The 72,089-nt window shown below is 39.7% G+C and overlaps 4 protein-coding genes across 4 annotated transcripts; 3 read left to right on the forward strand and 1 right to left on the reverse strand.

Moving 5' to 3' along the window:
* The first annotated feature begins 296 nt into the window (after positions 1–296).
* On the forward strand, positions 297–6,993 carry LOC110199594 (olfactory receptor 9Q1-like). Its single transcript, XM_020974463.2, has 2 exons — positions 297–325; positions 6,036–6,993. Exon 2 carries the CDS (start codon positions 6,043–6,045, stop codon positions 6,991–6,993), a length of 951 nt encoding a protein of 316 aa, XP_020830122.1. The 5' UTR covers positions 297–325; positions 6,036–6,042.
* Positions 6,994–19,829: 12,836 nt separating this feature from the next.
* Positions 19,830–50,028, reverse strand: LOC110199595 (olfactory receptor 1S1-like). The gene is given in 3 exon segments (XM_020974464.2): positions 19,830–19,969; positions 19,972–20,786; positions 49,973–50,028. Coding segments are annotated over 3 exon segments (1,011 nt in total).
* Positions 50,029–50,309: 281 nt separating this feature from the next.
* LOC110199667 (olfactory receptor 9Q1-like) lies at positions 50,310–51,245 on the forward strand. The gene has a single exon (XM_020974545.1). It carries the CDS (start codon positions 50,310–50,312, stop codon positions 51,243–51,245), a length of 936 nt encoding a protein of 311 aa, XP_020830204.1.
* Positions 51,246–61,250: 10,005 nt separating this feature from the next.
* LOC110199596 (olfactory receptor 9Q1-like) lies at positions 61,251–62,201 on the forward strand. Its single transcript, XM_020974465.1, has one exon. The coding sequence runs from the start codon at positions 61,251–61,253 to the stop codon at positions 62,199–62,201; it is 951 nt and encodes a 316-aa protein (XP_020830124.1).
* The last annotated feature ends 9,888 nt before the right edge of the window (positions 62,202–72,089 follow it).

Consider the following 72,089-nt stretch of genomic DNA (forward strand, 5'->3'; position numbering starts at 1 on the left):
AGATGTGAAGTCGTGCAAAACACATTTCTATATTAGCCGCATTGCAAAGGAAAACACAAACAAAACAAAAGAACAAAAATAAAGTAAAAAAGTGTGCTTCAATCTGCCCTCAGTGTTCATCAGTTCTCCCTCTGGAGTTGGACAGGCAGCCTTTTTCATCATGTACCCTCTGGAATTGCCTTGGATCATTGTCTTGATCAGAGTAGCCAAGTCATTCATAGTTCATCATAGTGCAATTTTGTTGTTACTGTGTACATGTTCTCCTGGTTCTGCTTACTTCGTGTGAGTTCATATTAGTCTTCCCAGGATTTTCTGAAGCCATCCTGTTCATCATTTCTTACAGCACAACATTGTTCTATCCCAATCATATACAACAAGATGTTTAGTCATTCCCCACTTGTTGGGCATCCCTGCAATTTTCTATTCTTTGCTACTGGAAATATTTTTGTACATAAAAGTCCTTTTCCCTTTTCTTTGATCTCTTTGGGATACAGACTTAATAATAGTATTGCTGGGTCAAAGGGTATGCACAGTTTTATAGCCCTTTGGTCGTAGTTCCAAATTGTACTCTAGAACACTTGGACTAGTGCACAACTCTACCAACAATTCACCAGTGTCCCAATTTTTCCACATTCCCTCCAGCATTTTCCATTTTCCATTGAATTATTTTATTGAGTTAGAAAAAATACTAACAATCTGGAAGAACTGTGAATTCAAGTCTGTTCTCATACACTTACTAACTGTGTGACCCTGGAGAAGTCACCAAACCCCGTTTGCCTCAGTTTCCTCATCTGTCAAATGAGCTGGAGAAGGAAATGGCCAATAGGATCATGAAAAGTTGGACATGACTGGAATGACTGAACAACAACAACAACAACAATAATAACAGTCAGCCAAGAGATAAGGAAGGAAATGTCAAACCACTTCAGTATCTTTGCCCAGAAAACCCAATGGGGTCACGAAGGGTCAGACACTCCTAAAATGACTAAAGAAAACCACCAACTACATTCTGTGTTCTCAGATCTCTTCTCTTATTGATATTTCATGTCTTAAGGGCTCTGAAATTCTAGGTTCTAAGGTTTCTCCACGTTGTAGCATCCTATGTGCTGAGGGCACTTTCAGCTCTGATGTTCTAGGCTTTGTTCTAAGATGGCATGCAGTTCTTACAGTCTATGTTCTTGGGTCCCTGTCCTCTCTGTCATTGTAAAGATGAAGTTGCCTTCCAGATCGAAGGTTCTGTGATTTTGAGTCTGTCATCAGGAAGATACTGAATAGAATCTCTGCTCCTAAGTAGCTTAGTATCCCAGAGCTTGTGCCTTACTTTCCTCATCTGTCAGAAGAAACAGGGCAACTCCTTTCCTATTTATACTTAGAGAGCTGCTTTGAGGACACAACGAGAGACAAAGTGCTCAGAGAGAGTTGAAAGTGTCTTCAAGTGTGAAGTTTTATCATCCTGTCCTTTCTGCCTTGCTCCTTTGGACCTGGGGAGGGAGCTGCATAGTCTTATGCACTAGAAACTCTCTCGGGGCCTGACCCAAATGAAGAATGGCCAGACCTGTTCAATGAAGGTTATTCTCTTCCTAATTCCTGATTCATGAAAGCAAAGCAATTATTGGTACTCTCCGCTCTTCTGCTGCTCACTGTGATACTTTGGGGGTTTGTGGTGCTGTAAAATGTTAATGAATCAGATGCTAAAAATAAAAGATTTTATTTCTCCGTCTTGGACTGATCCAGCATAGTTAATGCCAGCACCAAGCTAGGCCACCAGGCCATCTTCTCCTTTGGGTGATCCAGTTCCCTCTCTGTATTGTCCCCTAAGATCTCTCCTTTACCCAAGAATAAAGGGAGAGATTGGGTAAAGTACCTGACTCTAAGAGAAGACACATCTGGAAGCCACAGTGTATCTTATCCTCTTTCTCTCTGTGGTCCCCAAAAGGTGTCACTTAGATCCTCTTTGGGAGATTTGTACTGAAGCCAAGTCTTTTATTTACATGGCATCTCTTTCCTACAATCTGATCCTAGTTGGTGACGGTGGCAACAAACGGAATTCCTGACACTGTTCCAATTGGGGAAACTAGAGCATGGCTGGAGTGGATTAGTCATGGGACAAGGTAGGATGTTTAAGTCCCTTCTTACTGGGTGTGTGTGTGTGTGGGAGGAGTGGGACATCTAATAGGCCTTCAGGAGCTGGGATTTGGAGGATTAAGATACAGAACGGAAAAAAGAAAAAAAAAGCAACCTACTCTAGTCTGCAAAGGAAACTCCACCAGGTACCCTTATGTGATTCCATATAGGGAATAATGGGTCCTCCCCAGAGACTTACACCAGGGTCTTGTTGTTCCCCTGACTCTCAGACAGCAGCTAGAAATAGTGCTGTTTTGGTTGTCTCCAAGATCTGGTATTTGAGGCAGGAGCACGATGAGGCTGGTTCTTGATTCAGATTTTGTGTCCGTAGCAATTCTGGTGGCTGGGCTTGGATTAAACCAAAATAGGGGAGGCGGTGTGGTGCAGTGGAAAGTGTAGAATTTGTAGTCAGAGGACCTGGGTTGAAATCGTGGCTCTTCCTGTTACTTATTTGATCTTGAGTAAGTCACTCCAGCTGCATGGAGGGAGGAACTGAGGTTCCCTCATCTGTCAAATGAGAAGGATGTCCTAGAGAATCTCTAAGGTCCCTTCCATGTCTCAACCTATGTTCCTGTATCCGTTTTTGCTATTTCTGGTGCATGCTGTTATTGCTGCTTACCCAGGAGAGTATTTCACAGATGGAGGAAGCTAAAAGATCTTGCTCTCATAGAATCATAGGTCTGTGGAATCTTGAAAAATCAACTTACCAGAGCTTCCCTAGAGCACGGTGACTGGGGTTTTGATGCAAAGAACTGAATTTAGAGGGTCCTGAGTGTACTCGCACTCCTTTAGCAGTTAGAAACCTAACTGGTGGTGGGGTGGAAAGAACATTAACTCTGAAGTGCAGAGACCCAGGTTCGGATTCCATGTTTAGTGTTTCACTTCCTATATGACTTTGGAAAAATCATTTAGTACCCCTAGGCCTCGACTTCTCCACCTTTAAAGTGAAGGGTTGGACCTGATGACCTTTGTGGTCTATTTCAGCTCGAAATCTAGGATTCGATGATCCTTTCATCTCACCAGCAGGCCTTAGCACCTGATTATTGAGAATAATTAGCTCATGTAGTAGGTTACAAGATGGATCTTTCATCTCTCGCCTCCTGTTTACATCATGGGTAAGCTTCCACTTGGCCCTGTGGTGGCCTTCCTAGATAAATGATAGATGATATGTCTGAGTCCCCACCGTCTGGGACCAGTTTCCCAGCTTAGAAACGATTTGAAGGTGTTTAAGGGCCAGTTTATGCTGCCCGAGGTGCCAGAATTGCTAGGTATGCCTCTGTCATCTTGTGATTGTGACTTGCCTAATGTTCCCTAGCTAATGCATGGAAGTTGTGGTGATAGTGGACCTTCTTCTTTTTTCTTTTTAGGCAATTGGGGTTAAGTGACTTGTCCAGGGCCACACAGCTAGTAAGTGCCAACTGTTTGGTCTGAGGCTGGATTTGAACTCAGGTCCTCCTGACTTCAGGGGTAACCACTGTGCCATGTAGCTGCTGCCACAGTGGATATTCTGATAAGTGGTCTTTTGATCATCATGCCAATGCCTTTGTACTACCCCTAGATGAGATTGTAACCAGCACATGAGTACAGGAGCCCAGTGGGAGAGAGAGAACAATTAACAAGGCTGGGGGAAGGAGGAAACCAAAGAGTGAAGTGATACTAAGGTGAAGAAGTTTATCTGACTCATGCCCAAACAATAAATATCCAGGTCCCATTTCTGTTCTTTGCCATTTGCTCTAATGTGTCCACTAACATCTTGTTATTGCTGGAGCTTGAGTTAACCAAGTATCCTTTCTAGATCCCTGTGCTAGGTGGTATGGCGAAAAAAGAATGCTGAATTTGGGCTCTGAAGACCTGAATTCAAATCCCTGTGTTACTCCTTACTTACACACTTACACAATTATACACACCAGTGTGTGACCTTGGGCCTCAGTTTCCTCATCTGTAAAACATGAGAGTTGGTCTAGATGATCTGTAAGGTCCTTCTCAGCTCTAGATCTAAGATATTATGAGCTCTTTGAAGGTCTCCAAGTTCAAGGTGCATGGACTTGCTAAATAAAACCATTATTTATGAGTCTCTGATTAACAAGCTGTTTTGTTTAGTTTTGTCTGTAAAATGGGGATAATAATGCTTGCATCTCATAGGCAATATGAGGAAAGCACTTTGTGAATCTTAAAGACTCAGATAAATGTGAAATATTATTAGTTAGGAAATGAAAAGTTCTAGTGGCTTTGGAATCTTGTCCTGTGTATTAGGGTTAGGGTTCCAAAATACTAATTTTTATCTTTGATATGTTTAGAGTATTTACATTAAGCCTGTGGAGGGAATTGGATATGAGGAAAGAAGACCTGGGTGTGAATCTCAATTCTAGGGCTTATTGCCTGTGTGATTTGGGCAGGTCACTTGTCCCCTCTGAGTCTTCATTTCATTAGTAAAATGAAGGTTTGGATTTTGTGATCTTTCTGTCCTAGGATTTAGGCCTCAAAGGGACCTTAGAGATCATTGTGTCCAACCTTCTCATTTTGCAGCTCCAAGGAAACAGAGTCGAAGGCATGTGGAAACATTTGCCCAAGAACAGTCTCAAAGGTTCTGTTCAGTCTGAATCCTATCACTTAGGGAAGGAGCTTTGTCTTCCAGGGGTCCTTAACATTTTTTTTAGTCATGAACCCCTTTGATGGTCTCATGAAGCCCATAGATGTTTTCTTAGAATATCATTTGTAAAAATAAAATTTAAAATGTAAGAATAAAAGATACAATGACAAAAAAAGCAAATTACATTGAAATATAGTTAGTAAAACATAAAAACAAATCACTGGATGCCAGTACGTGAAAACCTGCTTTAGGTGGAAGAAAACATTGGCTTTGGAATCTGAAGAAGGAGATCTGAGATTTGGCTCTGTACTGGGCAAGTCTTACTCAGTTCCCTCATCAGTCAATGAATAGCAAATGTTTATTAAGCACCTGCTATGAGTTAGCTGCTATGATAAGTTAAAGAAAGGTAAAAGACAGTCTTTTCTCTTAAGGAATTCACGGTCTATTCTGATAGATAACGTGCAAACAATTATATTCAAGGAAGAAAAAGGCAGGATAAATTGGAGAAAATCTATAGGAGGAAAACACTACTATTAAAGGGGATAAGGGTGGGGCAGGTAGGTGGCACAGTGGATAGAGTACCAGCCTTAGAGTCAGGAGGATCTGAGTTCAAATCCAGCCTCAGAAACTTACTAGCTGTGTAACCCTGGGCAAGTCACTGAAGCCTGATTGCCTGCATAAGAAAGGGAGGGGATAAGGAAAAGTTTCTTGCAGAAGGAAGAGCATTAGTTGTCATTTGAAGAAAACTGGGGAAGCCAGGAGGCAGAGATGTGGAGACTGAACATTCAAGGCATAAGGGATGGGGTGTGTGCGTGTGTGTGTGTTTGTGTGAATGTGTGTGTAAACAGGTTTAAGCAAAGTGCTTTGTAAACTTCATAGAGATAGCAACAATGTCCATCAGAGAAAAAAAATCTGTGTTGTTAGGTCAGCAACCAAAGGGTCAACACAAATGTAACCTTGCTTTTGGTGAGGGTTAGTGAACATCAGTCATTCATGCACTCTCATGGAATGTTCTTTTTCAAATTTTACATGTCGGTTTACAAATGAAAAATTATCCTCAGAATTCCAAAGAGCTTCCACCATTTTGATTTCACTTGATCGGCACACCTGTGACATGGATGGTATAACCTTCATGCAGAAGATTAAAAAGCTGAGTTTCAGAGATTAAGTGACTCATTTGAGTCAGTTAGCTAGTTAGTGGTTGAGCTGGGACCATAGATACAGGCTTAGGCATTCTGGGGCTCACATTTCTCATAAATGAGACTAGGTTTTATTCCAAGGTCTCTAACTTGTCTCTCCTCTTAGTTCTCTCAGGTTCCAGTGAGTAAATGGCTGGGAAGAATCACACCGTCTTGACCGAGTTTTTCTTTACCACATTCACTGAGCATCCAGAGTTGGGCCTTCCTCTTTTCTTGTGTTTCCTTGGTCTCTATGTCATCACCTTGCTGGGGAATTCAGGCATGGTCATTCTGATATGCACAGACTCTCGGCTCAGCACCCCCATGTACTTCTTTCTGAGCCACCTTGCTTCTGTGGACATCTGCTACTCGTCAGTCACCACCCCTCAGGTGCTGGCCATATTGCTTGAGCAGGGGCTGGTTGTCTCCTATGAATGCTGTGCTGCCCAATTCTTCTTCTTCACCTTCTTGGGTGCCACTGACTGTTACCTCCTGGCTGCCATGGCTCATGACCGCTATGTGGCTGTGTGCCGGCCTCTTCTATATGTGACTATCATGACCGAGAAGACCTGTGTGGCTCTAGTAGCGGCAGCTTATGCTACTGGCCTGTCTGCTGCCACAGTACGCACTGCAGCTGCCTTCACACTCTCCTTCTGTGGAGACAATCAGATTGATTTTGTCTTTTGTGACCTCCCACCCCTACTGAAGCTTGCCTGTGGGGACAGCTACACCCAGGAGGTGGTGATCGTTGTGTTTGCCGTTTTTGTGATTCCTGCCTGTATGGTGGTGATCCTGGTCTCCTACTTATTTATCATAGGGGCCATTGTGCGCATCCCTTCAGTTGGGGGCAGAGCCAAGACTTTCTCCACCTGTGCTTCCCATATCATGGCAGTTTCCCTTTTCTTTGGCACACTCATCTTCATGTACATGAGGCAGAATGAAGGGAAATCCCTGCAGGAGGCCCGGATAGTGTCTGTGATGTACACAATGATCGTCCCTATGCTGAACCCCCTCATCTACAGCCTGAGGAATAAGGAAGTGAAGGAGGCCATGAGAAAAGCCCTGAGGAGTACAAAGGTCTTCAGGAGGAAGCTAGGTTGAAAGAAACCCCATTGTAATGCTTGTGGCGCCCATGGTTCTGTAGGTGAAATGGTTCTAGGGCTAATTCAGTTGAGCTGGGCATGGAGTGGCAGGGCTCTGTGGCCCTAAGGACAGTCTTCATGTGGATATGTGGATGTAGTTGCCAGGAGTTGTAACTTATCTCTGAGGGTTTTGTCCCTTAGTCCCACAAGTGTGGTAGGTGAGGAAAGAAATGAAACTTCTAAAGAAGGGTGCCATGACATGAGACCCCTGGGAGTGGAGGCATTTGCTCTTTGAGTCTTAGAAAAACTTTCGGTTGAGGTATGGAAATGTGAGTCATTGTCCAGAAGAAGCATGGCATTACGCTTTCCTGGGGCAGAACTGTACTCCTCCCTATTGGAAGATGAGCTACCCTCCCCGGGATATTGTCATCCTTTGCAGAGTCCCATTTACTTCTTGCTAGTTTGATCAATCAATCACATAACAAAGCACTGATTACCCACCTAGCATGTGTCAAAGCCTAGACTAGACACTGGAAATAAAAAGGTCAAATGCCTTCAGAGAACTTACATTATGACTTTGGGTGCCATGCCATCCATCATATATCAGTTCAGCAGTGGAGTACATGAATTGGCTGTTTGGTTAGTGGGAAGAATGCTTAGTCTGGAGTCAAGAGACCCAGGCTTGAATGAGAGCTCTGACACTCTTACTCTTGTAATTGTTAAGCAAGTATCTTCACCTCCTTGATCAGGAGATTCCTTCTTTGTAAGCAGGGGCTCATCACATCTGCCTGGCTTATTCTGTAGGGTTGTTGGGAAGAAGGCACTCCTTGAGGATCCGACATGACTCATTTCTTTCTTTGCATTCCTAACGCCTAGTACAGTGTCTGACCCATCATAGATGTCTTTAATAAATATGTGCTGATTTGGATTGAATCCCACAGTGGTGGAATTGGAATCGGACTAGTAGCTCCTTTCCCTCTTTGAGACTCAGTTTCCTCATCTGTCAAATGTGAATATCTCTACTGTCTAGTTCATTGGATTTTGGTTTGAGGATCTTAATGAGGTACAAATGCAGAGTATCCTTATTTACTCAAAGTTTCCCCTTTATATCATCTTTGTGGCTTTTATATAGCCTATCCTAACCCAGATTGGCTGCTAGTGTATTTTTAAATACTCTTCTTCCTCCATTTTCCTTATTACTCAGGAGCAAAAATCCAAACTATAGAGATAGAGTTTCATCAGCTACGCTTTACTGATGGCCCAACCTGTGTACTGCAGACCTGATGTACTATCAGAGACTACCTGGTGTGCTGTGAAGTGTGCTGAACGCTGAACTGGAAGAGCTATGTCTGAATCCTGCCCCTTATATTTACTAGGTGGGCAGCCATGGACCAGTCACTCAGAGTCTAAGCTGCAGTTTTTTTCATCTATACAGTAGAGACGATAATCTTTGCAAAGTACCCACCTAAGAGGGGTTTTTGAGAAAAGCACTTTGCAATATTTTGAAATGTGAACTGTGATGATGGTGATATACAGCCCCAAACTGCTATCCTGGGAATCTCCTTGGGTTTGGATTCAGAATGACTCATAGTGCTGAGCCCCCATCCAATGAATCTTTACCTGTAGACCAGCTGGAATTGATCATGTGACACATATCTTATTGAGAGTGAAGACAATTTACTTAAAATAGAAAGCATTATGATAGCAAGAAGGCATCATATGACAAATAGCATAACAAGTATAAAAAAGTCACCATCCCCAGCCATCTCTTTCCATGATTCTGACTCTTTGCTAACTGGGGATGTGAGTCCTGGTTTTCATCTTAAATGGTTATATTAGAATTACTTTTAATTTCCAAGAACAGGAGTAGTGGTGGTTGGACTTGCCATAAATAACCATTAAAAACATTCTGTACCCATACTGGCACTATGTCTTATGCCTGGACAGGTGCATTCTCTAGAGTCCTGTGGTCACAGAGTCCTATACAAATGGTGACGTCTCAAGCAATATACTATTGCATCATATCCTCATGTATAACATCAGCAGAAGTGGTCAAAATACTACGATCCTGCTGATGCTACATTAGCCCTCATGTGTATTAGCAACAAAAAATGAAAATATTGATGATTACAACACCCTGGGCCTGATGGAATATTATTCTCAAAAAGGCCCTGGCAATGATCTCCTTAAAAAGGCCCTGGCAATGATCTCCTTCATCTTTCTCCCCACTTCTGTTGTCTTCTTCCTTCTATGACCATTAATCTTGGTGCTTCTCCCTTCTGGGTCTTTTTACTTGAGTCTATGCCAGCCCAGCTAGTCATTCCTATGACATGTAGGCCTGGAAACTATCTTCAAATAGCCATTCATGGCAGCTGCTGGAAACTTCAGTTCAGGGAGACCTGGGGGCCATATTTCTGTGGTAGATTCACTAAGACCCCAGGATGGGTCTAGAAAAGCCATGCATCCCAGGAACTTACGCTCTAGTTGGGAGATTGGCATGTATGCACATAAAAGTGACTTGGAGCTGATTTTTCAGCAGTAGAGACACAGAAAGGTACAAATGCTTTAAAATGTTTTTGAAAAGCATTTACTTAGCATCACAGGGGATAAGTCTAGCAAATTGGAGGCCCAGGTGATAGAGTGGTAAGATTGCTGAGAAAAGAGCATGACAAACTAAATTTATTGTTAATTACTTTAAATTTTTCATGTACAACACGTATTAATTAGTTGTCAATAAAACCAAACATCAGCAAATTCCTACTCAAAGTCTCCCAATCCCTATCCATTTGTATCTCTATTGGAGAAGGAAAAAGGAAAAAAAAATATATCCCACTGTATTATGCTGTGTATCTTAACATCAAATCTAGGTGTGGGATCTGAATCACTTCTCTTTCCTTCTGTAGGCCTGTTTCACTATTAATAAGATAAGAGGGTTGGATAAGATGATCTCTAAAGTCTCTTCTTTACCATTAAATTCTATGATGTAGGATAATTGTCCCCTAAACTGAAATTCCATCCATCTTCCCCACCTCTTGCCAGCTCTTAGGAGTCTTGAATAATAATACTTAGCACTTCTATAAAATTCAAATTTGCAAAGCACTTTATAAATAATATCTCATTTGATCCTCACAACAATGTTGTAAGATAGGTTGTATTCTTATCCCTGTTTTAAAAATGAAGAAATTGAGGCAGAGAAACATTAAGTGACTTGCCCAGGGTCACAAGCTAGTAATTGTCTGACACTGGCTTTGAATTCAGATCTTCCTAATTCCAGAGGCAGTGCTTTATCTGTTATGCCACCTAGCTACCTAGTTTAGAGTCATCATGGATTTTCAGGGAAAACTATGTTCAAGTTCCCGTTGACCATCTCCTGCTCAGATGGGAGGCCTGACTGTCCCTTCCATGTTTCTCCTCTTCCCATCTCATGATTCCAGTTAGCTTCACAGCCCTAAGGGGTTCCTAGTTAGTTTTTGGTCTCAAGATGTTAGGCTATGGGCTAGCAAGTCACTTTGTGCCTCTAGATTTTATGCAAAAGTAATGGAACTACCCCTTTACTCCATTCTGTGCAATTAAGTAATTTGGCAGATTGTTGTAGTACTCTGTGAGCCTTGGGACAGTGTCAATGAATTAACATTTCAAAGAATAAAAAACCCATCAAGCGTTTAATACATACATGTCACCATGCTAGACTCTGGGATTACAGAACTAAGTAAATGGGACAAGTTCTTGAAGTAACTTTTGTTCTACTGAGACCTGGGGCTTCCTTAGGGATCCAGGGCAGGATGGGGACAGAAGGTGCTGTTCCAGACCTGAGCTGTTCTTGAGATGTCTCCATGGTGTTCTCTCTGTACTAGGGGCTCACCTACAGTGTTGCTTCTGAGGTCTGTCCTCATTGACCACAAGTGATCAGCTCCTCAACTGGAGGGATGTCTATCATTCTGGACCTTTTCCTAGCCATTTCCTATGATGGATCATAACGTGGCTGACATTTTTCGAGTAATGAGAATGAATGGGTTTTGGGAATGATGTAATATTTGTGAATGCAAATAAATTTCTTAGAGATTTCTTCCTTTAGATTTGAAAAATAATATTGCGCAAATATTGGCACCAACTGTGAAATTTGTTTTCTCACGGTTTCTTCTTCAATGCCCTTCCTTGCTTTGCCCTTTCAATCATTGAGAGCTCCCTGAATTTGCTATTACTGGGGAACCTCTCCTCTGGGACCCCAGATTTGTGAAAAACAATCCTGTTACCCCATGGTGGGGGGAAGGGAGCTGGGTATGATTTTTTTGACTGGGGTTTTCAAAGCAAACTTAGTGATGGGCAAATGGTGCCCACAGCCCATGACTTCACACTATGGAACACCCTCAGCCTCATTGCCCTTTCAAATAAGAGCTCCAGGGATGCTTCCCTTTCTGACCTTCCTTGGTGCTTATGCAGAGCAGCTAGATGGCATGGGTGATAAAGTATTGGGCCTGAAGTCAGGAAGACTCATCATTTCTGAGGTAGAATCTGGTCTCAGACACTTATTGGCTGTGTGACCCTGGTCAAGTCACTTAACCCCAATTGCCTAAAAACAAAAACAAAAACAGAAAAACAAAAATGAAACAGAACTGGGAGGGATGTCAGAACAAAGAAAGTCAGAACTAGGAGAGATCTTAGAACAAAGGACGTGAGATCTGACAGGGGCCTTAGAACAAAGAACATGGAGACAGAGCCAGACTGGATGTCAGGGGACATACAGTTCAGCATTCTCAGTTCACACTTAGACTTGAAAACTTAGAGTACTCTTTGCTTCTTCTTCCTCTCCCTACCCCTACATCATTAGTTGAAAAATTCTGTGATGTCTACTTCAATAAATCTCTTGTATCTGTCCCCTCTTTTCCATTCCCACTGTAAACACCCTCACCCAGGACCCGCTTATCTTTAGTCTGGACTATTATAATAGTCTCCTAACTGTCTTCCCTGCCTTCAGCCTCTCTCTTTTTGGGTGTACCCTTTAAATCTTTTTCCAAGTAATTTTCTTAATGCATAGCCCTTATAGCATAGTTCTTATGTCCAGTGCACATAAGATGGACAACGAGCTTATGTTACTTCCTAGCTGAAGAAACCTTCCATTCTCCCCTTTCTGCTCCCCAGCAACACCCTTTGGAACACAGGCAAAACTCAAAAGCCTTCCTTCGTGCAGATTGCCTTAGAACACAGCCATTCTCTGCTCTGTCTTCCAAGGTTCTTTCAATCTCTCCTAAATGTTATGTTCTAAGGCCCTTTCTAACTGATAGTCTATGTTGATACCCTGTGTGCTAAGTCCTGTTAGAACACCAACATTGTCTGTTCTACCGACTCATCTAAGTTTTGATATTCTATGTTTTATGTTCTAAGTCTCCTAAATCTGATACAGTGTTCTGAAGTTTTACCGTCTGCTGGCCCTTCTTGATTTTTATGTTCCATACTGTCTTAGAGCAAAGATTTCGAACTCATATTCCATTGGCTATAAGAAGCAGATTAAAACGTAATTAGGAAATGTCTAACAAAATAAAGATATACTACAACATAGATGATGTGAATTTGTGGTTTCCTAAGTTAATCAGTGGCCCATAAGGATCTGTTGCTATTTGGGTCTGATCCCTCTGAGCACTGACATTCTCTGTTCTGTATTCTGACACCTCGTTTAGCAATGATATTTTACATACTACATTCTGAGGTCTTTTCCAGCTCTTATATTTTTCATTCTAATGTCTGTTTTGGTATTAACATTGTATGATATGACACTTTGCGTCCGTCACCAGGTGAACATTTTGTTTCTGGATTTGGTCAGCGATGAGTCAGTCCTAGAGAATCTTAGGATATCCTGGTTTAGGGAACGAGGTGCTTTGTGAGGAGGCAAGAGACTTGATTTCTGCAAGAGCTAGTAGTTCACTTCTAGAGTTCCTTAAATCAACCAACTAATGAACAAGGTTTAATTAAGCACCTACTATATATCAGAGACTGTGCTAAGTTCTGGGGACACAAATCCAGAGAGTAAAATAAACCTGCTCTCAAAGAGTTTACATTCTATCAACCTAAATAGGCAGTAGTGGGGTCTAGTAGAAAGAGCATTTACTTAGATTTCAAACCTCCTCCCCCCCCCCCACATGTAAGTTCCTTGAGGACTAGACTATTTTGTTTTTTTTTTTTCTTTGAATACCCAGTGTCTAGCACAGTGCCTTGTTTATATTAGGGACTTAATACATTTCTGTTGATTTGGGCATGACTTTTCATGTTCCCATGCCTTAGTACCAAAGGGCAATACTTACTCTATTTGCCCTACAAGGCTGCTTTGAAGATAAAAATGAGATACTGAGTCTTTGAAAAAAAAGTTTAAAGTGCCTTAAAGTGAATTAGGAAGATTATATAGGCAGCTTAATGAAGAATGAATTGGAGAAAGGAAGGTTTGGCATAGGCATTTGGCACAATTAGGAAGTGATAGACACAGTCCAAGCAAGAGGGCTTGTGTTAAGTTTGTAATCATGGAAGTAGAGAGATTGGGTTGGATGAGAGATGCACAGAGCAAATCAACAAGGCTTAGCAAGTGACTGGATATGAGAATGAGAGAGAATGAAGAGTCAAAGCTGACTCCAAATTAACAAACCAAAGTGACTGGAAAGATGGTGGTGCACTCAAGAGAAATCCTGAGGAAGTTTGGAAATGGGTAGATTTAATGGGGAAAATAATGAGCTCTCTTTTGGATATATTATATTTGAGGTAGTAATGGGAGATGCTGCTGAGAGATTTCCAAGAGGCAGTTGACAATACCAGACTGGAGTTCCAGAGGGATTATGGCTGCATAGGTTTGGAAGACATCTGCATTGAGATAATAATTGGTCCCATGGTAGATGATGAGATCTTCAAGAGGGAAAGTACAGAGAGCATAGAGAAAGTAGTCTAGGATAGAGCCTTGAGGGACACTCATGCTTAGGTTGCCAGCATTTGATGAAGTGCTTGACCCCAAGAGAGGACCCATTTCAAAGTTTCAGAGAATCTTGTTCTTACCATCAGTGTGCCTGCAAAGGTGCCAATCAGATTCTCTCCAGGTGATTTGGAGCCAAGCTAAACCTTGTATTTACAAGATGTACCTCTTCTATAATCTGATACCAGTTGGTAAGGTTGTCAACGAATAGAATTACCGGCACTTTTCCCATTGGGAAAATTCAGTCATTACCAAAAGGGTATAGTGAGTCATGAGCCAACACAGGATGAGAATCCGGGTTCATCAAATCTCTTATTCCTTAGGGGCAAGCTATGTGATAGGGTTTCAGGAACTGAGATTTGGATGGATGATAATACAGAGAGAAAGAACTACTCTAAGTTGAGTAGAGTGTGGTACAGAAATACAGTGAGGCATTAAAATTAATTGACTTCTATGGTATCTTCTGGATCTATGATTTCTTATATTCTGCTGGGGAAACCAAATCCAAGATTCATAAACATGTTACAGGTAGAAAGCAAACAAGCAAACCATTTGTGTGTCTCTTCTCAGAGCAACAAGCCTTGAGGTGTTGCTCCTATCTTCAGTCCATAAAAATTGTTTCTATTTATTTCTCATTAAATTATTTACAATATGGGCAAGTAAACCCTAACCCTTACCCTAAGTTTCTTAACTGGAAGTTTCTGAAGCTATAAACTTTGCCTCCTTTAACAGTGACATGTGGTCCTTGGGAATCCATTTGCCAATATGAAATTGTAACCAAGGGGAAATTCCCTCTCCAGATGTTACTAATTTGCTTGTTTTTAAAATTTGATTGTGTTCTTCTCTTTATGTTCTTATGTATTATTGTCTTATGTATATATTGCAAGGGCAAGTCAATTAAAGCACTACTGGGACAAAATATACATAAGGAGAGTACATTCTTGTATTTGTATGTTGTAGGGGAGGGGTAGAGTATTTGTTCAGTTGTGAGTTTAATCAGATGACCTTTGGAATTCTGTGATTTTGATTCCATAAACTGACAACTGTTTGGTCAGTCAACTCTTCTTTATAACCTTGGGGAGGTAGTTTTCCTTCTCTGGGCTTCAGTTCCCTCACTACTCTGTTTCAACTCCCTCCCTGGGATCACGCTGCTTCACTGCTGTCATTTTCTGCTATGCTTCCATGAGCTGATCCCCTATGTTTTCTACCTTTTTGCTCACCTACAAAATGTGAACTGTAATGAAATCACTATTACTGCCATTGCTTCTGAAAAGAGCATGTCAGTTGACTACTCTATGGCTGCATTTATCATTCCTGTGACCAATGAGACCAAACCACCCTTCCCTGCCACTGTTCTCTTATATATGTTGTCTCCCCTATTAGAATGTAAGCTCCTTGAGGGCAGGTACGGTTTCACTTTTATACTGGTACCTCTAGTGCTTAGTATGTAGAAAATGCTTTGTAAAAGCATTTTCACTCATTTATTGATTTATCTGTAGAATAAGGGAGTTGGGTTAGATGTTCCCTGAGGTCCTTTCTATCTCTAAATGGTATTATCTTAATTAAATCATATGATCTTAATTTTTCACTGAGTACCTTCTATGTGCCTAGGAATTTGTGGATGATATTGACATTGGAAAATGAGAATTTCAGGAAAACAGAGATTTAAAGATTGATTTTACTTTTCAGGTGAAATATTATAAGCCCATGATCTTATGAACTTGGGCTAATATCATTAAAAAAGCAGATCTATTAGTCAAGTCAAATTAACAAGTATTTAAAAGCCCAATATGTGTTAGTTACTGTATTAAGTCCTAGGGATACAAAGATAGGCAAAAGACAGTCCCTGCAATCAAAGAGCTCACAGTATAATGTGGGAAATAATATGCAAACAACTAGGTACAAACATAATATAGATATGAATATTTATATCTACACATGTCTCTCATCTAATCTCTTATTTCTCTCTCTCTCTCTCTCTCTCTCTCTCTCTCTCTCTCTCTCTCTCTCTCTGTTTCTCCCTCTTACCCTCTCCCTCACCCTCTCTCTTCCTTTACTGCCCCCATGAGATAATCTTAGAGGGAAGGCACTAGCATTGAGGGAGGTTAGGAAAGTCTTCTTGCAAAAGGTGAGATTTTAGCTGATACCTGAAGGTAGCCATGTGGAAGAGGTAAGAAGGAGCCATATTTATAATTTTAACTTCAATTAAATTAATATAATAGTCATATAATAGTCATGACTACCTGTCATTAAATGGTAATGTGCTAGAATTTCAGCTTTTTGTGAATTGTACACCCTTACATTTTCTAGTAAGGACCCAGTTGATATTTTCACAATATGACAGTTCTTAGGAAAATATATGATCTTATAGTAGCTTATAAATGGCCATCTTTCACAAAAGCAGTATTCTAATTAACGAGGTTGCTAATAGCTATCTCCCACTTCTCTCATCACAACTCTGGCAGAGGTTTGTTCAGTCTCATTAGTAGTCAGATATTAGTTGCCATCTATTAAGTAAAAAATAGCTTTCCTCCCCTTTTCAGTAACCTCTCCTTTATTTCCTCTGTTTATTGTTTATTTAACAAATTGGTACATTTCTATTAGGGACTATAAAAACATTAGCAAGATGTTTATTGAGCTTGGCTACATGATATTTAAATTAAAAGAAAATTAAAATTTTATTTTTTTAATTAATGGAAGTTAACCTTCTTTCCCTCCCCCTCTTCACTGGAAAAGTAAGAAAAATAAAACTCATTTTAACAACCACATAAAATCAAGCAAAACAAATTCCTATATTGGCCATGTTTTCTTTTAAAACCTCTCAATCCACCCCCCCTCTGATGTTCCATCAATCATTCAATGCACATTTATTGAGGGCCTATTTTGTGCCAAGAACTGTGGTAAGTGTTGGAGATAGAATAAAAGGCAAAGTACATTCCCTTCTCTCTGGAGTTGTGGTTGGTTATTGTATAGATTAGAGCTCTTAATTTTTTTATTTTTAATTTTTAAATTTTTTGTTTTTTATTTTCTTTTTTAATATAAATTTACTTATTTTTAGTTTTCAACATTTACTTCCACAAGATTTTGAGTTCCAAATTTTCACCCCATCTTGTCCCTTACCCCACCTCAAGATGGCATGCGTTCTGAATACCCCTTCCCCTAGTCTGCCCTGTCTTCTATCTCTCTACCCTTCTCTTATCCCCTTCCCCTTGTATTTTCCTGTAGGGCAGGATAGATTTCTGTACCCCATTTCCTGTATTTCTTATTTCCCAGTTGCATGTGAAATTCTTTCAAAATTGTCTTTAAAATATTTTTATTCTTTAAATTGTTCTCCTGGTCCTGCTCAGTTCACTTTGCATCAGCTCATACAAATTTTCTCAGGTTTCTCTGAAAGTATCTACTTCACCATTTCTTATAGTACAACAGTATTCAATCATATTAATATACTATAATTTATTCAGCCATTCTCCAATTGGTGGGTACTCATTTATTCTCCAGTTCTTTGCTCTCTGAAAAAGTTGTTATAAATAGTTTTTGTACATATGGATCATTTTTCTATTTCATTGACCTCTTCTGAGTATAGGATTAGTAGTGGTATGACTATGTCAAAAAGTGTGCCCTGTTTAGTACTTTTTGGGTCATAGTTTCAAATTGTTTTCTAGAATGACTGGACCAGTTCACAGCCCCACAAGCAGTGCCTTGATGTGTCTGTTTCCCCACAGCACCTTCAGCAGTTGTCATCTTTCCTTTTTTTCTTTTGGTCGACTTTGTCAATATAATGGGGTGAGGTGGAGCCACATATTTTAAATTGCACTCTCTAATTAGTAGAGATTTTGGAGCATTTTTTTCTATGGGTATTGATAGCTTAGATTTCTTCTTCTGAAAAGTATTTATTCTTATTTTTTTTGACTACTTATCAATTGGAGAATGACTTATTCTTATAAATTTGAATCAGCTCCTTATAAATATTATAAATGAGACATTTGCAAAAAAAAAAAAAACACTTGCTGCAAAGATTTTTTCCCCAGTTACTAACTTTTAATTTTAGTTACATTGGTTTTGTTTGTGATTTTACCTAATCAAAATTGTTCTTTTACTTTTTGTGATCCTCTCTAGTCCTTTTCCCCTCCATCTGAATATCTGACAGATAATTTCTTCATTGCTCCTCTAATTTGCTTATGATATCACTCTTTTGATCCAAATCATGTACTCATTTGGATCTTGTCTGGATATACACTGTGAGATGTTGATCTATACCTAGTTTCTTATTTCTAGCTTTCCCAGAAGTTTTTGTGTTAATTTTTACACTAATAGCCAGTATTCTGGGCTTTATCAAACACTAGCCTACTGTGGTCATTTGCTCCTGCATATTATGTACCTAATTTATTACATTTATCAAACTTCTTATTCATTAACCATTTTGATGATTACAGATTTGCAATATAGTTTGAGATCTGATACTTGTAAGTGCCTCTTTCTACTTTCCCCTCCATTATTTGTCTTTAGATTCTTGACCTTTGTTTCTCCAGATAAATTTCATTTTTTTTCTAGCACTATAAGGTAATCCTTTGGTAATTTGAGTGTTATGACACCAAATAAGTAAATTAATTTGGGGGACATGCCATTTTTTATTATAGTAGATTGGCTTACCCATGAGCAATTAATATTTCTCCAATTATTTAAATTTCTCTTTATCTGTTCAAAATGTTTTGCGGTTCCTATGTGTGTCTTGGCAGGTAGACCCACAAGTATTTCATGCATTAAGTAATTACTTTAAATGGAATTTCTCATTCTGTCTCCTTCTGCCTGGTGTTATTAAAAATGTACAAAACACTGATGATCTATGTAGATTCATTTTATATTCAGCAACTTTGCTGTAATTGGTAATTGTTACCAATTAGTTTTTTAGTTGACTCTCTAGGGTTCCCTAAGTAAGCCACCATTGCATTTACAAAAAGTGATAATTTTGATTCCTTGGTTTTTTTTTTTGTACCTATGTTTATTCCCTCAATTTCTCTTTTTTTTTTTTATTGCTAGAGTGATTATATCAAGTAGTAATGGTGATTATGGACATCCTTGATTTACCCTTGACCTTACTGAAAATGTCTTTAGTTTATTCCCATTACAGATAATGCTGGCTCTTGGTTTTAGATAGACACTACTTCCCACATCAAGGAAAGATTTATTCATATGTTTTCTAGTTTTTTTTTTAACCAGGAATGGATGATTTATTTTGTCAAAAGCTTTTTCTGTATCTACTGATGAAATCATATGATTTTTGATTTTCTTGCTATTGATGTGGCCTATTATGATTACAATTTTTCTAATATTCAACCTACCCTAAACTACTGGTATAAATCCAAAATGGCCATAGTATATATTCTTTGTTATATGTTGCTTTAGTCATTGTGCTATTCTTTTACTAAAAAAATTTTTACATCAATATTCATTAGGGATATTGGTCTATAGTTTTTTTTGTTTTAACTTTTTTTGCCTAAAGTTGCATAGTTGCTAAGTTTCAGAGGTGAGATGCAAATTCAGGGCTTACTTTTCTGATTCTAAATCGACCACTCTTTCACTATACTACATTGCCTCTTTCCCCAGCATGAAGAATAACGGTTTGCACACAGTAAGTGCTTTATAAATGTTTGCTGTATTTGTTGCAGCAGTTAATTGATCAGGGCCTCTTTTTCACCACTAAGAAGCCTTGGGTAGGAAAGATAAGTGGGGAGAAGGGTTATGCACACAAAGTGACAGCAATTAAAAAGGCCCCTCAGCCACGGAGTGGTAGAAAAGGTTGAAGAGATTTCATTCAGGTAACAGGTGAACCCCATGTACCTCCCTAATGGCTTGGACAGAGTCACTGACAAGGGTAGCGGGGAAAGGAAAATCCATTTCCCAAGACCTCACAGAGAGAACATTTTCTTCTTGATGAGTTTCTTTAGGGTTCCTTTAATGTCCTTATTCCTTAAGCTGTAAATAAAGGGGTTGACCATGGGGGTTACCACAATAAAGAGCACAGCTCCAATCTTCTCATTGTTGGCTGACTGGCAGAGGAGGGCAGGAAATAAACTCCAATGATTGTCCCATAGAAGAGTGTCACCACTGAAAGGTGGGAGCCACAAGTGGAGAAGGCTTTCCATTTTCCTTCAGCAGGTGAGATTTTCAGGACAGTGAAGACAATGCAGATGTAAGAAAAGAGGATAAGTCCAAAAGGAACTGCAATAACAGATGAACCTAAGAAGAGCATGACTAGCTGATTGATGACTGTATCTGAGCAGGAAAGGTGGAGCAGAGGGGCCAGGTCACAGAAAAAATGAGGGATGGTGTTGGCATCACAGAAGTTCAACTGGTCCAGCAGAAGGGTGTGAGTCAGGGCAACAAGGTTGCTGAGAACCCAGGAGGTGGCCATCAGCAGAGCACAGAGTCTGGGTCTCATGACTGTGACGTAGCTCAAGGGGGAACATATAGCCACAAACCGGTCATAGGCCATCACCCCCAAGAGGAAGTTGTCAATGACAACAGATACAATGGAAAAATACATCTGTGTGACACACTTCCCAAAGGAGATGGATTGCCTCTTGGTCTGGATGTTCACCAGCATCTTAGGGACTGAGGTGGAGATGCAGGAAATGTCAGCCAAGGACAAGTTAGCAAGGAAGATATACATGGGGGTGTGAAGGCAAGAGTCCAGACTGATGGCCAGGATGGTGAGCAGATTCCCAACCACTGTCACCAAGTACATGCCCAGAAAGAGGACAAAGAGAAGTTGCTGTTGCTCAAGCTCTTCAGAAAGTCCCAGAAGGAGGAATTCAGAGACCTTGGTTTGGTTTCCTTGGTATATATCTCCAACAGTTGTAGGCCTGAGGGAATAAAAATGGATTGACAAAGAAAACCACTGGAAATTTTCTATCATTTAATAGGCTTGGATACATAGGGTTAATGCTTCAGGCAGCTAGGTGCTACAGTAAAGAAAGCATTGGGCCTGGAGCCAGGAAGACCTGAGTTCAAATTTAGCCTCAGATACTTACTAGCTTGGAGGACCCTGAGCAAGTCACTTAACCTCTCTCTGCCTCAGTTTCCTCAACCTTAAAATGGGCATAATAACAGTACCTACTTCCTAGAGTTGTTAGAATCAAATGAGATATTTGTGAAGTACTTAGCACAGTGCCTGGGACATAGGAGGTACTTAATAAATGTGTCCTTCCTTCCTTCCTTCCCTCCTATTTCATGCGAATGTCAGTGACTAGGATTTTGATACCAGCCAGATGGAGGACCTAGGTAATATGGCATTTGTGAAGTGGTCAGAAATCATAGCCCATTCTTCCAATGAGATAACCTTTTCTTTTTTTCTCTCAAAGTGATCCTAGCCTACATTAGAATGTTTCTTTAAAAAGAAATGTAAGAGAGTATTCTTGGTAGATGGTGGAGTAGGTCAGAAAGCTTTTGGCTCTTTAAATTTCATCTACAAAAAAAAAGACAGAACACCACCTCAGAATAGCAGAAATAAACACTGGGTAAAGCAGTTGTCCTCTTAAGATAATTTGAGAAGACTTCAGGAAAGACTTGACCTTCAGGGGCAGAGGTCTGGCCTGAGTGAAATGCAAACACCTGCAGTCTGACTCTGCAGAATCAACCAATGACAACCTCTGGTTGCAGCTGGATTGAAAGGTAGCCTCAGCCTTAGAAACTTTCATCTCACATACAGTGTGGGGGTCAGAAGGCTGAAGAGGAAAAGATCTAAAGACCTTCCACTGTGAAGGGATGCTAAGCACAGCTGTGCTGACCAGACACATCCCAAGCTGTGGCTGCGGAGGAGAAGGAGCTAGCACATGCTTAGTGAGTGCAATAGCAAGGGGGCAGAGGACTTTCAGGAGAGCAGGGCCTCTGGTTTCAAAGTTCCAGGGCAGAGAGGACAGCTGTAGTTTGTAGCCACTGGAGGGACCACAGGGAGCATGATCATTTGCAGGACAGTGTGGCTGGGGGCCCTAACCATAGCTTAGGAGTAGCGAGGAGAGCCCAAGGTTGGGTCCTGAGAGAGGACTCAGAAAATAACAGTAAGAAGGACCTGAGACTTGGGAGATTATTCCCCATATCTCAGGACTATGACTTGATTACACTGATAGACACTAAAAACAAAATAAAACAATAAATAAAGAAATAAAAATGAGTAGGCAAAGGAGAAAGAACCCAACCATTGATAGTAACTATGGGGGTAGAGAAAATCTGGGTTCATATTCAGAGGAAGATATTGGAGCTAAAAAAGCCACTCCTTTTTCAATGAGAAAGGTCAAATGGTCCCAAACACAAAAAGATAACTCAAAAAGGACTTTAAAAATCAAATAACAGAGATCAAGGGAAAATTAGAAAAAAAAATAAGAGCAATCCAAGAAAATCAAAAAAATTATGAAAAGAAAGTCAACCACCTAGAAACAGAGAATCAAAAACTTAAGGAAGAAAATAATTCCTTGAAAACTATAATTGGGCAAGGGGAAGAGAATGATGTTCTAAGACACCAAGAAATCATAAAACAAAATCAAAAGAAGGGAAAAACAGAAGAGAAAGTGAAGCATTTCATCAGAAAAAGAACCAATCTGGAGAACAGATCAAGGAGAAATAATGTAAGAATAGTTAGACTGCCTGAAAATTATGATTAAAAAAGGAATCTTAATACAATGTAACAAGAAATTATCAAGGAAAATTGTCCTCAAGTTCTAGAACAAGAAGGCAAAGTAGAAATAGAAAAATCCACTTATCACCACCCGAAAGATATCCAAGGAGGAAAGCTTACAGGAATATCATAGCCAAATTTTAAAACTTTGGCTCAGGTTAAGGAGAAACTTTGGAAACAAAAAGAAAAAAAAATTAAATATAATGGAGCGAAAAATAAGGATTACAGAAGACCTAGCAACTACTACATTGAAGGACTCTAAGTCTTGGAATACTATATTCCTTAGCATAAAAGAGCTGGAGTAATGATCAAGGGTACCTTACCCAGCCAAATTAAGTAGAACCCTGAATCTTTTAAAAAAAAGGACATTTAAGGAACTCAAGGACTTTCAGGATTTTGTGACAAAACCCCAAAAATTAAGGGAAAATTTGACATATAACATCCAGGAGAAATATAAAGTAAACATTAAAGACCAATTATAAGGGACTCAATAAGGTCAAAATATTTACTTCATATGTGCGAAAATATTAACAATACTCTTATGATTGTCATCATTATTTGGGTAGTTGGAAAAAAGGTGTAGGCTGAGCTGAGTATGATGGGGTGATTTAAAAAAATAAAACTGTAGGGAGAGTTAAAAAGGAGTAATTATCTCATACAAATGAGACATAAAAAGAAAAATTGATACAGAAGAAGCTAGTAGAGGTAGTGCTGGAGCCAAATTCTCATCAGGAATGGGTTAAAGATCTAGAAGGGTGTATATGTATGTAGAAGGGTATAAAAGTCTTCTAAATTCAGAAAGAAATGAGGGCAAGGGGATAGAGTGAAGGAAGATAAGGGAGAGACTCTTAGAGAAGTGGTTAGGTTAAAGAAGAGAAGAGCAAGGTAGGAGGTAGAAGTAAAGAAGAGCGAAGACAGATAGGGTAAATAGGGTGAGAAGCATAGTGAGGAAAAATAGGAAGGAAGAAAATACACAACAAATAATTGTAGCTTAGAATGTGAATGGGATGAATTTACCCATAAAACGGAAACAGCAAATTAAAAAATTGAATTCAACAATATGTTTCTTTCAGGAAACATAAAAATGAGAGATACACACACAGATAAATAAAGTAAAAGGTAGGAGTAGAATTTAGTATGTAAAAAAAGCAGGGATAGTAATCATGATCTCAGAGAAAGTTAAAGTTAAAATAGATTTAATTAAAAGTGAAAAATAGAGAAATTACACCACATGTTAGCAATATTATTCAATATTGTTTTAGAGCAGTTAAAATACTTATTATAAAATACTTGAGTGTATATCTACCAAAACAGACAAAGGAACTATATGAACATAAAACACTTTTTATATAAACTCAGATCTAAATGATTGAAGTTATATTTATTGTTCATGGGTAGGTAAAACCATTATAATTTTAAAATTACAATTTACTTAACTGATCTACTTATTCAATATCATCCCGATTAAATTACTAAAAAATATTTTGCTGAGTTAGAAAAAATAATAATAACATTCATTTGGAAGAACAAAAGGTCAGGAACTCCAAAGAAACCAGGGGAAAAAGAAGTAAAGGAAGTAGATTCAGCAGTATCAGATCTTAAACTACATTGTAAGATGAGAGCATTGTTGAATTGTAAAAAGGATAATATTGATTATTTTAAGTTAAAATTTTCTTATATAAATAAAACCTATGTAGCCAAGAACAGAAGGAATGCAGAAAATTGGGGAAAAAAACTTTCATAGACAATTTCTCAGATAGGATGTGTTTAGGTTGGAATATTGCTGTGGAAATGATGAGCTGGTTGATTTAGAAAAACATGGAAAGTCTTGCCTTCTGAAGGAAGATGCTATCCATCTTCACAGAAACAGATGATAGGAGGAGATAAGCATAGCATGGACTTACATATATGTGCAGGAGTGTGTATGTGTATATATGTGTATGTTTGTGGATATCTATGTATATCTATGTATGTCTATATATCTATATCTATATCTATCATCTATATCTATATCTATATCTATATCTATATCTATATCTATATCTATATCTATATCTATATCTATATCTATATCTATATCTATCTATCTATCTATCTACACACATGTACATATTTAATTATAGCCTTATTTAGGGGAGGGGAAAAATAAAGTAAAAAGTGCACAGTAAAGAACAAAAGAAAACCAATGAGGAAGCAAGGAAAAGCTGGGCAGCTCTGAAAACAGTGTTTAGTATTTATTATATAGGTTTTCTTGAAATTGAAATTTATTGTTTTATATTGAATTCTCTCTTATGGTCTGCTGTGCACATGGCAATGTTTCTTTTTTCTTTCCTCATTTTGTATTTAAGTTTAAAATAAAACAAATTGCAAGAAAAACCAAAACAAATGTAAGCTTCTGTTGCCTCCCTTGTAATGTATGATGTTGGGTTTAGGTGATCTCCATGGTCTCCTTCTGCTCTGAAAATAAATGAAAATAAATCCCTGCAGTTCTCTGTTCTTTGATCTAAGATTCTTTCCAGAACTGGTGTTCTGAGTTGTGTGGTCTATGATTTCTTCAAGGTGAAATTGTATATTCAATGTTCTAAGATCTTTCCCATCACTGACATTCTATATTATTTATTCTAATGCCCTGTCCAGTTCTGGTATTCCAAGTTCTATGTTCTAAGGGTTTTTCTAACAATAATCTTCTTCCTCATTCTCAGGTTCCTCTCATCCCAGATATGGTGCATTCTTTTCTTAAAGTTATTTCTAGCTCTGATATTCTGTGTTCTTTGCTCTAACATCCTTTCCATCTCAGACATTCAATGTTCTTTGTTTCAATATCCCTCTCATTCCAGGCATTCGAAGTTCTTTGCTTTAAGGTCCCTCCCAGCCCTGACAGTCTATGTTTTTTATTCTAATTTCCCTCCTGGCTCTGATGTTCTATGGTTTTTTTGTTGTTAAAAGGTTCCTCTTATCTCAGACATTCTATGTTGTATTTTAAGATCTGCCTTGCTCTCCTATAATGTTTGTTTTCAAGTCCGTTAATAGTTACCATCATTATTATTAGTTTAAACTATCTAATATATAACAGACCTATCAAGATCCCCACTCTTAACAAACGCAGAGACAAAGCAGGTAATCTCTTCCAATAGCAGAAGAGATAATTCTGGGCAATAAAGGGTGAGACCCTAAGACAGGGGGCGAAGAGAGGGTTGAGGATCACTCTAGGAGTATACATCCTTCCTCACATTCATATAAGGGTTATAGTTTATATGGCATTTCTTTATTACAAGTTCAATTGTACCCACCCATTTTACACAAGAAGCTGAGATCAAGTGATGGAAAGTGACTTGACCAAGGTCATGCTGCTACTGAGTGGCAAAACCAGAGCGTTTCAGGGCTGAAAGGGACCTCAGAGGCCAGATAGTCTAACCCTGGGCAGCAATCTGCTCTACAATCTCCCTACTGAGAGATCACTCAGCTTCCACTGGAAAACCTTTATTGAAGGGGAATTCATCAGCTTTCAATGCAGCACATTGGTATACTTCTGGGTGTTAGAACATTTTTCATTATATAGAATAGAAGCTCACCTCTTGACAATTGTTACCCATTTTTCCTCATTCTGTCCTCTAGAGCCAAGTAGAACAAGTCTAATTTATCTCCCAAAAAAGGGCAGCCCTTCAAGACTGATATCATGTTTTCCTTAAGTCTTGTTGGGCTAAATATTCATAGTAGATTCAGGAATGAAACTAAGGTCTTCTGTCGCTAGGCCCAGAACTCCTAGACCTTCTCCATTGTCTGATGGAATAATATAGCCCATGGAGATCAAAGGCAGTTCATAAGCTGTATTTGGTAATGGAAAATAAAGGAATGTGCTTTGATTTCTAATTCCTGTGGTTCAGAAAGTGCTTCTGGGAAATAAGGTGAGTTAGAGGAATGGAGACTATAGCATAAAAAGATCCAGTGAATGAACTGGGAATGTCTTAGCCTGGAAAAGAGAAGTCTGGAGAGGATATGAGGAAGCTAGGAATTGATAGGAGACATTGGATAATAGAATCAAGTGTTCAAAAGTTTTCAACAGGTTACAACATTGAAATGAATGTAATAAAGTAAATAAGGTCTTACATTTTAATTAAACAAAAATAAACTTTCCAAGTACATGATGGTGGACAGGGGAGGCATGAATAGCCAGCAGAGATTCTTGTTCACAGGTGTAGGACTTTGTACATAATTTCAGATTTTGGATGCATCGATCAGTTTTGCTGATTTTTTCTCTTTTCTTCTTAATTTTCTTTTATTTTTTAAAAAAATATTTATTGCCTGGGATGGCTCTCTCAGAGAAGGATGTGGGGGGAAATCTAGGCAATATAAAAACAAAAGACATCAATACAAATTTATTTAAAAGCAAAGCAAAGTATTCAGGACTTAAGGAGTTGACAGTCTTGCTGTACTTTGCCCTTGTCAGATGACATATGGAATGTTGTGCTCAGTTCTGGGAGTCTTGTTTTAGGAAGATTTTTGATTCACTGGGGAGTGTTTATAAGATGGCAAAACAGGATGGTGGAGGGCCTCAAGATCATGTCATGTATGGATTAGTTGAAAGAACTGGAGATGATTAGCTTAGCCAAGAGACTATTGTGGGGACTACATGATAATCATCGACATGTATTTGAAAGGCTAGCATGGGGAAGGGGGGTCAGACGTGTTACACTTGTCCCTAGAGGGAAGAACTACGAACAATGGATGGAAGATGCACCAGGGCAAGCTTAAGGTTGATGTTGGGTGAAATGTATGAACCATGACAGTGATTCAACAATGCAATGGGCTGTCTCAGGAGATAGCAAGTTCTTCCTCATGAGAAGTCCACCAGGAAAGGTGGGATGGCCATTTGTCTGGGTTGCTGTAGGTAGAATTGATCCTCAATATCAAATGTACCATCTTCCTTGCTCATCTTCCTTGAAGCTTTGGTATGATGTGCTTAAACACAGTGGCCCATTTTAAGCATCACCTGAAGTAGTGGAAGGAATAATGGGGAGGAAGGGCACTGATGCTTAAGAGGGACACCAGGAGGCATAGGAAAGTATTTCCAAGAAGGATATTTTTCTTAAAGGATGGCAATAATGAAAATGGGATGGCAGTATTAGAAAAGAAAGCTAAAGAGAGGCATAGAGTGAAATCCGCAGAATTGGCATATGAGGAAGCAGTGCAAGGTAAATGTGAACATCACATAAAAATAGAAGCATTAGAAGACAGTTGGAGTAAGGAGGCAGAGTAGACAGTGTCTATGAAGAAATGAATGCAGGACATGGAATTTTCAGAAGGCGATAGAGAAAACCAACATAAAATATAGAGGGATTAGGGGAACTCTGCTTGAGAGAGCCAGCGGCAGCAGCAGCTCACTTTTCCACAGCGTCGTAGTTTACAACGGACTAACTCCTAACATTCTCCTTATGTGGACGCTATTGTCAATCAATCGACAAGTAGTAGTTAAGTGCCCACTATGTGCCAGGCACTCTGCTAGGCACTGGGGTACAAAGAATGAGACTATCCCTGCTCTCAATAGCTTTACATTCTATCAGGGAGAATCTGTGTACATATGTAAATAAATGCAGAATAAAAATAAAGAGAAAACACAAGATAGTTAGGAGGAGGATACTAGCAGCTGGGAAGGACACAGGAAAGGCTCCCTGTTGAAGGTGGTTCAATGGTATGTTTTGAAGAAAGAGAGATCCTGTGAGCTAGAGGGGAAGAAAGAATGAATTCCAGGCATGCGGAAATGGCCCGTACAAAATCAGGGAGACAGGAAACAAGCTGACGCGTGTGAAGGAAAGAGAGACGGCCACTTTGGCTGGATCATAGAGTGTGGAAAGGGGAGTAATTTGTAATAAGGCTGAAAGCTAGGATGCAGTCAGGTTGGGGAGGGCTTTAAAAGCCCAACAGGGTTTACATTTGAGCATAGAGGAAAAAGAAAGCCACTGGAGTTGATTGAATTGGAAAGTGCCATGGTTATATCTGTGCTAAGGAAAATTACATTGCCATCTGCATATAGAAAAGGCTGTAGTGGAGAGAGACTTGAGGCAGGAAGACCAATTAAGAGGCCACTTCAATAGTCTAGCTGAGAGGTAACTAGGTAGTGACTGGTGACTAGAGAGTTTTACCACCCCTGTTCTATTTATGAGGATGCCGAAGCTAAAGCAAGGGTGGGGGACCTGTGGCCCTCTAGGTCCTCAAGTGCAGACCTTTGGCTGAATCCAAACTTCACAGAGCAAATGCCCTTAATAAAAGGATTTGTTTTGTAAAACTTGGACTCAGTCAAAAGGCTGCATCCAAGGGCATAGAAGGCCACATGTGGCCTCGAGGCAGCAGATTCCTCACCCCTAAGCTAGAGAGACGAAATGACTTATTTTGGTCATTCAACCACTAAGTATTTGAGGTGGGATTTGAACCCAGACCTTCTTAACTCTTACTCTATTTGCTATGCCCCACTGTTTTCTTTCAGTATTTGCTTAAAATGTTTGATCAGCTAGTGAAGGAATGATTTTACTGACTGGAAGAAACTAGAGGAGGCACTTTCACAGTCCAGACTTGAAGAGTAAGATTGGGATTTGGAGGGAGCCCAGATTGGACTGGCTTGGGAATGGACTATATGCATCTTTGAGTGAGAATCTCCTATCTCCTCCAGTACCCTGAGTCATATTTCCAGTTGTCCCTGAGGAGAGTGATCTTTTCTGTCTGATGATCAAAGCTGATGGAAAACGTAGAAACACCTTACCTTTAAATGATGAGACATTCTCAGCAAGGCCCTATCTAGAGACTCAGGATTCTTCCCGGATATAACACAGCAGAAGTGAAGTTAGTGGCTGTGAGGATCCTTGAGAAGACCTGGAATGGCTTAATTCTTCGGTCACTAGATGTGAAAGAGTAGATGAATGTGGAGGAATATGTCTGGTTTATTCACTGGGCTCTTAGACCTCTGGGAGCAGATCCCTGAACATCTCATTATAGGAAAACTCAGAAACCCTCCCATCCAGTCCTCCTGAGTCATATTCTCTGATGGGATGGATAGGGGTAGTTAGGAATGGTTTTCTCCTCTGAATCTCTTTCTAACATTTATCATCTGGGCCATTCACATGGGGCATACCACTAGCTACCTACTCTTGCTATTTCCACATGTAGATTTCTTCTTAATAGGACTATGTAGTCAAATGGCAAAGATTTACCCTGTAACCTTCCCCAAGAGGATTGTGCCATCTTTTTACATAGCTCTCATAACACTGGGCTCATAGCAAAATCATAGAACTTGGAGATGGAAGGGAACCTAGATATTGTCCAGTCCAACTATCTTTTTTTATACTTGAAGAAGGATTTTCCATGAGATCACCCAGACAATAAATAGCAGATATGAAATTAAAGCCTGGATCTTCTAGCCTCAAATCCAGTACTGATGCCTCTTACAGAACTGAAGTAATTCAAGTGCAATATTAGGTATCACTAGCATTAGCTATCACTTTCTCCCTTCTAATCAGGAAATAGCCCAGTTGGAATTCCTTAGATTGTAAGCTCCTGGAAGGCAGGGACTGTGTTTAACCTGTTTTTGTATCTCCAGCATTTAGCATAGTGCCTAGGATTTAGTACGTGCTTAACAAATGTGTATTGATTGAAATCCTCAAGAACAATGCTTACTGCGCTGGCTTGGAGGTGAGACTTTCATCTTTAGTCCCACCTAGCTCTCTCCCTCCCTTCAAGTAAATGAAGTAAAATTTCATTTCTGGGACCTGTGCTCACATCCTTGGAGACACCATTGCTCCATGAAATATCTAAGTGAGCCCTAAGATCAAACTTCCTAGCTCTAGTTGGGAAAGTTCTAGGTTCATTCACAAAACTAAACTATGACTTGATAGCCCCCCAAAAGGTCTTTTAACCTCTCAACCAGAACTCCAATATCCTGGTATAGATGGTCTGGAATTCTCAGTACTATCCTCTCATACACACTCTGAACTCTGCAGACTATGGAAACAAATTCTTCCATAAAAAGAGGGTCAGGCTTACAAAATTCCCTCAGATATCTCATCAGTACCTAGAAAGCTGAAGAGATTTTTTGAAGTGGAGGTGGTACCATTTGTGTATGTCCAGGAGAATGTAAGCTTCTTGTAGGTGGGAACTAATTCATTTTTCTTTGTATTCACAAGACCTGGTACTGGACTATGCATGGTCATGCATGCAAACAATAGTTACTTAATATATTCTTGCTGATTTCCACGGAATTGAATTATATTTTTCCAAATGACAGTCATTTCTTATTATACCGTGATTTATCATAGAATCCTCTTTTGTAACAAAGAATTTCAGAGTTCACGAAGGGGGAAGTGGAACACTTATAGCTGATGGGAAGACAAAGAATATAAGTATTTCTTTGTGTAACTGATGTGGTGTGGAGAAAGTTGATCATGGGAATTGGATTGACTGAGAAGTTAGAATATTTGAGGGAGCATCCAGAAGTAGTCCTCTAGTATGAGGGCAGGAGATGGAGAGGAAAGAGACTGCATGTGAGCCTTGCACTGAACTCATTGCACAAGGAAGGAGCACGCTTTGGAGCAGGGTGTCAAAAGATAAATGTCAACAGGAGCTAAATTAGGTAACAGATTGGACCTCAAAGGAAACTGTTGCTTAGTAAAGTGATAGAGGTAGAGTGAGGAAGTGGTAGTAAGGAGCAGGTAGAATTTCTACTCCCTACAGTGACCCATGAACTGGGCAATATGAAAAAAAGTGTAGTCAGTACTGGGAAAGGTAGGAGGGAATGAGAAGTCGTGTCTAAGTAAAGGATAGGTGATGGAAGGGGTGAGAAAGGAATAGATTTAATATGGAAGGAAGATGGTAATCATGGAGCAGTTGTATCAGAGAGCACAGTGCAAGGGGCACACAGATCTGGAGTTGAGCGGAATGTCAGGTGGTGGTGGTGTTATGACTGAGGTGGATAGAAATGAGAGAGTGATGAGTTGAGGATAGAGAATAGGGTTTGTACAGCAGCAGCCAGGGGCACAGACTGACTGGAATGAGGCAGTATTAGGGGCTTGGAGTATGCTAACCAATGAGAAGTGAGTCTAGGCAGAGTATCAGTGATTGGAAAGAGATCCACTGAGGGAAGCATGAAATTAATTCAAAGGCCTCCCTTGAAGTTCAACATTTTGTGAGGTGGAGATGCATCTTGTGAGATGCAAGGAGGCCAATCTTACAGGGGCAGGAGCAAGCTGAGGTAAGAGAAACCAGTTAAGAGGCAGGTGTGTCTTGCTTATCTTAGAGAAGACTTTGAGGGAAGTAGATGGACGATGTCTTGTCTCCAATGGGTAGCCCTGGTGCTGGAGATGGTCTTGGGGCATGAAGTATAGGAGGCAGTACGTGCTAGAGCTAGTGGTGGGACAGGAGGGTCAGATTGGAAACTTCATGCATGAGGGAAGCAGGGATTAGGTTTCCAGACCAATGGTGGGCCTGGAAGGGAAACCTTCAACTGAATGATATTGTGTATTTTTAGAACTTGGGTTCTGAGCAATTTGCATATTGCCTGGTGATTCCTGCATCTGGAAGAGCCTGGGGACATGTAGCTCTGTGATTTATGCTTTATTGTATATTACTTATCTTTTTAATTGACTATATATCAATAATTTCATAATCTTTTAATAGGAGTAAAACTGAACATACACAAATGAACATTTGTTAGTTTCAGTGGGAGAGAGATTCCACTGTGCCAAAGTGTTGTGACTTGTATCAATTCAAATACTGAAACTTCTGTAGGAAAGAGATAGGGGTTTGCCAGAGGTGTAGGCTGAGAGCTGATTCAGATTCAATAGTCCATATGTGCTAGGTAGCAAGCTGGCGCTTGGTGTGATCAACCAGAGAGGTGGAGCTGGGGCACAGATCATCAATCTTCTAAGAATTGTAGAGAGCTTGGCATTTCTCCTGCCATTCCATGCAGCAGGGTGGATAGCCATAACTGTCAGGATGAGCACAGGAATACCCAGTTCTGCAGCCTTAACAGCATCAAGCTGGTAGTTAGCACCACCTGGTGGCTAAATTGCACTTTACCATCGTTCCTAACACAAATGAGCCTCTGGTCTGCCACTGTTTTCTTCTTCTCAAGACTCAATTGTCTGGGGTGGGGGCAGAGAAGGGTTGGAAGGATAGAGACAGAATTCAGGATCCTGAGGAACAGCACAAAATGGGGCTGAAGGTACTCTGGCCGGACAATCCTGGAAAGAGGAGGACCTTAGAAATGTGCCCAAGGCTTTACAAAGAACTTCACTCTCTCACAATATTAGAGCTGGAAAGGACTGCATATGAGTAAGAATCCCTTCTACATCCCTGACAACAGATATAAGAGGACATTAGGTTAGGACAGGCCAGCACAATGTACAGGACACTTTTGAGCAGCTCGCGTGGAAAAATGCAGGGTTGCTACTGTGCATTCTTTCCTGTTTGTCACGCAACCCGTGGCCATCAACCTTCCTCAGTCTGTCTCTACTCTAAAGTATCTTCAGCCTGAAGAAGTTTAGCCTATTTTATTTTTGGCCCCTACCTGCCTCCAGTGAGGGAGAACATTGAGGAAGCGAGCTGTACTTTTGGGTAGCTCTCATTGCTGGGAAGTTTGTCCTTCAATCACATTTAAATCTGAATCTTTGGAAAGGTACCCTTTGCTCCCAGTTCTGTCCTTTTGGGCCCAAAGCAATTCTAATTCCTTATCTGGTTCAATTCCCACATTTTATAGATGAGGCAACTAGAGGGTGCCTTGTCCCTTGGTGAATGACACCGTCTATACCGTCTCCTTGAAATGGCCATTCATCCTCTGCTGGAAGACCTGTAGTAATGAGGAGTGACCTGTCACCTGAGACAATCAATTCCACTTCAGAAATGCCCCAAGTGGTAGGAAATCTTTCATTATGTGGAACCAAATAAGCCTCTCTTCCACTTCTCCACCCTCACATTGTAAACTCATTATTCATTGCACAGATATGTAGTAAAAGGTAGGTTCTTTCCAAACCAGACTGACCTGTGGTGGAGAAGGATACACCCTCAGAATCTATCTGGAGACACAGGTTTCCTTGTGATCTTTCAGTGAATTCATGTGCCCTGGGAAAGCACTGGGACAGATTGCAGCCTCTCCATACTATCTCGTCTTACGTTGTTTTCATCTATGGCTTTCTATAAACTACACATGAAGTATCACCTCTGCAATGGGCTAGAGGCCTTCCTCCAGGACTTTTAAGATTCCATGAGTACCAGTATCACAATTGGGCTTTCCATTTGTAGCTGTTACCGCAATAATCATCCTACATTCTTTTAGAAATAGCTACATTTTACAAATAAAATGAGAATTGCTTCTAAAGACTGGCCAAGTGATTAATAACAAGGTAAGTGATTTACTTTAATTTTATTCACAAGACAGGTATATTTGGAATTGAGAAATATACCAAACTGTTACTTTTAAAAGTTGTTATCTGTAATTCTAACTTTTTCTTTAAAGCAGTTACTTTATCTTTCAGGATCAGAGTATAAATCTGAGGACTTTGCATTAATTAATTTTACCTACTCAAAGAAATATCCTACCACTACGCAAGTTTGAGGAGAAAAATTTTGTTCTAAAATGAATTTGCTTCATTTTTATCATTATCACTAAGAAAAAGTCAATTTATTATTTTAGCTCAAACACTCTTCAATTTGGTATGAAAAAGCCAGGGCAGTTCATGATAATATAGAAGTGACTTGTCTTCAGCCCTTACTAGCACACAATTTTGTAAAGAACCTTCATTTTAATCAATTCTTGCCCCATCTCATTACTCTTGTAACAACTTGAAAAAAGTATATGTTGCTCTTATTGATATATCTTAATCAGCATTGTGTGCTGATCATGAAGTGTGCAATCTGTCAAAATTGCATGAGATACAATGCATCAAGGGAGAGGTTGTAGAAGTGTTTTTAATTTTGATATCTATTTGAGCACCATCAGTATAAAGTCCAATGCAATTCTCCCAAATTATATAATTTTCATTTACAATTCTAACAATATTGTTGAAAATTTCTTTGAGTGTCATTCTATCAAAAGGTGTGCAAAGTTACAATAAAAGTCAAATTGAATTTAATATTTTTTATATACACCCAGATTAAAAAAACCTTTTACATATTGAAACACAGCTCTTTATGAGTTGCTATGCCAAAACAGAACAAACAATCAAAAAACCCCAGAAAATCAATTGGTGTTGAACCTCAGAAGACAATCAGATAATCTGTCTGCACTCAAGATCTTCCCAGCTTTGCACAAACTTCGGCCTTTGCTTCCACTAAGAAAGTGAATATATTTACATGTGAATTGTACTTAAAAATATATAAAATATAAAAATTATGGCCATTGCTTCATGTTCCTTTCCTCTGGAAGGTCTCTCCTATCCAATCCCCCCATTTAGGGGATAGGTGCACCCTCTAATTTGGAAAACTCTGAGTTAGGCTAAGAGATAACTGTGTTTATATGACATATAGTATTATAATTAATATAGCCTCTGTAACATGGGAATCTTGCCATAACAAAAAGATTTCCAAGTCTCTACCCTTGACCTACTTAGTACAGTACTATTCAGAAAAATAGCATTCCAGGGCAGAGCAATAACTGAAATATCTCTTCCTCTGAAAATAATTAAAATTGGAACAGAATCTCTCATTTATATTTACATACCTACACATACCCATACATACCTACAAAGTTATGTTCTTTGGGGGTAGCTAGGTGGCACAGTAGATAGAGTACTAGCCTTTGAATCAGGAAGATCTGAGTTCAAATGTAATCTAGGAGTCTATTTGAGATGGCAGACAGGAGTTCAGGAAAGACATAAGGACTAGATTTGTGAGTCATCTGTATAGGGATGATAAAAACTTAGAAGCTGATGAGATAATTGAGAGAGTGGATAGAAGGAGAGGAGGAGAGGGCCAGGACTGAGATCTAGGAGACAGCCCTAGTTTGGGAGTGGTTATAGATGATGATCAGAGAAGCAGTGGCCAGATAGGTAGGAAGAGGACTAGGAGAGGGTTCTAGATGGTGACAAGGAGCTTTCATGATCATTCATCTATCTGAGTTTCACAAAAGACCGAGACTTGGGTTAGCGTGATTCTTATTATCTCTATTTTGCTTACATGAACACAGAGGTAGAGAGAGAGGAGAAGGGACCTGTTCAAGGCTGTTCAGCTCACGAGGAGCAGTGTCAAAACTCAAACTCATACCTTATGATTTGAAGACTAAGGTTCCTTTGGCAATACCAAACTGCTTTTCACATAAAGAAAGCTCTGGTGTGGAAGACCAGAGAAATGGATTCCAGTCCCAGATCTAGTTCCATTGAATTAGCCAATCTACTTAGGAGATATGGGTCTCAGTTTCTCCATTTTTCAAATGAGGATAATGTCTTTCCTACATACCTCAGGTAGAGGCTTAGTTGCTAATATAACATAGAAACTGAGGTATAGAGAGAAGAAACTGACCTTTTCTAGTCATACATTTACTATGAGGACAAAGCCAAGACTCAAAACCAGATATTTTGACTTCAAATCCACTGCTCCATTGTTTCAGCCACTTCTCTTGATAAGTGTGGAAACTAAGGTTCAAGGTTAATATATACACAGATATCTAATGCCCTTGGCCTCCCTTGTCCCCAATGCCAGGAGCTCTGAATCTTATTTCTTCTTTCTTAAAATATATGTTTTATTTTTCTCCAATCACATGTTAAAACAATTTTTAAACAATTGTTTTTTTTAAAGTTTTGAGTTCCAAATTCTATCTTTGAATTTACCCTCCCTCCCTTACCCTCCCCCTTCCTGAGATTGTAAGCAGATATAGATTAGACATATGCAATCATGTAAAACCTTTCCATATTAGTCATTATGTACAAGAAGAATCAAATAAAAAAAAGAATGAAAGAAAGTGAAAGACAGCATGCTTCAGTCTTTATTCAGTCTTTATAAGTTCTTTCTCTAAAGGTGGGTAGTAGGCTTCATCATTACTTCTTTGGGATTGTCTTGGGTTATTGTACTACTGAGAATAGCTAAGTTATTCACAGTTTTTCGCAGTACAATATTGCCGTTACTGTGTACAGTGTTCAAGTGGTTCTTTTGACTTCACTTTGTATCAGTTCATGTAAGTCTTTCCAGGTTTTTCTGAAATCATCTTACTTGTTTCTCATAGTACAATAATATTCTATCACAATCATATCCCACAGCTTGTTTAGCCATTCTCCAATTGATGGATATTCCTTCAATTTACAATTCTTTGCTACCACAAAAAGAGCGGTTATGAATATTTTTGCACAAATAAACACCCCCCTCCATTTTCTGAAATCTTTGTGATATAGACCTAGCAATGTTATTGCTGGATTAAAGGGTATGCACAGTTTTATAGCCCTTTGGTCATAGTTCCAAATTGCTTTCCAAAATGATTGGATCAGTTCACAACTCCACCAACAGTGAATTAATGTCAAAGGTTTCCCCTATCCCCTTCAACATTTATTATTTCCCTTTCTTTGGTCATATTAGCCAATCAGATAGGTATGAGATGATATCTCAGAGTCATTTAAATTTTCATTTCTTTAATCAGTTGTGATTTAGAGCGTTTTTTCCATATACTATAGATAGCTTTGATTTCTTTTTCTGAAAACTGCTTGTTCATATGCTTTGACTATTTATCAGTTGGGAAAAGATCTGTATTTTTTTGTTTTATAAATTTGACTCAGTTCTCTACATATGGAGGAAATGAGGCTTTTATCAGAGATACTTGCAAAAATTCCCCCCCCCCCCCGTTTTTTGCTTGTCATTTTGGTTGCATTGGCTTTGTTTGCACAAAACTTTAATTTTATGTAATCCAAATGATCTATTTTACATTTCGTAGTGCTGTATATGTTTTCTTTGATTCTAAATTCTTCCCTTATCCATGGATCTGATAGATGAATTATTCCGTGTTCTCCTAATTTGGTTATGGTATTACTCTTTAAGCGTAACTCATGTCCCGTTTTGATCTCCTCTTGGTATATGGTGTGAGATATTGGTCTATGCCTAGTTTCTGCCATATTGTTTTCCCCGGACCTTATTTCTAATTTCAGTTCTTTCATTTATTACTTGTGTGACCTTTTTCAAGTCACTTAATCCCTCTCCCACTTCATTTCACATGAGCTCTAAGGTCTCTTACTGCTCTGAATCTATGATCTTTTCATTCCAAAAGGACAAATCCTCACTGGAGAGCCAAATTGTTCCTTTCTAGGCTAACACATTTCCTGGCTGAGGGCAGAGTATGACACTTACATTAAGTGTTCTGAGTCCCAAAGAAAAGAACTATTCCAATGCATAGCTTAAGCTCCATAGTAGCTACAAGAGACTCAACGAATATGATTTAGCATTTACCAACCTTATTCAGAGACTGGATCCTCAGCCCCATGAAAGATAGTTGGTGGTCTGGAACATAGGCCTTTATCCTTTTATTGACATCTACATAATTCTGCCCAGAGACAGGACAAAGAATGACTTTGGGAGAGATTATTTTTAAGAGCCCTTGGGACCAGAATTTTACCACAAATCTGCAAAGATGGGTTTCAATATAAAAAAATTATAATTCATAAATAGGAATATATTAACAGAGTGGATCTACAACTCTAGAATCTGTTTTGAGGCATTATTTTAAAATTGTTCAGAAGGGAATTTAGGAGAGCTCAGGTGAATCCCTGCTTTTCCTCTACCAAGTTGGCTGTGCCTCCAATAATGGAAAGAACATTGAGTTTGGTGTCAGAGGACATGAGTTCAGATCTGGGTTTTGCTACTAACTACCTGTGTGACCTTGGATAAATAATTTAACCTCTTTGTGAACTCAGTTCCCTCATATATAAAATAAAGGAGTTGCCTTAGATGGTTTCTAATGATCAATCCTGCCATCTCTTAATCTATAATTGAGAGACATTGTGGTACAGTAGAAAGAATGGTGGACTTGGAGTTGGAAGACATGCTTTTGAATACTAGGTCTGTCCGTTACTACTTGTGTGAACATGGACAAGTAACTTTACCTCTCTGATATTCAGTTTCTCCAACTTTTGACATAAAGGGCTTAAATCCAGTGACCTCCAAGGTTCCTTTCAGTTATAAATCTATGAGTCTTCAATTCAGCACTTCTCAAACTGTTACTAGATCAACAAGTCCAAATCTGGGCTCAGCACCTGAAGACGTTACATTTGGAAAGCCTGGATAGATTATGTAAGTTTGGAATAAGAGGAAATGAATGAAAGCTCAAGAGAGTTGGCTGGATATGAAGAATGGTACCTTGCCAACATGGGTTTTCAAATATGGTGCTAGAGAAGGTCATGGGCTTGCCTTCTGTGCTCTTCATGCCTTAAATGAGCACTTACTGAGGCAGTGTGTTTTAATGGAAAGAACACTGAATGGTTGTGTGCAAGTTATTGTGAGCATGTTTCCTTATCTGTGAAATGAGGTAATACATTTCTTGCAGGGGAGATGTGCCTTAGCTTCCCTCCTCAGGTGATGTTCATCCAGGACAGGCTGTCCGGATCGTGTTGGTGGGTTAAGTGGTGCAACCTCTGAAGCATTGACAAAGCTACATTTCTCATGGGACACAGAGCACCTCACAGAAGTAACATCAGGAATATGCTGCCACCAGCTCCCCTGAGCCTCATGATTTCTCAAGATGTAGATTCCTTCCTCTGCTGTGGAGAGGAGGAGATAATGAATTCCTTGATGAGTTGTGCCTTGAATCTGAGGTTCTGCTGCCTTTCTCCTTAGATTGAGAGTCTATCTGTCATACTTCTCCGTGATTTAGTAACAAAGCTGTGGGCTTCAAGCCACTGGTCCACAGCCATTACAAGAGGTAATTGCAACACCCCTTTGCTCTATATAGCAAGGCAAGTTGTTACTGCCACTCTGTCTTTCACCTGGACCATGGTGGATCATGTAGACACATGCCTCTTTAATTCAGAGAGGACAAATCAATCCCATTCGTTGTTCGACTAAACAATTCAGCCAAAGTTGATGAATCACCCCACTGATACATCATCTGAAATCATATCCATCCAAAGTAACAGCCAGGTCTGCCATCTTAGCCTGTAAACTTGTGGGAAAGCTCTTCAGAATCTGGATTTCAGTAATTCAATGGAAAAGGGAAAATGAATAATTACATCTCTTGTGACTTCTAATCCTCTATGGCATTGATTTCCATGGACCATTTTGTTATTGAGAAGATCTGAGAAAATATATGTAGGGTCTTACAAAGCAATCCTTCCACCTTGGAGGAATTTGAGAAAAGGTTATTTACCAGCACAGGTATTGTAAATCCTACATTGATGCCAGAGGGATGATAAAATATAGGGGAGAGTCAGTAATTGTGGTGACAGTATCTTTTGTAAACATTATGAATAATGTGTACATAAGGACACACTTGCATACATGTGTCTGATCCTTAGAATGCAAGTTCATTATGAGGAGTAAAGCCAGATCCAAGGGAGATAACCCAGAGTGATGAAATTATAAATTTGCACTAGAATATTTAAAGTCATTTCCTTCAGAAATATGGTATTACTTTCTGTGCAGAAACTCTAGCTACCATATGGTCAAACAATCAACCAACTCGTATTTATTAAGTGACTACTAGATGTCACTCATGGTGCTAGGTGCTGGGGAAACAAGAAAGACAAAATAAAATCATTGCACTCAAGGTGTTCAAGTAATTAAGCAGGCAGAATAATGAGGCAAATTGGTCTTCCAAATTGTATGTCTGTCTAGTAATTAAGCCCTCAGTGTCGGCATCCTTTTAGAATCATCTAGAATGTCAGAGATGGAATGGATCTCAAATGTCATCTGATGCAATCCTTATCTGAACAGGCATCTCCTCTTAGGTAGTCTTCCAGCATTGGAATTAGAGACAACCAGTGATTGGGCTCTATTTCCTCAAGGCACTTCAGGGTGGTCATACTTCTTGGAAACTTTTTCTTAAAAGGTTGAAATCTTGCTCTCTTTAACTTCTCTTCATTGCTCTTAGGATTGTCTTCTACAGGAACATAGATCATCTCTCTCTCTCTCTAAATTCATGACCCTTTATTCTACACTATCAAACAAATGGTCAGCTCCTTTACTGTGCTCCGTATTTTGTCTCTTGATTCCTTTGACTTTTCAGCCTGAATGTCCTGCTACTGGAACCAATTTTCCTGTCTGTCTTAGCCCTGTGGATTATTTTTTAAACACTAAATATAAACTGGGCTGCAGATGGCTGCAGGCAGGAAGACATGAGTTCAAATCCAGCTTCAGACACCAACTAGCTGTTTGATTCTGGGGAAGTCACTTAACCCATTTGCCTCAGAATCCTCATCTGTAAAATGAAGATAATAGTAGCACTTTCCTCTTAAGGTTGTTGCAAAGATCCAACAAAATAACAATTGTAAAGTACTTAGTACAATGCCTGGCCCATAGTAAGTGTGATATAAATGTTGTTGTTCTTTGTTTTTTTTTTTTTTTGGCAATTGGAGTTAAGTGACTTGCCCAGGGACACATAGCTAGTAAATGTGAAGTGTTTGATCTGAGGTCGGATTTGAACTCAAGTCTTCCTGACTTCAGGGCCAGTGCTCTATCCACTGTGCCACCTGGCTACCCCATGTTGTTCTTGTTGTTATCATTATTGCAATCTCTATTTGGTTTTGACTAGCTCGATTCCTGACTAAGAACCCTGCTATCTCTACTCCCACTAGCAATCACCCTTGCCTTCCCACACCCTATGACAATGTTTTGGATAATCATAGATACTCTTTGACTCTGCTTAGGGTGAGATGAGACAATTACCCTTTTCATAAAGTATCCCTTAACCCCTTCCATACAGTTATAGTTTAGTAGGGAAGAAATTAAGAGAGGTAAACATGGTGTAGTAATGTGAAAGGCCACTGAACTACAAAGCATGAGACCCAACTGTGCCACAAACTTTCTGTGTGACTTGGGAAATATCACTGCTCTTCTCTTGGCCTTGATTCCCACCTCTACAAAATTGAGAGTTGAGCAGATCTGTTATTCAATAACTGTAAGTATCCAGATAACTATACTGCAAGACAAGAAGTGGTAAATGCATGTGAGCGGCACATGAAAGCACAATGATTCACTGCATCAGGCAGCAGGAAGCAGGTTGATGCCCCATGTACAAAAAATTGCTAAAGTCATTGGGGATGATATTTGAATAATCCATTTGTTGTGCTGTGTCTATCCTACCTTCTATAACATATGAGTTGTAATGGCAAAACTGACAAATTTTATTATTATCATCTTAATATCATCCTTCCAAGTTGGGGCTTATTTGACTCCATTCTGAGAGGCACTGTGGTGTAGTAGAAACAGTGTGCTGGGACTAGGCATTTCTGCACCTGGTGAATACAACACAAGCCACATAGAAAGTGCGTCCGTAGGTGGGCAGCAGGTAGACAAGGAGTTGGCTTCAGTCCATAATCTTGGAGCCTAATTATCAAATATTCCTAATTATTCTTATTATGTACTGAGGATTAGAAATACTGTAAGCAACGTCCAGGTTCAGCACCCTGGACAGAATCTCAACCGCACTACCTTGTTTATCACTCTAGGAAAGTGCATTGGATTTGGAATTAGACTATCTGGCTTCAAATCCTACTTCTGCCACTTACTGCCTTTGTGACCTGTGTGACCATGGGCCAGTCATTACTTTGTGGGCCTCACTGAAGAATGAGGGCCTCAGAGCAGCTAGACTCTATGTCCAAACGCTATGATCACTTTGAAGACATATATCACCCTCTTCTGTATTGTTCTCACTGTCTCTGTTGTTTTCTTTTATAAACACTTCATTTGTCTTCTCAATACTCTGCTCTTCTACCCTTTTAAGCTTCTGATGTCTGTCTTAGGGCCAGGTGGTTCACTCTGGAAGGTGGCTTCTCTGCAGTGGTATGTAATCTAGGAGGGTAAGAGAAACCCAAAGTGTGTAGCATTCTCAGCAGTGACTGAGTGAAGGGCTTGGAAAGGAACTGACCTTAAGCATGAAGTAGTGTTTGAGAAGGAAGATGACCTCTGCAATTAATTACTCACATGCCACACTATTGGGGATAATTCGGAGACAGCTGTCTTTCTGGGAGACATACCCACTTGATGGAAGGTTGGTCCATCCCAGTTGACCCTGTATCATTTTTGTCCAGAAAAAAAGGACTTTTTATGTCCTCGTTTTCTGTTAACCCCAGCCCTCTTCTTCCATGATCACTCCTGGGACACAAAACTGATGAGAAGAAACCAGGTATTAGAACCAAGCACATTCCCCACAGGATATGCAAGTCTGTTTTCTGTTAGAGAAGCCTAAGAGTCTTTGTGAAGGTGCTTCTGTGAGTCAGATTGGAGGATAAGAGAAAACAAGTCTAAGGAAGAAAGTAGGCTCTTATATCTAGCAGTCTTCAGTCACCCCTATTGGAAGAGTGATAATAGGAGGAATTTCTTACAGAGTTGGGTGACTAAGTGTGGGGTAGAAGTATGGCTGTTGGAGGAATACCTGTTGTATTTTTCTCCATTAGGCTTTGAGCCTTTGAGAGAAAACTCATGTTTTTTCCCTTTTTATTCTCTTCAGTGCTTATCACAGTGCCTAGCTGCTAGGCCCTAGCTTATAGCATGCACTTAATGAACGCTTCTTGATTGGCCAAATGACTAAGGAGGAGATGCTATGATTGATGTAAGTAAGAGAAAATAGTAGAAGTAGTAGGACTATAACTTTCTAGCCTTCATTTTTTTCTTGAGGATACTTCCTGGAATAATACAGTGTGGAACTGGGCGAGACCTTAGAGATAATTGTATCTAAATCTGATGCTTAGCCAAGGGAAGGTACTTAATTAAGGATAGTATATCTAAGCAGCGGCAGGGCCAAAAACAGACATCCAGGTCTTCTGACTCTTCCCATTATGTCATGCTGTCATCTTCACTGACAGCTCCCTGGGTACTAGCAAATGTGTCTAAACCCACCATTTTTATGTCCACCAATTCCTAAGTTCATTGGGGTTAGAGTTCTTTTTCTGAGACCAAGGCCAAGGATCCCACCCCTGCTTGGGCCCAGGAGTTTTACTCTGTTCCATGAGCCATAGATTACTCCTCTTTCCTCAATCTTGGAACATCTCCCAAATGGCACACAGGGCAGACTCAGTACCAGCAATCCTTGATCCAGGCAAAGTTTGTTTTCCGCACCTTGCCACTTTTTTCTCACAAAAAAACTTTACCTCCAACCCCCACTGATGCCAAGAACTGCCCATTGTGGGCCCCTGCCCTAGAGATGCCTAACATTATATATGTGCATGTAACATGTGTGTTATACATAGCATGTATGTATATACGTGTAACATTATTCTATATATACTTCTATTTATCAGTTCTTTCTCTGGATGCAGATAGTATCTTTCTTCAAATGTCCTTTATAGGTAATTTGGGTATTTATAGTAATCAGAATAACTTATTCACTCAAAGTCATTCTTAAAACAATATTGCAGTTACTATACACAATGTTCCCTTGGTTCTGCTAATTTCATTCTTCATTATTATGTCGAAATCCTAGCATGTTTTTCTAAGAACATCGAGCTCAACATTTCTCATAGAGCAGTAGTAGTCCATCACAATCATATACAACAACTTGTTTAGCCATTCCCCAATTAAGGGCATCCCTGCAATTACCAGTTCTTTGCCACCACAAAGAGAGTTGGTATAAACATTTTAGAACATATAGGTTCTTTTCCTTTTTCCTTAGTCATCTTTGGAAATAGACCATGTAATGATATTGCTGGGTCAAACGTATAGGCAGTTAACTATTTGGGAATAATTGCAGATTGCTCTCCAAAATGGTTGTATAAGTTCACATTTCCACTAACAATGAATGTGTTCCAATTTTTCCACATCCCCTCTAACATTTGTTGCTTTCCCTTTCATCATTTTAACCAATATTGTAAGTGTAAAATGATATCTCAAGGTTGTTTTAATTTGTATTTCTTTAATCAATAATGATTTAGAGCATTTTTTCATGTGACTATAAATTGTTTTGATTTCTTCATTGGAAAACTGTTTACTTAAATCCTTTGATCACTTATCAATTGGGGAATGACTTATGTTTTTATAGATTTGACAAAGTTTTTAAATACATTTTTGATACATGACCTTTATCTGAGAAATCATCTATAAGCATTTTCCCCAAATTTCTGCTTTCCTTCTGATTTTGGTGACATTTGTTTTATTTGGACAAAACCTTTTTAATTTCATGTAATCAAAATTATCCATTTTACACTTAACTTTTCTTCTATCTCTTGTTTATAAATTTTGTGCCTATCCATAAGTCTGCTAAGTAATATGTTCTATGTCCTAATTTTCTTGTAATATTTCTCTTTATATCTAATCATGTACCCATTTTGATCTTGGTAAACGGTATAAGATATTGGTCTGTGTCATTTTTCTGCTGTACTGCTTTCCAGTTTCCCAATATTTATTTTATTTCAAATAATGAATTATTATCCCAAATTATTATCCCAAAATCTTAAGTCTTTAGACTTGTCAAATACAAAGATATTATGTTTATTTGATGTAAATTGTATGTCTATTCTGTTCCCTTGATCTACCTTTCTATTTCTTAGACAGTGTCAGATAATTTTGAGAATTACTACTTACAGTTTAAGCTCGGGTACTGCTAAACCTCCTTCCTTTATATGTTTTTTCATAATTTCCATTGATAGGCTTGACTTCTGTTTTTCCAAATGAATTTTGTATATTTTTTCTAATTTAATAAAATAAGTTTTTGGCAATTCAATTAGAATGGTGTTGAATATATAATTTAGTTTAGGTAAAATTGTCATTTTCATTATATTGATTCTGCCAACCTATGAGAAATTAATAGTTCTCTAATAATTTAAATCTGACTTTATTTGTACAAAAAAGTTATTTTTTAAAAATAATTTTGTTCATGTAGTTCCTGGGTTTGTTTTGGCAGGCATACTCCCAGGTGTTTATATTGTCTGGAGTTATTTTTAATGGGATATCTTTTACTATCTCTTCTTGCATAGTTTTGTTTGTGATATATAGGAATTCTGATGATTTATGTGGACCTTACTTTATATCCTGCTACTTTGCTAAAATCATTACTTGTTTCAACTAATTTTTTAGTTGAGTCTTTGGGATTTTCCAAGTAAATCATCATATCATCTGCAAAAGTGATAATTTTATTACCTCATTCCCTATTTGGAATTTTTCTATCTCTTTTTCTTCTCTTATTGCTATTGATAAGATTTCCAATACAATACTGAATAATATTGATGACAGTGGGCATCCTTATTTCACACCTGATCTTACTGGAAAGGCTTCTAGTTTATCCCCATTACAACAATGGTTGCTGATGGTTATAGATAAATGCTTTTTTATCAATTTAAAGAACAAAATCCACTTATGCCAATAGTTCCAAGTGTTTTTAATAGAAATGAATATTGAACTTTGCCAAAAGCTTTTTCTGCATCTATTGATATGAGATTAAAAAAAACCTTTTATTATTAATGTAATCAATTATGTTAATAGTTTTCCTTATGTTTAACTATCTCTGCATTCCTGTTATAAATCCCAATTGATCTTAATGTATAATCTTTGTAACAAAGTATCTTTCAGCTAGTATTTTATTTAGGGTTTTTTGCACCCATATTCATTAATGAAATTCATTTACAATTTTTTATTCTGTTTTTACTCATCCTTTAGGTATTAATATAACACTTGTTTTATAAAAGGAGTTTGGTAGGATCTCTTTTTTGTCTATTATTCCAAATAATTAATTTATTGGAATTAGTTATTTCATAGAACTCACTTGTAAATACATCTGGTTCTGGTGCTCTTTTCTTAGGTAGCTCATTTATAGGCTATTAAATTTCTTTTTCTATAATATGTTTATTTAGATATTCTATTTTTTCTTCTGCTAATGTAGGAATTTATATTTTTACAAATATTTTTCCATTTACTTAAGTTGTTAAATTTATTGGCATATAATTAGGCAAAATATGTCTTTATAATTACTTTAATTTCATTTTTTTGGTGTTATATTCACTCTTTTCATTTTTGATATTAGTGATTTGGTTTCCTCTCTTTTTAAAATCAAATAAGCTAATTGCTTACCCATTTTATTTGCTTATTCATAAAACCATTTCTTAGTTTTATTTATTAATTCAATACTTCCCTCTCAATTTTATTAATCTCATCTTCAATTTTTAGGATTTCCAATTTTGCATTAATTGGGATTTTTAATTTGTACTTTTTCTGGTTTTTAAAATTATATACCAAATTCATTCATCTGCTCTTCCTTTCTTTTATTGATGCAAGCATTTAGAAATATGAACTTTCCTCTAAACACTGCTTTTCCTGTATCCCATAGGTTTTGATATGATATCTCAGTATTGTCATTCTCTTTAATGAAATTATTGATTGTTTCTATGATTTGTTCTTTAACCCACTCATTTTTAAAGATTATGTTGTTTAGTCTCCAGTTAGTTTTTAATATATGTTTCCTTGGTCCCTTATTAAATACAATTTTTATTATATTATGATCTGAACAGATCATACTTTTAATATTTCTGATTTTAACTATAAAATTTTATGTGCTAATGTATGATCAATCTTGGTACATGTAAATGTACCATAAACCACTGAGAAAAATGTGTATTCCTTTCTATTTCCATTCAATTTTCTCCAAATATCTATCGTATTTTACTTATCTAAAATTCTATTCACTTTGTTAACTTCTTTCTTATTTGTTTTCTTTGGTTATGTAGCTCTGAGAGGGGAAGATTAAAGTTCCCTACTATTATAGTAATATTATCTATCTCCACCTGTAATTCATTTAACTTTTCTTCTAAAAATTTAGATGCTATAGTATTTGGTGCATATGCGTTCAATATTTATATTGTTTCATTGTCTATGGTGCCTTTTTATTAAAATGTGGTTACCCTGTTTATCTCTTAAATAAATCTACTTTAGTTATAACTTTGTTTGAGATCATAATTGCTACCTCTGCCTTTTTTATATCAGCTGAAGCATAATAAATTCTACTCCAACCCTCCAGTTTAATTCTGTGTGTGTCCTTCATTCCTAAATGTGTTTCTTGCAAACAATATAGTGTTGCATTCTGATTTTTAATCCATTCTGTTATCCATTTCTGTTTTATGGGTGAATTCATCCCATTCACATTCAAAGTTATGATTACTATTTGCCTATTTGTGAATTTCTCTTCATCTTATTTTTACTCACTATTTTCCTTCTCAGCCTCTTTTAACCCTTACCCTCATTGCCTATTTTACCCACCCCTCTAAAAGTCCCTCCCTTATTTTCTCCTGCCTCCTAATCTTAATCTACACACCATTCTAAAAGTCCCTCCCCCATTCTGGCCTGCAGTTTTCTCTACGCTGCAGTTTTCTCACTTCTCTAGAAGTTCAGACTTTTAAACCTCTTCAGATGTATACTTTATTTATTCTTCAACTCAGATGAGAGTAAGGTTCCAACATTACCAGCCCTTGACCCCTAGTTGCTTCTTCTGTATTAGTTCTTCTTTTCATGCCCTTTTTTATGAAATAATTTCTCTCTTTTACCTTTTCCTACCCAATTTTGTTTTTAGAATCACCTTATCATACAAAAGTCAGCCCCAACCTTTCTTTCAAACTACCTTAATAATTATGACAGTTTCAAGAACACTGATAACATTTTCATATATCTTAAGAAAACAATTTGACATTAATGATTGCCATATAATTAGTCTTTAATATTTTCCTTATATTTCTTCTGGATCTTTTATATCAAAATTTTCCATTAATTTCTGGCCTTTTTAATACCAATACCTGCAAGTCTTTCAGTTCATCAAATATCCATTTTTTTCCCCCCATTTAGGATTACACTCAACTTTGCTGGGTAAGTTATTCTTGGATGCAACCCCAGCCTCTTTGCTTATTGAAACATAATGTTCCAAGACCTATGGTCTTTTGGTATAGAAGCTACTAGGTCTTGTGAATTCCTGACTGTTTTCCTAGAGTATTTATTATTTTTCTTGTTGTTTGCAATATTTTCCTCCTTAACCTGGGCTTTTGAAAGTTGACTCTGACATTCCTGTAAGTTTTCTTCCTGGGACCTCTTTCAGCTGTTGCTGTGTCCCCTTCTCTGCTCATATTCGTCCTGGAGTAAACTCACACTTCAAAGTCATTATGACTTGAACCATTTTCTAATCATTTCCCCCATCCCACTCTTATAAAGGTTTTTGTTACAAAAGTGCAAAAACATTATGTTTATGACAGCTGAATAGTGTTTTGTTGGATTTAGCCATTCTCATGGTCTGTCTGGTTAATAATTCTGAATCTTTGTCCAGTCACATATCTTTCTGTCAGCAGCTAATTTAAATAGTGTTACCCTACTATCTCCATCCAAGTCATCTGCCTAAGATGCATTGCAACAACAATAATAGTATCTCATATTTAAGTTGCTAATGCACTTTATATACCTTATTTCCTTTAAGCCTATATCTTTTCTACAGGTTTGACAAAACTGAGGTTCAGAGAGATGAACTGACCTTTCTTGTATCATGTGAAGTGGGATCAGAGGCTCCACCAGTGACCAGACAGCTAAGACTTGGGGGAGTACCAAACCTCAAGGGTTCTGGGATATGCAAGCTCTTATATTGCATTCTCCCATCCTGGGAGCAATCTGAGCCCCTTTCTAAAGAATTGTGCTGATCAATGAAAATGGGAAATAGGGAAACCAAGGAAAGTGGGCCAGTGGTAGAAAACCCTAGGATTTGGCCTAGATTATAAACTCCTTGAGAACTGGGACTATCTTTTATCTTTCTTTGTATCCTCAGTGCTTTGCACAGTGCTTGGCACATAATAGCTGCTTAGTAAGTACTGTTGGCTTGACTCCTTAAGACTATGCTCAGTCTTCAGCACAGAGTAATGACAAGAGCATTGGATGTGCAATCAGAAGACCAGTATTCAAATCTACCTCTGGGCGGTGCAAGAGATAACATGCTGGGCCTGGAGTCAGGAAGACCTGAGCTCAAATTCAGCCTCAGATATTTCTTAGCTGTGTGACCTTGGGGAAAAACACTTAACCTCTGCCTGCTTCAATTACCTCACTTGTAAAATGGAGGTAATAGCACTTACCCTGCAGGGTTATTGTGAGAATAAAATGAGATGATGTTTATAAAGTACTATGTAAATGTTGGTTGTTGTGGTTGTTGTTATTATTATATAACAATTTAACCTCCCTGGGTCTCAGTTTCCTCCTCTACAAAACGAAGGACTTGGACTAGATTTACAGCAACTCAATGAGCATTTATTAAGATCTTACTTTGGGCAAAGTTTGAAATCCATGGCCATACCAAGTTCCTGGATGACAGAACTCATCGCTTGGACCCATCTTTTTTTTTTTTTGGTTAGGCAATGTGGTGAAGTGACTTGCCCAGAGTCACATAGCTAGTAAGTGTTATGTGTCTGAGGTCGGATTTGAACTCAGGTACTCCTGAATCCAGGGCCGGTGCTCTATCCACTGTGCCACCTAGCTGCCCCTGCTCGGACCCGTCTTGACCCCAGCCTACACCTTCCCACCAATTCATCATAGTCCACAATGGTTTCAGTATGATCCTGACCTGAATCTCCTCTTTTCCTCAGCTACAGTCCCTAACCTCATGGCTATTGGAAATGGCACCATTGTAAAGGAGTTCATCCTGCTTGGTTTCACCACCCACCCTGAGCTGGAGTCTCTTCTGCTCATAGTGTTTCTGGCTTTTTACCTCATGGTGCTGCTGGGCAACCTGAGCATGATCACCTTGATCTGGACTAATCCTGGTCTCCACACGCCCATGTACTTCCTGCTCAGACAGCTGGCTTTCCTAGATGTCTGCTTCTCCACAACGGTGTTACCTCAGCTCCTGGTGACCTTAGTCTCTGGCAGAGCTGTGCTCTCTTATGAACAATGTGCTACTCAATTCTTCATGTTCACTTTCTTTGGCTCCACTGATTGCTACCTTCTGGCTCTCATGGCATATGACCGCTATGTGGCCGTGTGTCAGCCTCTACTCTATGTCACCATTATGACACCCAAGCCAAGGCTGAAGTTGCTAACTGGGGCCTACATTGGGGGCTTGGCTAATGCTATTTTAAGGACCAGCTGCACATTCTCACTCTCCTTCTGTGATGACAACCACATCAACTTTATTTTCTGTGACCTCCCACCCCTGCTGGAGCTGTCCTGTGGGGACACTTTCTTACAAGAACTCTTGATTCTGCTATTTGCTTGTTTTGTGATCCTGGTCAGCCTGGCCATGATCTTGGTGTCCTATCTGTTCATCATCAGAGCCATACTACAGATCCACTCTGCTAGTGGGAGGGCCAAGACCTTTTCCACTTGTGCCTCTCACATGGCTGCTGTTGGGCTGTTCTTTGGGACCCTTGCATTCATGTATGTACGCAACAAGTCAGAAAAATCTCTAGAAGAGGACAAGGTGGTGTCTGTGTTCTACACTGCAGTGATCCCTATGCTGAACCCTCTCATCTACAGCCTGAGGAACAAGGAGGTGAAGGAGGCTCTGAAGAAAACTCTTAGTAGGCTTAAGTTATCTTAAACTTTCCATAGTCACCAAATGAGCCAATTGAGATCCATCTCCTCTTTGGCAACATCATTCTGGGCTATTAGCATGGACATCTGTGAGGAGTTAGGCCCTGTGCTATGTATCAGAGTTATATGAGACCTTCCCACAAGGTGCTTCAAATAACTCGGTGCCAGGAAAAGGCAAAGATAAAGTGGCAGATTGAAGAGAGGCATTACCATTTGTTGGAGCAAAGGTTAGGAAAACCAGCTGGAGGATTAATTGCAGGATAGTTAGGAATGGGAGAGAATTATTTTGTTGACACTTGTGAATGATGAAACCAGAGAAAACTGACATGGGAGAGCCGGTGACCAGAGGACAGGAATCAGTGTTCATATTTGGCCAAGATATTGGCATGGAGACACGGCAAAGATTACTGTGACTCATTCCTTCATTTGTAACACCAGTGAAAGTGGCTCTGGAGGGCAGTGTTGTCCACCTAGTACTCAGTTCTTTCTATTCTGGAAAGGAGCAGAGCTGAATCCTTCTGATGCCCCACCTATTTCCTCCCTGGACAGAGCAGGGGTGGTGTAGGGCATGACTTTTTCCTTGTCTTTCCTCACCTTTGTCCCTCCCAACCCCATTTTCTCTAGAGATTTAATCAGCTTCATCTTATTTTTTTTTTAAAAAGAGCTTTCTTTTAGCCTAGGAAAAATGTAATGGTTCTCAGGCCCACATTGTGTCTTTCTCTGCTTTTTTTTATGGAGTTTATGTCAGATGGAAAATTATTGATACAATTATAATAGCACAGAGTCTCCAGTTAGAAAAATTCCTATCATTTGGATAGAACTTTGGCTCTGTGTTCTAATATAAATTTTGTATATTTCCACATAACTTTCTCCATTTCCCTTTTCTTGGTAATGAACTGACCTTGGGTTGTAGGTATGTATGTGTGTGTGTGTGTGTGTGTATGTGTATATTTGTATGTGTGTATGTGTATATTTGTGTGTGTGTGTGTGTGTGTGTGTGTGTATGAAGAACAAAATGTGGAAGGGGAAGCTGGGAAAAGAGTAGACTCATTCATTTGGCATTTGCGTTAGATCTTGCAGAGACAATGATGTGCAGCCTCTCAGTCTGACTTCTTTGTTCCAAGAGGTCTGCAGGGTCCTGACAGACCACTTGGGTCTCTCTCTTCTCTTGTAGCTCAGCTATCTTTTCTCTTTAATCATTTTCCCTATGTTGCTGCTCCTTTTCAGTTTAGCTCCTGGAGTCCTGTGGAAGGAGAGGACATCATGTCCTCCCTTGCCACTGTTTGCAGGGGTCTGTCGTCCACACTCCTTTCTCTCACAGATGGTGCATCTTTTCTAAAACTCACAGTTGTGCCTCAAGTCCACCTTCTGGATGGCTTGCTATAGTTTGCAATGCTTTCTCATAGCTGAGAGAGAATGCTTATTCCTGTGAACTACAACTCCCAGAATGCCAGTCAATCTCAAAATGCATTTGGTAAATGCTTGCTACGTGTAAGGCACCGTGCAAGGTGCTGTGGATCTAGACCACAGTGAAGATTTCTCACCCTCAGGAGTTTGCTATCTACTTTGGGGACATTCCACCTATGCAGAAAGAGAAGATATGACATATGTAAGTCTAAACACAAAATAACTTTGCAGATGGAGTGGCAGAGAACTCTACAAACCTGGTGGTGGGGGCATCATGAAGGGCCTTATGTAGGAAACTTCCTTTCTCTAGCTGCCAAACCTTTAGTGGCATGCTGCTAAGTTATCAAACCAAAGTTATTGAGTTGTTTTCTAACTACTCCCTTTGACTTCTTTCTTTCTCATCATGGTTATGGTAAATATGGGTGTATGTGTACACACACAAATATATAATGGTATTTATATATTTATTTATAAATTATATACTTTATATACTTATATATAAATGTGTGCTATATATTGTATGTGGTTATATATTCTATAATTCAGTTATTTATTGTAATAATTACATAAATGTAAATAAAAACATAAAGAGAAAATCACATTGTACTGTGAAGCCCTTGTTTTCATATTTCTTCCACTCTCCATCAATTCTCCCCCATCTCTAACTACCAAGAAGGTCTCTGGAGTTTGGAAAAGCCAGGTTGAAATTTTTCCTAAGACACTTACTAGCTGCGTGAACCTGGGCAGGTCACAACTTGTCTGAACCGTAGGAACTACCATTTCCTCATCTGTAAAATGGGGATAATAATAGTACCTTCTCCCAAGGTTGTTCTATATTTTGTTATTACCCTTTCAAATGTAAGCAATTATTAATGTGCTTCTATTTTTGAAAAGGGTTCCAGCTTCCTAAATCAACCTTAACTGAAGAGTAAAACATGTTTTTCTGTGTTCTCAGCTATACTATGCTAATATTTCCATTAGCCAAGAGACATTTGGACCTTGGACTAGTAACCACTTTCCTCTTTATTGTCCTATTTCTCACCACCTGTACTCCTTTGATTTGATCCCTTGATGGCCCCAGAAAACCTCATTACCAGGAAATTCATCATCCTGTGAGACTGCATCAGCTTTGCTGCTCACATCATATCAGTACACTCAGTACTGCCCCACTGATTGGAGGACTGAGGGCAGAGGGAAGAACTCCCAGTCCTCTATTTAAAGAAGCCCTCTAGGTTAGCCATCTCTTCATTTCCCACCAGCTGCATTCCTTTGGACTGGGTTCTATCATGACCCTACACTAAGGCACCTCCCCCTCTTTATCAGCTTCCTTTTGTGTGTTGTTTCCAGCCATTAGATTGTAAACTCCTTGAGGATAAGGGCTGTCTTCCTTTTTTGTGTATACACCTCCAGTGCTTAGCACAGTGCCTGGTATATAGTGGGTACTTAGTAAATGTTCACTGACTGACTGCCTCCCCCTTTTTTTTTATTATGCTTCTATTAACTCACACTGAGATTGCATTCATTTTCCTGGCTACCAGTTGAGGCTATTGCTTGAGCCTGAAGTTCCCTATTGCCTCCAGGTCTTTTTTGGACTAATAGCTGTCTAGTCACCTCTCCCCCATCTTGAATTTGTAAAGTTGATTCTTTGACTGTAAGTGTAAAACTCAAAATCATCCCTAATGAACTTCCATCTTATTTTATTTAGGCCAATGTTCTAGCCTGTGAAGAACTTTATGAATCTTGATTGTCATTCAGTGTGTTAGTATCTCTCGCAGCTTTGTAGAGTTGCTATGCATGTCATCCATGCCGTTATCTAAAGGCCTGAGAAAACTGTTAGATAGTACAGAACCAAGCATAGCTAGATCCCTGCAGCACTGCACAGGAGGGGCTTGTTAAAGGATTAGGTGATAGAGGAGGGGTCCTTTCTATGGTTCAGTGGTCAAACATCCTGGTCATGCTGCTTTCTGATTGGCTAGCTATTATGGTCCTGTCTGTTCAAGAGGGATAGTAAGGTATTGTGATTCTGTCTTGGGCTAAATGGATGATGTGATTGTGGTTGAGTACAAGAACACACCTGTTCAACACGTGGAGTGGATCTGGGAGTGGTGGGCAAGCTGCTCAGTGTGGCCTATAGGGAAGTTGGAATACTGGGGCTGAGGGCAGCTTTAGGATTCCATCAAGTCAAAAGGGGCTGTCTTCATTTGCAGGGACAGGTCATCTAAAAGAAGCTGGAGTTCTTTTGGCCAATGTTGGCTATTTACCCTGGGATCTCAACAACAGGATCCTGAGGGCTGCTGTCCTTTCTGATACTTCCTGAAGTCTCCAGTTGGCCTACATTCTTCTCCTCTGCTCCCTTTGTTTTCCTCCTTCTCTCACCCCATGGTTTAATCTTTGTGTGTAGAAAGTCCTGGTACAGTGGAAAAAACATTGGATTTCAACTCAGAACACCTGGATTCAGAATACTACGCTAGTACTAATATAGTACCAGTAATACTATAGTACTAGTACTATGCTAATGCTAGGGAATTTGCTCCTTAGTACCTATGTAAACTTGGACAAGTGACTTCACATTTCTAAGTGAGTTTTCTAATGTGTAAAAATAAAGAGTTTGGATTACGTTATCCCAAGGGTCCCTTCCAGCTCAGAATTTTTGTATTTAAATTTTTCTATTTTGTTAAATATTTCCCAATTACATGGAAATTTTTTTAACAATCATTAAAAAATTCAAATTCTAAATTCTCTCCTTCCCTCTTACACCCACCTCCCCCCTCCCTGAGAAGGCAAGCAATTTGATAGATTATAGATGTGAAGTCGTGCAAAACACATTTCTATATTAGCCGCATTGCAAAGGAAAACACAAACAAAACAAAAGAACAAAAATAAAGTAAAAAAGTGTGCTTCAATCTGCCCTCAGTGTTCATCAGTTCTCCCTCTGGAGTTGGACAGGCAGCCTTTTTCATCATGTACCCTCTGGAATTGCCTTGGATCATTGTCTTGATCAGAGTAGCCAAGTCATTCATAGTTCATCATAGTGCAATTTTGTTGTTACTGTGTACATGTTCTCCTGGTTCTGCTTACTTCGTGTGAGTTCATATTAGTCTTCCCAGGATTTTCTGAAGCCATCCTGTTCATCATTTCTTACAGCACAACATTGTTCTATCCCAATCATATACAACAAGATGTTTAGTCATTCCCCACTTGTTGGGCATCCCTGCAATTTTCTATTCTTTGCTACTGGAAATATTTTTGTACATAAAAGTCCTTTTCCCTTTTCTTTGATCTCTTTGGGATACAGACTTAATAATAGTATTGCTGGGTCAAAGGGTATGCACAGTTTTATAGCCCTTTGGTCGTAGTTCCAAATTGTACTCTAGAACACTTGGACTAGTGCACAACTCTACCAACAATTCACCAGTGTCCCAATTTTTCCACATTCCCTCCAGCATTTTCCATTTTCCATTGAATTATTTTATTGAGTTAGAAAAAATACTAACAATCTGGAAGAACTGTGAATTCAAGTCTGTTCTCATACACTTACTAACTGTGTGACCCTGGAGAAGTCACCAAACCCCGTTTGCCTCAGTTTCCTCATCTGTCAAATGAGCTGGAGAAGGAAATGGCCAATAGGATCATGAAAAGTTGGACATGACTGGAATGACTGAACAACAACAACAACAACAATAATAATAACAGTCAGCCAAGAGATAAGGAAGGAAATGTCAAACCACTTCAGTATCTTTGCCCAGAAAACCCAATGGGGTCACGAAGGGTCAGACACTCCTAAAATGACTAAAGAAAACCACCAACTACATTCTGTGTTCTCAGATCTCTTCTCTTATTGATATTTCATGTCTTAAGGGCTCTGAAATTCTAGGTTCTAAGGTTTCTCCACGTTGTAGCATCCTATGTGCTGAGGGCACTTTCAGCTCTGATGTTCTAGGCTTTGTTCTAAGATGGCATGCAGTTCTTACAGTCTATGTTCTTGGGTCCCTGTCCTCTCTGTCATTGTAAAGATGAAGTTGCCTTCCAGATCGAAGGTTCTGTGATTTTGAGTCTGTCATCAGGAAGATACTGAATAGAATCTCTGCTCCTAAGTAGCTTAGTATCCCAGAGCTTGTGCCTTACTTTCCTCATCTGTCAGAAGAAACAGGGCAACTCCTTTCCTATTTATACTTAGAGAGCTGCTTTGAGGACACAACGAGAGACAAAGTGCTCAGAGAGAGTTGAAAGTGTCTTCAAGTGTGAAGTTTTATCATCCTGTCCTTTCTGCCTTGCTCCTTTGGACCTGGGGAGGGAGCTGCATAGTCTTATGCACTAGAAACTCTCTCGGGGCCTGACCCAAATGAAGAATGGCCAGACCTGTTCAATGAAGGTTATTCTCTTCCTAATTCCTGATTCATGAAAGCAAAGCAATTATTGGTACTCTCCGCTCTTCTGCTGCTCACTGTGATGCTTTGGGGGTTTGTGGTGCTGTAAAATGTTAATGAATCAGATGCTAAAAATAAAAGATTTTATTTCTCCGTCTTGGACTGATCCAGCATAGTTAATGCCAGCACCAAGCTAGGCCACCAGGCCATCTTCTCCTTTGGGTGATCCAGTTCCCTCTCTGTATTGTCCCCTAAGATCTCTCCTTTACCCAAGAATAAAGGGAGAGACTGGGTAAAGTACCTGACTCTAAGAGAAGACACATTTGGAAGCCACAGTGTATCTTATCCTCTTTCTCTCTGTGGTCCCCAAAAGGTGTCACTTAGATCCTCTTTGGGAGATTTGTACTGAAGCCAAGTCTTTTATTTACATGGCATCTCTTTCCTACAATCTGATCCTAGTTGGTGACGGTGGCAACAAACGGAATTCCTGACACTGTTCCAATTGGGGAAACTAGAGCATGGCTGGAGTGGATTAGTCGTGGGACAAGGTAGGATGTTTAAGTCCCTTCTTACAGGGTGTGTGTGTGTGTGTGTGTGTGTGTGTGTGTGTGTGTGTGTGTGGGAGGAGTGGGACATCTAATAGGCCTTCAGGAGCTGGGATTTGGAGGATTAAGATACAGAACGGAAAAAAGAAAAAAAAAGCAACCTACTCTAGTCTGCAAAGGAAACTCCACCAAGTACCCTTATGTGATTCCATATAGGGAATAATGGGTCCTCCCCAGAGACTTACACCAGGGTCTTGTTGTTCCCCTGACTCTCAGACAGCAGCTAGAAATAGTGCTGTTTTGGTTGTCTCCAAGATCTGGTATTTGAGGCAGGAGCACGATGAGGCTGGTTCTTGATTCAGATTTTGTGTCCGTAGCAATTCTGGTGGCTGGGCTTGGATTGAACCAAAATAGGGGAGGCGGTGTGGTGCAGTGGAAAGTGTAGAATTTGTAGTCAGAGGACCTGGGTTGAAATCGTGGCTCTTCCTGTTACTTGTTTGATCTTGAGTAAGTCACTCCAGCTGCATGGAGGGAGGAACTGAGGTTCCCTCATCTGTCAAATGAGAAGGATGTCCTAGAGAATCTCTAAGGTCCCTTCCATGTCTCAACCTATGTTCCTGTATCCGTTTTTGCTATTTCTGGTGCATGCTGTTATTGCTGCTTACCCAGGAGAGTATTTCACAGATGGAGGAAGCTAAAAGATCTTGCTCTCATAGAATCATAGGTCTGTGGAATCTTGAAAAATCAACTTACCAGAGCTTCCCTAGGGCACGGTGACTGGGGTTTTGATGCAAAGAACTGCATTTAGAGGGTCCTGAGTGTACTCGCACTCCTTTAGCAGTTAGAAACCTAACTGGTGGTGGGGTGGAAAGAACATTAACTCTGAAGTGCAGAGACCCAGGTTCGGATTCCATGTTTAGTGTTTCACTTCCTATATGACTTTGGAAAAATCATTTAGTACCCCTAGGCCTCGACTTCTCCACCTTTAAAGTGAAGGGTTGGACCTGATGACCTTTGTGGTCTATTTCAGCTCGAAATCTAGGATTCGATGATCCTTTCATCTCACCAGCAGGCCTTAGCACCTGATTATTGAGAATAATTAGCTCATGTAGTAGGTTACAAGATGGATCTTTCATCTCTCGCCTCCTGTTTACATCATGGGTAAGCTTCCACTTGGCCCTGTGGTGGCCTTCCTAGATAAATGATAGATGATATGTCTGAGTCCCCACCGTCTGGGACCAGTGTCCCAGCTTAGAAACGATTTGAAGGTGTTTAAGGGCCAGTTTATGCTGCCCGAGGTGCCAGAATTGCTAGGTATGCCTCTGTCATCTTGTGGTTGTGACTTGCCTAGTGTCCCCTAGCTAATGCATGGTAGTTGTGGTGATAGTGGACCTTCTTCTTTTTTCTTTTTAGGCAATTGGGGTTAAGTGACTTGTCCAGGGCCACACAGCTAGTATGAAGCGTTTGGTCTGAGGCCAGATTTGAACTCACGTCTTCCTGACTTCAGGGCTATCCACAGTGCCACCTAGCTGCCCCCATAGTGGATCTTCTGATAGTCGTCTTCTGATCATCATGCCAATGCCTTTGGTACTTTACACCCCTAGATGAGATTGTAACCAGCACATGAGTACAGGAGCCCAGTGGGAGAGAGAGAACAATTAACAAGGCTGGGGGAAGGAGGAAACCAAAGAGTGAAGTGATACTAAGGTGAAGAAGTTTATCTGACTCATGCCCAAACAATAAATATCCAGGTCCCATTTCTGTTCTTTGCCATTTGCTCTAATGTGTCCACTAACATCTTGTTATTGCTGGAGCTTGAGTTAACCAAGTATCCTTTCTAGATCCCTGTGCTAGGTGGTATGGTGAAAATAGAATGCTGAATTTGGGCTCTGAAGACCTGAATTCAAATCCCTGTGTTACTCCTTACTTACACACTTACACAATTATACACACCAGTGTGTGACCTTGGGCCTCAGTTTCCTCATCTGTAAAACATGAGAGTTGGTCTAGATGATCTGTAAGGTCCTTCTCAGCTCTAGATCTAAGATATTATGAGCTCTTTGAAGGTCTCCAAGTTCAAGGTGCATGGACTTGCTAAATAAAACCATTATGTATGAGTCTCTGATTAACAAGCTGTTTTGTTTAGTTTTGTCTGTAAAATGGGGATAATAATGCTTGCATCTCATAGGCAATATGAGGAAAGCACTTTGTGAATCTTAAAGACTCAGATAAATGTGAAATATTATTAGTTAGGAAATGAAAAGTTCTAGTGGCTTTGGAATCTTGTCCTGTGTATTAGGGTTAGGGTTCCAAAATACTAATTTTTATCTTTGATATGTTTAGAGTATTTACATTAAGCCTGTGGAGGGAATTGGATATGAGGAAAGAAGACCTGGGTGTGAATCTCAATTCTAGGGCTTATTGCCTGTGTGATTTGGGCAGGTCACTTGTCCCCTCTGAGTCTTAGTTTCATCAGTAAAATCAAGGTTTGAATTTTGTGATCTTTGGGGCTTAGGATTTAGAGCTGAAAGGGACCTTAGAGATCTTTGCATCCAACCTTCTCATTTTGCAGCTCCAAGGAAACAGAGTCAAAGGGAGGTGGAAAAATTTGCCCAATAGCAGTCTCAAACTTTCTGTCCAATCTGAATCCTATCACTTAGAGAAGGAGCCTGGTCTTCCAGGGGGTCTTAACCTTTTTTCAGTCAATCAATCAGTAAATGTTTATTAAGCACTTAGTATGTGTTAGCTAATATGATAAGCTAAAGAAAGGTAAAAGACAGTCTTTTCTCTTAAAGAGCTCACAATCTAATCCAACAGATAACATGCAAACAATTACATTCAAGGAGGAAAAAGGCAGGATGAATTAGAGAAATCTACAGGAGGAAAACACTACCATTAAAAGGGATAAGGGTGGGGCAGGTAGGTGGCACAGTGGATAGAGCACCAGCCTTGGAGTCAGGAGGATCTGAGTTCAAATCCAGCCTCAGACACTTACTAGCTGCGTGACCCTGGGCAAGTCACTGAAGCCTGATTGCCTGCCTAAAAAAGGGAAGGCATAAGGAAAAGCTTCTTGTAGAAGGAACGACATTAATTGTCATTTGAAGGAAGCTGGGGAAGCCAGAAGGCAGAAATATGGAGGTTGAGCCTTCAAGGCATAAGGGAAGTGTGTGTGTGTGTGTGTGTGTGTGTGTGTGTGTGTGTGTGTGTGTGTAATCAGGTTTAAGCAAAGTGCTTTGTAAACTTCATAGAGTTAGAGACAGTGTGCTGTTAGGTCAACAACAGAAGGGTCAACACAAATGTAGCCTTGCTTTTGGTGAGGGTTAGTGAACATCAGTCATTCATGCACTCTCATGGAATGTTCTTTTTCAAATTTTACATGTCGGTTTAAGAATGAAAAATTATCCTCAGAATTCCAAAGAGCTTCCACCACTTGATTTCACTTGATCGGCACGCCTGTGACATGGATGGTGTAATCTCCATGTAGAAGATGAAAAAGCTGAGTTTCAGAGATTAAGTGACTCATTGGAGTCCCGCAGGTAGTTAGTGAGTGGTTCAGTTGGGACTATAGATACGAACTTAGTGACTCAGAGAATGTTGCTTTTAGGGCTCATGTTTCTCAGAAATGAGACTAGCTTTCATTCCAAAGTCTCTAACTTGTCTCTCCTCTTAGTTCTCTCAGGTTCCAGTGAGTAAATGGCTGGGAAGAATCACACCGTCTTGACCGAGTTTTTCTTTACCACATTCACTGAGCATCCAGAGTTGGGCCTTCCTCTTTTCTTGTGTTTCCTTGGTCTCTATGTCATCACCTTGCTGGGGAATTCAGGCATGGTCATTCTGATATGCACAGACTCTCGGCTCAGCACCCCCATGTACTTCTTTCTGAGCCACCTTGCTTCTGTGGACATCTGCTACTCGTCAGTCACCACCCCTCAGGTGCTGGCCATATTGCTTGAGCAGGGGCTGGTTGTCTCCTATGAATGCTGTGCTGCCCAATTCTTCTTCTTCACCTTCTTGGGTGCCATTGACTGTTACCTCCTGGCTGCCATGGCTTATGACCGCTATGTAGCTGTGTGCCAGCCTCTTCTATATGTGACTATCATGACCAAGAAGACCTGTGTGGCTCTAGTAGCGGCAGCTTATGCTGCTGGCCTGTCTGCTGCCATAATACGCACTGTAGCTGCCTTCACACTCTCCTTCTGTGGAGACAATCAGATTGATTTTGTCTTTTGTGACCTCCCACCCCTACTGAAGCTTGCCTGTGGGGACAGCTACACCCAGGAGGTGGTGATCGTTGTGTTTGCCGTTTTTGTGATTCCTGCCTGTATGGTGGTGATCCTGGTCTCCTACTTATTTATCATAGGGGCCATTGTGCGCATCCCTTCAGTTGGGGGCAGAGCCAAGACTTTCTCCACCTGTGCTTCCCATATCATGGCAGTTTCCCTTTTCTTTGGCACACTCATCTTCATGTACATGAGGCAGAATGAAGGGAAATCCCTGCAGGAGGCCCGGATAGTGTCTGTGATGTACACAATGATCGTCCCTATGCTGAACCCCCTCATCTACAGCCTGAGGAATAAGGAAGTGAAGGAGGCCATGAGAAAAGCTCTGAGGAGTACAAAGGTCTTCAGGAGGAAGCTAGGTTGAAAGAAACCCCATTGTAATGCTTGTGGTGCCCATGGTTCTGTAGGTGAAATGGTTCTAGGGCTAATTCAGTTGAGCTGGGCATGGAGTGGCAGGATAGCCATAACATGGATGTAGTTGCCAGAAGTGGTTGCTTATCTTGTAGAGAGTCTTGTCCCTTAGGAGGGGGTAGAAGGCAGACTTCTAAAGAAGGGTGCCATGACATGAGACCCCTGGGAGTGGTGGAATTTGCTCTTTGAATCTCAGAAAGACTTACATTGAGGTACAGAAATGGGAGTCATTGTCTAGAAGAAGCATGGCATCATGCTTAACTGGGGCAGAACTGTACTCCCCCCTATTGGAAGATGTGTTACCCTCCGCAGGACATTGGCATCCTTTGCAGAGTCCCATTTACTTCTTGCTAGTTCAATCAATCAATCATAAAACAAAACATTTACTCACCCAGAATGTGTCAAACCCTGGACTAGACACTGGAAATAAAAAGATCAAAGTGCCTTCAGAGAACTTACATTATGACTTTGAGTGCCACGCCACTCATCATGTGTTAGTTCAGCAGTAGAGTACATGAATTGGCTGTTTGGTTAGTGGGAAGAATGCTTAGTCTGGAGTCAAGAGACTCAGGCTTGAATGTGAGCTCTGACACTCTTACACTTGTAGTTCTAAGCTAGTGTCTTCACCTCTGTGATCAGGTGATTCCTTCTTTGTAAGTAGGGGCTCATCACATCTGCCTGGCTTATTCTGTAGGGTTGTTGGGAGGAAGGCACTCCTTGAGGATCTGACATGACTCATTTCTTTCTTTGCATTCCTAATGCCTAGTACAGTGTCTGAGCCATCATAGATGTCTTTAATAAATATGTGCTGATTCGGATTGAATCCCACAGTGATGCAATTGGAATCGGACTAGTAGTACTATCAGGGGAGGCTCCTTTCCCTATTTGAATCTCAGTTTCCTCATCTGTCAAATGGAGTGAATGAAATCTGCACTGTCTACTTCATTGGATTTTGGTTTGAGGATCTAAATGAGGTACAAATGCAGAGTATCCTTATTTACTCAAAGTTTCATGCCTCAGTTTGTCACACATTCCTCTTTCTGTCATCTTTGTGGCTTTTGTATAGCCCAGCCTAACCCAGACTGGCTTCTGGTACATTTTTAAATACTCTTCTTCTCCCATTTTCCTTATTACTCAGGGGCAAAAATCCAAACTGTAGAGATAGGATTTCATCAGCTAGGCTTTACTGATGGCCCAACCTGTGTACTGCAGACCTGATGTTCTATCAGAGATTACATGGTATGCTGGAAAGTGTGCTGAACGTGGAACTGGAAGAGATCTGTTTGAATCCTGCCCCTTATATTTACTAAGTGGGCAGCCACGGACGAGTCACTCAGAGTCTCAGCTGCAGTTTTTTTTATCTGTAGAATAGAGATAATAATCCTTGCAAAATACCCACCTTACAGGGGTTTTTGAGAAAAGCACTTTGCAATATTTTGAAATGTGAACTGTGATGATGATGATATAGAGCCCCAAGCTGCTATCCTGAGAGTTCTCCTCGGGTTTGGATTCAGAATGGCTCATAATGCGGAGCCCCCACTTAATGAGTCTTCATCTGTAGACCAGCTAGAATTGATCATGTGACCACATATATTATTGAGAATGAAAACAATTTACCTAAAATAGAAAGCAGTGTGATAGAAGGCATCATATGACAAACAGCATGACAGGTATAGAAAAAAGCCAACTCTTTCCATGATTCAGGCTCTTAGCTAACTGGGGTTATGGGTTTCATCCTAAGTGGTTATATTAGAATTACTTTTAGTTTCCAAGGACAGGAGTAGTGGTGGTTGGACTTGCCATAAATAACCATTAAAAACATTCTGTACCCATACTGGCACTATGTCTTATGCCTGGACAGGTGCATTCTCTAGAGTCCTGTGGTCACAGAGTCCTATACAAATGATGACGTCTCAAGCAATATACTATTGCATCATATCCTCATGTATAACATCAGCAGAAGTGGTCAAAATACTACGATCCTGCTGATGCTACATTAGCCCTCATGTGTATTAGCAACAAAAAATGAAAATATTGATGATTACAACACCCTGGGCCTGATGGAATATTATTCTCAAAAAGGCCCTGGCAATGATCTCCTTAAAAAGGCCCTGGCAATGATCTCCTTCATCTTTCTCCCCACTTCTGTTGTCTTCTTCCTTCTATGACCATTAATCTTGGTGCTTCTCCCTTCTGGGTCTTCTTACTTGAGTCCATGCCAGCCCAGCTGGTCAATCCTATGACATGTAGGCCTGTAAACTATCTGCAAATGGCCATTCATAGCAGCTGCTGGAAACCTCAGTCCAGGGAGACCTGGAGGTCATATTTCTGTGGTAGATTCACCAAGACCCCAGGATGGGGCCAGAAAGGCCCATGCATCCCAGAAACTTATGCTCTAGTTGGGAGATTGGCATGTATGCACATAAAAATGGCTTGGAGCTGGGTTTTCAACAGAAGAGACACAGAAAGGTGCAAATGCTTAAAATTGTTTTTTGAAAATTATTTATTTAGCATCACAGAGGATAAGTCTAGCAAATTGGAGGCCCAGGTGATAAAGTGGTAAGATCACTGGGCAAAAGCATTACAAGCTAAATTTATTGTTAATTACTCTAAATTTTCATGTACAACACATATTAATTAGTTGTTAATTAAACCAAATAACAGTAAGTTCCTACTCAAAGTCTCCCAATCCCTATCCATTTGTATCTCAAATGGAGGAGAAAAGAGGAAAAAAATATATCCCGCTCTATTATGCCGTGTATCTTAACATCAAATCTAGGTGTGAGATCTGAATCACTTCTCTTTCCTTCTGTAGGCCTGTTTCACTATTGATAAGATAAAAGAGTTGGATAAGATGATCTCCAAAGTCTCTTCTTTACCATTAAATTCTATGATGTAGGACAATTGCCACCTAAACTGAAATTCCATCCATCTTCCCAACCTCTTGCCAGCTCTTAGGAATCTTGAATAATAATACTTAGCACTTATATAAAGTTCAAATTTGCAAAGCACTTTATAAATATCTCATTTGATCCTCACAACATGTTGTAAGCTAGGTTATATTCTTATCCCTATTTTACAAATGAAGAAATTGAGGCAGAGAAAGATTAAGTGATTTGCCCAAGGTCACAAGCTAGTAATTATCTGAGGTTGGATTTGAATTCAGATCTTCCTGATTCCAGGGGCAATGCTTTATCTGTTATGCCACCTAGCTACCTAGTTTAGAGTCATCATGGATTTTCAGGGATAGCTATAGTTCAAGTTCCCTTAACCATCTCCTGCTCAGATGGGAGGCCTGACTGTCCCTTCCATGTTTTTTCTCTTCCCATCTCATGATTCTAATTTGCTTCACAGCCCTAAGGGGTTCCTAGTTAGTTCCTGGCCTTAAGATCTCAGGGTAAGGGCTAGCAAGTCACTTTGTACCCCTAGAATTCATGCGAAATTAACGGAACTACCCCTTTACTCCATTCTGTGCAATTAAGTAACTTGGCGGACTGTTGTAGTATTCTGTAAGCCTTGGGACAATGTCAAGGAATTAACATTTCAAAGTAAAAAAATCATCAAGAATTTACTATATACATGTTACCATGCTAGACTCTGGGATTACAAGTAAATGGGACAAGTTCTTGAAGGAACTTTTGTTCTACTGAGACCTGGGGCTTCCTTAGGGATCCCGGGCAGGATGGGGACAGAAGGTGCTGTTCCAGACCTGAGCTGTTCTAGAGATGTCTCCATGGTGTTCTCTCTGTACTAGGGGCTGGCCTACAGTGTTGCTTCTGGGGTCTTCCTCATTGACCACAAGTGATCAGCTCCTCAACTGGAGGGATGTCTATCATTCTGGACCTTTTCCTAGCCATTTCCTATGATGGATCATAACGTGGCTGACATTTTTCCAGCAATGAGAATAAATGGGTTTTGGGAATGATGTAATATTTGTGAATGCAAATAAATTTCTTAGAGATTTCTTCCTTTAGATTTGAAAAATAATATTGTACAAATATCGGCACTAACTGTGAAATTTGTTTTCTCACGGTTTCTTCTTCAATGCCCTTCCTTGTTTTGCCCTTTCAATCATTGAGAGCTCCCTGAATTTGCTATTACTGGGGAACCTCTCCTCTGGGACCCCAGATTTGTGAAAAACAATCCTGTTACCCCATGGTGGGGGGAAGGGAGCTGGGTATGATTTTTTTGACTGGGGTTTTCAAAGCAAACTTAGTGATGGGCAAATGGTGCCCACAGCCCATGACCTTCACACTATGGATCAGCCTCAGCTTCATTGCCCTTTCAAATAAGAGCTCTAGGGATGCTTCCCTTTCTGACCTTCCTTGGTGCTTATGCAGAGCAGCTAGATGGCATGGGTGATAAAGTACTGGGCCTGAAGTCAGGAAGACTCATCATTTCTGAGGCAGTACCTGGTCTCAGACACTTACTGGTTGTGTGACCCTGGTCAAGTCACTTAACCCTGTTTGCCTCAGTTTCTTTTCTATAAAATGAGCTGGAGCAGTAAATAGCAAACTGCTCCAGTAACTTTGCCAAGAAAACCCCAAATAGCATCACAAAGACTTGTTGTACATGACTGAAGCAATGGAACAACAACAAATAGTGTTTATATAACATTTAGGCCAAAGAGTAGAAAGCTTTGAGGAACCTTAGAACAGAGAATGTGAACAGAGACTAGAATGTCAGAGCTTGGAGAGAGCTTAAAATACAGGAGGTCAGAACTGGGAGGGATATCAGAACAAGGAAAGTCAGAACTGGGAGACATCTTAGAACAAAGGATGTGAGATCTGACAGGGGCCTTAGAACAAAGAACATGGAGACAGAGCCAGACTGGATGTCAGGGGTCAGACAGTTCAGCATTCTTAGTTTACACTTAGACTTGAAAACTTAGAGTCCTCTTTGCTTCTTCTTCCTCTCCCTACCCCTACATCAAGTTAGTTGAAAACTTTTGTGATGTCTACTTCAATAAATCTCTTGTATCCACCCCCTTTTTCTATTCCCACTGTAAACACCCTCACTAAGGACCCCTTAATCTTTAGTCCCCTAACTGTCTTTCCTGCCTTCAGCCTCTCTCTTTTTGGGCCTACCCTTTAAATCCCTTTCCAAGTAATTTTCTTAATGCATAGCCCCAATAGCATAGTTCTTACTCCCAATACACTTAACATGGACAAAGAACTTATGTTACTCCCTAGCTGAAGAAACCTTCCATCCTCTTCCCTCTTCTCCCCAGCAACACCCTTTGGAACACAGGAAAAACTCAAAAGCCTTCCTTCATCCAGATTGCCTTAGAACATAGCTATTCTCTGCTTTATCTCCCAAGGTTCTTTCCATCTCTTTTAAATGCTATATTCTAAGCCCCTTTCTAACTGTGATAGTCTATATTCTGATATCCTGTGTGCTAATACTCACATTCTCTGTTCTACCAACTCATCTACATTTTGATATTCTATGTTTATTCTCTAAGTCTCCTTCTAAAATCTGATATACTGTTCTGAAGTTTTACCTTCTACTGACCCTTTCTGGTTTTCTATGTCCCATGGTGTCTTAGATCAAAGGTATCATACTCATATTCCACTGGCTGTAAGAACCAAATTAAAATGTCATTGGGAAATGTTTAATAAAATAAAGATATACTACAACATAGATGATGTGAATTTGTGGTTTCCTAAGTTAATCAGTGACCCATAAGGATCTGTTGCTATTTGGGTCTGACCCCTCTGAGCACAAACATTCTTTGTTCTGTGTTCTGACACCTCGTTCAGCAATGATATTTTACATACTATATTCTAAGGTCTTTTCTAGCTGTGATATTTTTTGTTCTAATGTCCCTTTTGGTACTAACATTCTATGACATGATGCTTTGAGTCTATCACCAGGAGGACATTTTGTTTCTGGATTTGGTCAGGGATGAGCCAGTCCTAGAGAATTTTAGCACATCCTGTTTTAGGGAACAAGGTGCTTTGTGAGGAGGCAAGGGTTTTGATTTTTGTAAGAGCTAGTAGTTCACTTCTAAGGTCCCATGGCTTAAATCAGCCAACTAATGAATAAGATTTAATTAATCACCTACTATATGTCAGGGACTATGTTAAGTACTGGGAACACAAATCCAAAGAATGAAATAAACCTGCTCTCAAAGAGTTCACATTCTATCAACCTAAATAGGCAGTAGTGGGGTCTAGTAGAAAGAGCATTTACTTAGATTTCAAATCTCCTCCCTTCCCACCCCCCATGTAAGTTCCTTGAGGACTAGACTATTGTTTTATTTTTCTTTGAACACCCGGTGTCTAGCACAGTGCCTTGTGCATATTACAGACTTAATACATTTCTGTTGATTTGGCCATGACTTTTCATGTTCCCATGCCTTAGTACCAAAGGGCAATACTTACTCTATTTGCCCTACAAGGCTGCTTTGAGGACAAAAATGAGACAGAGGGCCTTTGAAAAAAGTTCAAAGTGCCTTAAAGTGAATTAATAAGATTATATAGGCAGCTAAATGAAGGATGAATTGTAGAGAGGAAGATTTGGAAGTAGGCATTTGGCACAATTAGGAAGTGATAGACACAGTCCAAGCAAGAGGGCTTATGTTAAGTTTGTGATCATGGAAGTAGAGAGATGGGGTTGGATGAGAGATACACAGAGCAAATCAATGAGGCTCAGCAAGTGACTGCATATGGAATGATAGAGAATGAAGAGTCAAGGGTGACTCCAAAGGATGGTGTGGTGAGTAAGTAAGGTGCCAAAGATAACACTATGGTTATAAGCCTGGGGCATGGTGATGGTTCAGAAAGGAAGTTCAGAAGCCAAGGGTTCAGTGGTGAGGGTGGAAAGATAATGAGCCTTGTTCTGGATCTGCTGAGTTTGAGATACCTGGAGGACATCCTGAAGAAGTTTGAAAATAGGTAGATTTAATGGGGAAAATAATGAGCTCTCTTTTGAATATATTATATTTGAGGTAGTAATGGGAGATGCTGCTGAGAGATTTCCAAGAGGTAGTTGACAACACCAGACTGGAGTTTCAGAGGGAGTATGGTTGCATAGGTTTGGAAGACATCTTCATTGAGATAATAATTGATCCCATGGTAGATGATGAGATCTTCAAGAGAGAAAGTATAGAGGGCATAGAGAAAATAGTCTAGGATAGAGCCTTGGGGGGCACTCACGCTTAGGTTGCCAGCATTTGATGAAGTGCTTGACCCCAAGAGAGGACCCATTTCAAAGTTTCAGAGAATCTTGTTCTTACCATCAGTGTGCCTGCAAAGGTGCCAATCAGATTCTCTCCAGGTGATTTGGAGCCAAGCTAAACCTTGTATTTACAAGATGTACCTCTTCTATAATCTGATACCAGTTGGTAAGGTTGTCAACAAATAGAATTACCGGCACTTTTCCCATTGGGAAAATTCAGTCATTACCAAAAGGGTGTAGTGAGTCATGAGCCAACACAGGATGAAAATCCAGGTTCATTGAATCTCTTCTCCCTTAGGGGCAAGCTATGTGATAGGACTTCAGGAACTGAGATTTGGATGGACAGTAATACAGAGAGAAAGAAAAACACCCTTCAGATCTCACTAGATCCTCTGGGCTCAATTATCAGCTCTATTATTTTCAGATCTATATTTCTACCCCTAGTTTCTCTACAGAGCTCTTATCTTGTTGCACTAACTGCCTATTGAATATCTTGAACTGGATGTCCTCCAGGTATCTCAAACTCAGCAGGTCCAGAACAAGGCTCATTATCTTTCTACCCTCACCACTGAACCCTTGGCTTCTGAACTTCCTTTCTGAACCATCACCATGCCCCAGGCTTATGACCTTAGTGTTATCTTTGACTCCTTACTTACTCACCACACATATCCAATTTGTTGCCAGATCTTGTCTTTTTCTTTCTTTTTTTTTTTTTACCTTCACAGTATCACTCATATAAAACCCCTGTAATTCTTTGACAAAGTCATCACTCTAGTGATACTCTGATTACCTGTTGCCTGGACTATTCCAAAATCACTACAAAGGACAAAAAAGGGGTGTGGGAGTAGGGAGAGAAGGAAGGTGATGGTGGTGATGACGGGGATGATATCAGTGGAAGGAGAGCTGAGCATGAAAACCAGGAGATGTTGAAGCCTTAATGACCAATGTCATTTTTTTTCCCTTGAGAAGACACAATTTTTTTTTGTGTCAACTGCATTTTCATTGTTATGAAAATGTCTACAAATAGCACATTTAATTTAACAATTAATTCAAATTCTTGGAATTTAGGTAGTTGCAGGGTCAGAGTTGGTAGGGGTAAACTGAACTCTCCATTATTCTAGCTTTATCATCTATTTCTCCTTGTAATTAATTTAATTTTTTTGTAAGTATTTAGAAGCCATGCCACTGGGTGCATATATGTTAAGCATTGAAATAAACTGATTATGTTACCTTTCAGCAAAATGTCATTTTCCTGTATGTCTATTTTTTTAAGTCAAGCAATTAGGGTTAAGTGACTTGCCCAGGGTCCCACAGCCAGTAAGTGTCAAGAGTCTGAGGCTGGATTTGAACTCAGTTTCTCCTGACTCCAAGGCTGGAGCTCTATCTACTGTGCAACCTAGCTGCCCCCAATTTTTGTGTTTGTTTTGTTTTTGTTGCTAGGCAGCAGGGTTAAGTTATTTGCCCAGGGTCACACAGCTAGCAAGTGTTATGTGTGTGAGGCCAGATTTGAATTCAGGTCCTCCTGAATCCAGGGCCAGTGCTTTATCCACTGTGCCACCTAGCTGCCCCAAATTAAAAAAAAATATTAGGCTTCTACTATGGGGATATAAGTACAAGGTGATGTGGTCCCTGACTTCCAGGAGCCTATATTCCAATGGAAGAGACCATGAAGACAAAAGAATAAGGGCTTGCAAAGGCAGTTTTTGTTTGGGGAGATACAAAGATGATGAATGGACCCATTGATTGTCAGGTTTTTCCAGTAATAATGGAAAATTATTGCTCTAATTACTGTTCTCTGAATAATAGGTGAAGGTGGGTGGGTGAGAATAAGGTTAGTGCTTTTCTTATGTGGGAATCCAGGAAATGGTTAAGATCCTCAAGTAAATGGTTTCATCACATATGAGACAGTCTGTCACCTGCCAGATTAGCTGGGTCTGTCCTCACTCCTCATTCATGAGAGTTTAGCCTCACAGTGGAGTTCAAAGCTGAGTGGGTGGGGAGAAAAGTTGAGCATTGTCTCTAGCGGCACTGTCTGGAGCAAGGGTTCTTAACTTGAGATCCAGGAACATTGATTTCAGAGTCTGGATGGAATGGATGAAAAAAATTATCTTTATTTTAATAATCTCTAAATGAAATTTAACATTTCCTTCAATTCTGAATCTAGGAAACAAATATTATTGCTGGAAGGGGTCCAAAGACATTATCTCACTTCTCCAAAAGCCTATGGCACAAAAAAGCTAAGAACCCCTGGTCTACATGTTGTTTGTTGCAAGTAGAGAAGCAAGAGGCATGGGCAGGGCAGATGGCAAGATTCATGGCAGCGGATAGTTGGATGAAATATGAAACATGATCTGGCACTGGTTGGGGTACAGTAGGTTGAGTAGAGTGTGGTACAGAAATACAGTCTCTTCAGATTCCCAGGTCAGGTCACTGGTCCTATACTAGTAGGAAATTATGGACATCAGAGGAGCAAAAGTCAGGAGAGAGAACAAGGCAGAAAGAAGAAAAAGAAAAAAAGAAGTCCATGGATTTGGAATCCAAGGTCCTGGATTCCAATTTTAGCTTCTCATTTAATGTGTGTCCTTGAGCTAGTCACTTCCTTTCAATTTCTTCATCATTAAAATGAGGTATTAAAACTAATTGACTTCTAAGGTGTCTT

The sequence above is a fragment of the Phascolarctos cinereus genome, unplaced genomic scaffold, assembly GCF_003287225.1.
Source record: "Phascolarctos cinereus isolate Bilbo 61053 unplaced genomic scaffold, phaCin_HiC Scaffold_9;HRSCAF=440, whole genome shotgun sequence".
Lineage (NCBI taxonomy): Eukaryota > Metazoa > Chordata > Mammalia > Diprotodontia > Phascolarctidae > Phascolarctos > Phascolarctos cinereus.

Bases quoted from the DNA above. Each gene is read 5' to 3' on its own strand.
- LOC110199594 (XM_020974463.2), top strand. From the start codon at position 6,043: ATGGCTGGGAAGAATCACACCGTCTTGACCGAGTTTTTCTTTACCACA.
- LOC110199667 (XM_020974545.1), top strand. From the start codon at position 50,310: ATGGCTATTGGAAATGGCACCATTGTAAAGGAGTTCATCCTGCTTGGT.
- LOC110199596 (XM_020974465.1), top strand. From the start codon at position 61,251: ATGGCTGGGAAGAATCACACCGTCTTGACCGAGTTTTTCTTTACCACA.